Consider the following 50,579-nt stretch of genomic DNA (forward strand, 5'->3'; position numbering starts at 1 on the left):
TAGAATTTTTACGTCTAATGGTTATAAGATTTTCGAAAAGCATGGTGATCTTCAATCTCCAACATATAATGAGTATTGACCTGTGTCGTCTATTCCCGGTGGCATTGGCACTAGAGTTTTTCATGGGACGGGTTGGGTCCTAATAAAATTTTAGGCCTAATTGTTAAAACTTGGTATTAAATCTATATACTCTATTTTTTTGTGCATAATTTGATTTTTCTACTTTTGTAATGTCATTATTTAGTCTAAATATTTAATATTATTAACTATTTTAAACAAAATACAGACATCAATTTTTCTTAGGAACAATATTCCAACAAAAAACTTTATTTTATTATGACAAGTTAGAATGAATGTTTTTAAGAAAAAAGTCCATACAACATTTCAATGTTATTTTTATTGTTACATGATTACCAAGCGATTTGTATATTTTAACCTTTCAATTTGTACTCTATAATTTGACACACACAAATAATCAACCCAATGCGAAATAAAGGAATCGTACTAGTAGTGTTAAAAAGATAAATGGCATAAGCTAAAGATAATGAAATGCTAAATACATTAGTTAAGTGGATAGCATATTGTAAATAGCACTTGTTAGGTATAGTGATAAATGTGTTATAAGGGAATTATTGGTAAGTATGGATTGAAAATGCTTTGCACCATAATATTATAAGTTGGAATGAATTGGTATAAACATGAGTAAAAGGTGTTACTACCTATGATTTATGAATGAGTACAAGAATGACTCAATAAATTGTTAATGTGCATATTGGCTTGGTTGTCTTGAAAAGGTATTATATAATTTTTGGTTCAATCTCCTCTAAAGCATGTGAGGATTTTGTTAACCTCGTGAAAATTGAATTTGAGATGAGCATAGTAGGTGAGTTAACTTTTTAAACAACTTAATGATTACACTTTCATTTGTCAAGAAAAATATGCTTGTAGATCGTTAAAAAAGTTTGGGTTAAATGACAAAATCACCAAGGATGAATACGGTGTGCCAACAAATTTGGCCATGTACAAAATAATGATTTGAAGTTTACTATATCTTACAACCAACGAACCTGATCTTTGTCATAATGCTATAATATATGCAAGATATCAAGCTTTACCAAAGGAGTCTAAGGAGTTAAGAGACTTACAAGATATGTCATTAGTACATTAATTTTAGGCATTTGATTCACTAAAAACACTAATCACAATCTTGTAGGTTTGGTGCTAACTAGGAAGGGAATTTGGATGATCCAAAAAGCATTTGAGGAGCATGTATCTAGTCTCTTGGTATAACAAAAAAGCATAATTTTATCTCTTTGACCGCTGCAAAAGTTGAGTACATTGCAATCGGAGGATGTTGTACTCAATTAATATGGATGTAAAAAAATGCTTGTGGATTATGATGTGTCATTTTGTATATCCCGGAGATTTAAGTCTTATATTGAGTTGGTTGAAGATATTCTCTACGCATATTATCTTATTAGTTTCATGGGAAGATTGATTGTTATTGATGTAGTATGTTAGCAAGTCCCGATTCCTTATATATTGAGACTTGTATTTGTATAGATAATGTGCTTAACTGAGAACACTTATTATTGTTCATTGAGAAACGTTTTAGTTGAGTGCATTTTGTGAAAAATTAAGTTTGCCAGAGGAGAGTTGTCTAGATCTTAAATACAAAACTGAAGAGTCTAATCTAGTGAGTGTTAGAGGTTATAATCACTTGTTGTATGGTTGCTAAAATAGTGGATTATCTCTCTAGACAAAAGCCTCATAAATGTAAGGAAACCAAACTACGAAAACATATTGGGTGTTCATTGTTTTTCTACCTTGTTCATACTCAGAGCCTGAAGTAGTTGGCATTGGTCTTCAACATTGTTTCTAGCACTGCTTTTGTTCTGCTTGCAAATAACAATTTTGAAATTCTAGAATCAAAATCAAAGTCTAATATGTATAATTGCACGAAATCAAACTCCATGTATCAAATTGCATATTAATTGAAAGTTTATGTATAATTTTGATATTTATCTCTCTATATAATTGAACTTATTTTTCTTGAAGGAAATATAAATAAAATATATAATAGTTTTTTTCAATATTAAAAATATATTTGATAATAATTTTATATATTATTATAATTAAATTTAAATAATATTAGTATACATATAAGCAAACTGAGTTAGCTCTAGCTTCCAAATTGCTTGAAAAGAAGAAAGCATTCAACAAAGATGAAGACCTTCCAACCCACATCCCAACCATGGTTTCAACTTCCAACTCACTACAAACATTTGGAAACTTTTTTTGAATAATCTATTTCATAGCAATTTTTTTAATTAGTCAAGCTTTCTTTTATTGACCAAAAGGGCAAAAAAGCTCAAGTTTTTAGCTTACTCAGAACCATTATTATTAAAGCTGAAGAATAAACAAGATGGCAACACATCATTAAGGAGTTGTACAATATGCAAGGGTTGGCATTCTCCTTACTTTCTGCATTATTAACATGTTTTACTACATAGTTGAGAGATATTTTTATTAAAAGTGATCCTTTTGTTGCGAGTGCTCTTTAAAGAGGTAAATGGCTGGTCATGAAATATGCTTCATTTCTATGGGTAGAGATTGATCCCTTAACGGTGAGGTTAAGGGATAAGATGAACAATCACCACACCACACCACACCTTATGATTATTTGAAAACTAATTTAAAATGAAAAATGACAATCATATATAGTAGTTATTAACTCTTTCTAACTTCTTAATTTTATTAAACGAAAAATTACAATCATGAACAATTATTATATCTACATATCATTAAATAACGATATGAAACATACAGTTATTAAATCATGATTAATTAAGTTAATATCACATGTTAATTGAATTTTAACTCAGTTGAAAAATTATTAAATAATTAATTAAAAATAAAATTTCAGGATTGTATTGAAAAAGTTAAGCTTATGGTATATTAAATGAATAAGACAGTGGATCTAACATGATTAATGATTAAACAACATCTAAATTTTCAGAACTTAAGTCATCCCCCATTGAACACAAAAAAGAAAAAAGAGTAATTTCTCAAATTGAATGTCATCATCATCCATTTTTAAAAAAGAATAAATCGGCAAGTGACGGGTTGTGAACACTACATTTCAACTCTCTCTTGAATCACCCTCTGTTCTTCTTCTTTTCTTCTCATTTCACCTCAATTCCATTGGGTGCTTTCTGTTGCGGAAGCGACGATAATATTAATAACAATATTATCAGAAATATTTAGATAATTATTATGCCAACAATTATACTAAAAAAATTCCCAGTTAAATTGGAGGGGTCACAATGGTCCCGCTTAAAACCCAACAACTAGACAGAACTCACTTAGATATTTATAGCAATAATAACTAAATAAATATAACCAACATAAAGCTATTAAATAAAAGCAAACAAATAAGAAATAAAATACCAGAGTTTTAACGAGGTTCGGCCAATTTAGCTTACGTCCTCGGACACTACCAAATTAATATTTCCTCTAGAAATATTACAAAGGAGAAGATTTTGGGATGATACAACCAAAGGGGGAGGGGTTCTATATATAACAAACCAAACCCCCTCCCTTTCTATCTTTTCCTAATGTGGGATATTGCCAATATTCAACAAATCTCCACCTTGGCGATATTCCACATCTTCGAACATCTTCTCATAACACTAACTTCAATAGTGTCTTCAAATTTGCAACCAATCGCCTTCTTCCCTTTTGGTAGTTGTGCCAGCTTCCACGTCTTGTTTTTCTCTAGAGATTGCATTTCCTCTTCCATTGCACCTAACCATCTATTATTCTCTAAACTCTGAATGGCTTCGGTGTAAGTGGATGGAATATTATCAACAACTGGAAGTGCATAAGCTACCATGTCAGTGAAACGAGCTGGTTTCTGAATTTCTCGTCTCTGCCTTCTGACTGCAATTGGCTCTGATTGCTGTTGAGGTTCTTGGGTAGAAACCTCTTCCTCATCTGACTCTGCATCTGCCAATGAAGAATCACTAGTGGTACCTTCTGCTGGAATTACCACACTCTGCTCAAACTCCACCTGCTGCGGAGTACACTCCACCTGCTGCGAAGTACTACTCACTCCTTCTGGATTTACCTTATTCAACATGGCAGATTCATGAAAGGTAACATCCCTACTGATTATCGTCTTCTTTGCCTCTAGACACCACAAACGATATCCCTTAACACCAGCATTGAAGCCCATGAATAGAGCCTTCTTTGCTCTTGGATCTAACTTTGATTCTTTCACATGATAATATGCAATAGAACCAAAAATGCGCAAGGTGTCATAATCAGTAGCAGGTTTTCCATACCATTTCTCCAAAGGAGTCTTGCCATTTATAGCAGATGATGGCAAATGATTGATGAGATGTTGAGCGTACATCACAGCCTCAGCCCAAAACTTTCTATCTAATCCAGCATTAGATAACATACATCGAACTTTCTCCACAAGCGTTCGATTCATACGCTCTGCCACCCCATTCTGTTGCGGTGTTCCACCTACGGTGAAGTGCCTTACTATGCCACAATCTTGGCATATCTTCAGGAAAGGATCGCTTTTATATTCTCCACCGTTGTCTGATCGGAGAACCTTAATCTTCCTTCCTGTCTGATTTTCAACTTTAGTTTTCCACTTAAGGAAAACTTCAAGCGCCTCATCTTTGTTCTTCATAGGAAACACCCAAACTCGTCTGGAAAAATCATCAATAAAGGTGACAAAATAACGTCTTCCTCCAAGTGATGGAGTCTTGGACGGTCCCCATACATCAGAATGCACATAATCCAGAATACCTTTAGTATTGTGAATCCCAGTGCCAAATTTCACCCTTCGTTGTTTTCCCAGAACACAATGCTCGCAAAATTCAAGTTTGCAAGTCTTTGTACCTTTCAATAATCCTTGCTTGGCTAGAGTTTGCAAGGATTTTTCACCAGCATGGCCCAAACGCATATGCCACAGCTGTGTTGCCTCAGCGTCCTTCTTGGTACTCGAATTGCTGCTGCTGTTGTCCCGACCACTGTACTACCTTGGTAGTAATACAGATTGTTCTTTCTTATGCCTTTCAACATCACCAATGCTCCTGAAGTTGCTTTAAGAACTCCATCTCGTATTGTCACAACTAGGCCTTTAGATTCTAACGACCCCAAAGAGATGAGATTCTTCTTCAACTTTGGGACATATCGTACATCCCGCAAAATTCTAGTAGATCCATCATGACTCCTCAGTTTAATTGAACCTATCCCGGCTATTTTACATGTGTTATCATTACCCATGTAAACAACCCCTTCATCTAGTTTTTGAAATTCAAAGAACCATTCCCGAATGGGACACATATGATAGGAACAACCAGAATCCATGATCCACTCATCTGCATATAATGTTGAAGATGTCATACTAAGAGAAAAGTCTGACTCTGCTTCACTATTGCATTCTGCAACATTTGCATCTTGCGGAGTCTTCCCTTTTTTCTTCAATTTTGGACAATCTTTCTTCCAATGTCCTTTTTCTTTGCGAAAGGAACATTCATCTTTGGCAACAACTCGACCTTTGGACTTTCTTCTCTTCCCCTTAGACTGACTTTTCTGACGATCTCTTGTTACCAATGCTTCCACTGCTGCTTCACTTGAACCTTTCAACTTATCCTTTCGGCGTAGTTCATAGCTATACAATGCAGCAGTTACTTCATTGAAAGTTACTTCCGACTTTCCATGAAGTAAAGTAGTTTCAAGGTACTCAAACTCCTCTGGAAGCGATCCCAACAACATTAACGATATGAAACTACTCTACTTCATGGAAAATCGGAAGTAACTTTCAATGAAGTAACTGCTGCATTGTATAGCTATGAACTACGCCGAAAGGATAAGTTGAAAGGTTCAGGTGAAGCAGCAGTGGAAGCATTGGTAACAAGAGGTCGTCAGCAAAGTCAGTCTAATGGGAAGAGAAGAAAGTCCAAAGGTCGAGCTGTTGCCAAAGATGAATGTTCCTTTTGCAAAGAAAAAGGACATTGGAAGAAAGATTGTCCAAAATTGAAGAAAAAAGGGAAGACTCCGCAAGATGCAAATGTTGCAGAATGCAATAGTGAAGCAGAGTCAGACTTTTCTCTTAGTATGACATCTTCAACATTATATGCAGATGAGTGGATCATGGATTCTGGTTGTTCCTATCATATGTGTCCCATTCGGGAATGGTTCTTTGAATTTCAAAAACTAGATGAAGGGGTTGTTTACATGGGTAATGATAACACATGTAAAATAGCCGGGATAGGTTCAATTAAACTGAGGAGTCATGATGGATCTACTAGAATTTTGCGGGATGTACGATATGTCCCAAAGTTGAAGAAGAATCTCATCTCTTTGGGGTCGTTAGAATCTAAAGGCCTAGTTGTGACAATACGAGATGGAGTTCTTAAAGCAACTTCAGGAGCATTGGTGATGTTGAAAGGCATAAGAAAGAACAATCTGTATTACTACCAAGGTAGTACAGTGGTCGGGACAACAGCAGCAGCAATTTCGAGTACCAAGAAGGACGCTGAGGCAACACAGCTGTGGCATATGCGTTTGGGCCATGCTGGTGAAAAATCCTTGCAAACTCTAGCCAAGCAAGGATTATTGAAAGGTACAAAGACTTGCAAACTTGAATTTTGCGAGCATTGTGTTCTGGGAAAACAACGAAGGGTGAAATTTGGCACTGGGATTCACAATACTAAAGGTATTCTGGATTATGTGCATTCTGATGTATGGGGACCGTCCAAGACTCCATCACTTGGAGGAAGACGTTATTTTGTCACCTTTATTGATGATTTTTCCAGACGAGTTTGGGTGTTTCCTATGAAGAACAAAGATGAGGCGCTTGAAGTTTTCCTTAAGTGGAAAACTAAAGTTGAAAATCAGACAGGAAGGAAGATTAAGGTTCTCCGATCAGACAACGGTGGAGAATATAAAAGCGATCCTTTCCTGAAGATATGCCAAGATTGTGGCATAGTAAGGCACTTCACCGTAGGTGGAACACCGCAACAGAATGGGGTGGCAGAGCGTATGAATCGAACGCTTGTGGAGAAAGTTCGATGTATGTTATCTAATGCTGGATTAGATAGAAAGTTTTGGGCTGAGGCTGTGATGTACGCTCAACATCTCATCAATCATTTGCCATCATCTGCTATAAATGGCAAGACTCCTTTGGAGAAATGGTATGGAAAACCTGCTACTGATTATGACACCTTGCGCATTTTTGGTTCTATTGCATATTATCATGTGAAAGAATCAAAGTTAGATCCAAGAGCAAAGAAGGCTCTATTCATGGGCTTCAATGCTGGTGTTAAGGGATATCGTTTGTGGTGTCTAGAGGCAAAGAAGACGATAATCAGTAGGGATGTTACCTTTCATGAATCTGCCATGTTGAATAAGGTAAATCCAGAAGGAGTGAGTAGTACTTCGCAGCAGGTGGAGTGTACTCCGCAGCAGGTGGAGTTTGAGCAGAGTGTGGTAATTCCAGCAGAAGGTACCACTAGTGATTCTTCATTGGCAGATGCAGAGTCAGATGAGGAAGAGGTTTCTACCCAAGAACCTCAACAGCAATCAGAGCCAATTGCAGTCAGAAGGCAGAGACGAGAAATTCAGAAACCAGCTCGTTTCACTGACACGGTAGCTTATGCACTTCCAGTTGTTGATAATATTCCATCCACTTACACCGAAGCCATTCAGAGTTTAGAGAATAATAGATGGTTAGGTGCAATGGAAGAGGAAATGCAATCTCTAGAGAAAAACAAGATGTGGAAGCTGGCACAACTACCAAAAGGGAAGAAGGCGATTGGTTGCAAAATTGAAGACACTATTGAAGTTTGTGTTATGAGAAGATGTTCGAAGATGTGGAATATCGCCAAGGTGGAGATTTGTTGAATATTGGCAATATCCCACATTAGGAAAAGATAGAAAGGGAGGGGGTTTGGTTTGTTATATATAGAACCCCTCCCCCTTTGGTTGTATCATCCCAAAATCTTCTCCTTTGTAATATTTCTAGAAGAAATATTAATTTGGTAGTGTCCGAGGACGTAAGCTAAATTGGCCGAACCTCGTTAAATCTCTGGTATTTTATTTCTTATTTGTTTGCTTATATTTAATAGCTTTATGTTGGTTATATTTATTTAGTTATTATTGCTATAAATATCTAAGTGAGTTCTGTCTAGTTGTTGGGTTTTAAGCGGGACCATTGTGACCCCTCCAATTTAACTGGGAATTTTCTTAGTATAATTGTTGGCATAATAATTATCTAAATATTTCTGATAATATTGTTATTAATATTATCGTCGCTTCCGCAACAGTAGCTCCATCAGGAAATGGTGGGACTGGGGATGGTCTTGGGTTCTTTCCAGAAAACCCATGTTTGCTCAAGACCTTGAAATGAATGAAGAAGAAACTAGGGTTCTAGGATGCCACAACAAAGGCAGCTGGAGGCATGTTTTCTACAAACTAAGATCCGAGATCAAGAAACGCATGGGATCTGACAAAGTTGGCCTCCCACAAACTTGCAGGTACGATTCTTTATCCTACTCCAAGAATTTCGGAGTTGGAAACAAAATCTACGGTTGATGGTTTGGATTTTTGGAATGCTTCAATGGAGGTGTTCGAAGAAAGTCCTAAACGGGAAATTAAATAAGCAATGCAGTGCTTCAAGGTTCAGATCATCACATCATCAGAGTCTAGATTTATATATTCTCCCCCCCCCGCCCCTTCTGCCTCTTGTTTTCTTCTTTCTTGAGTTGTCAGCTTTTCCTTTTTCTTATCATAATCCAAGTGATTGGTGAAAAAGATAAACAATAGCATGTAGTTAACTTGTTTTGTAATATAATATGGTTTTGCTTGGAAGAGCAGAGTTAGAAACTCCTCCTTGTTGGTTTACTCCAATAATTACAATCTATATGGCTATGGAGTGTACCTTCGAAGTTCAGAGAGGAAAGTTGCAGAAACAGGGTGAATTCACTATGTCACTCAGCATCTGTTGGCTACAATCCAAGATGTCATTAGAGTGTAATTTTTGTTTTTGTTTTTTTAATTTCATTATTTTTTTTCAGCTTCAATTGCATAATCATTACAAGTATTGTGTTTCTTTTATTTATTTATGTATGTATCTAATGCAATATTGATATATATATATATATATATATATATTAGTTCTTCCTTTTGCAAAGTATATTGATTCTACAAAAACAAGAATCATACGAAATGCAATTCAAAAGAATGAAATACCTTCCATATCACATAGATTTAGTGGTTCGTATAAGGATTTCCATTTCCTATAAATATTAAAAATTTTGGTGAGCAAAATTGAAATTCGTTTAATAATTTAAGTGATAAAATGGTTTATTTTAATTTTTTTATATAATTTTATTAAAAATTTATCAACACTATTTTAAATATTTAAAAAATTATGATCATAAAATAGTAAAAAAAATATAAAATCACGACATTAAAACCATTTAGCCTTTTTTATTAAATAAAATAAATTATAAAAACTATAAAATATATACATAAAACTTAAAAAATATTAAAAAATATATTTTTTTATTTTTATAAATAGTTAAAACGATTTATTCTTATAAATAATCTATTTTTATATGTATATTTTTTGCCAGCACCGTTTAAAGACACACAGGTGTAGTAGTTATGTAAAATCTGGGTGGGTGGCACGCACGGCAGAGACAAAAGTAGAATTCCAATTATTTGGCAGCACCGTTTGACATGCCAATTAACCATGTGTACTTTCATTATCCACTGCTGTCATTAATGTAATGGACAATATTTCTCATGTAAATTTGCTTCTTCATTTCCTTGCAAGACGACGTCTTTATTTGTTAATTATAATTTAAGAAGCCTTTGCTTTGATAATACAAGGAGTTTCGGTATTTTATAAATAAATAAAAAGAAAAAAAAGTGTCGGTGGTTAAATGTGGTTTTTTCCTTACAGATATAAAGTCACATCACCGACCAATTTCCATAATAGGGACTCATTGATTAGCCGTCGGTGAAGAGTAAAGTATGAAATTTGTGAGAGTAGCATTATTTTATTCAACGTTAACAAATTTTTATATTATTTTTATCAATATATTTTCAGATTATTCACGGAATTAAATAACTAAATTCAAATTAATTTATTTTATATAAAATGAGAATCAAATTACCTTAACCGCGTTTAATGCATAAAATAATAATTTTACTTGTAATTTTTTTTTAAATTGTGTATTGTCTGGAAATAATTTGGTGGCGATGAAGTTGGGCATGTGCTACATGTGTATTCTAGTTTGATGTTAGTTCATGCCAACTAACACAACAAGCCTTTTAGTTGGATCCAGACTATGGGGAAACAAAAAAAAAAAATTATGTAATTAGTTGTTTTATTCGATCAAAATTTGAGATTTAAGATTGTCCGATTTTAAAGCTACGTGATTAGTGAAACGGTCCGATAATATGCAATTTTTGTAAAATTAAATTGATTTGGTTAAATAAAATAAAATTAGAGAAGAAATATGGTTTATTTGATGCGAAAAAATAAATATTTAGCGAAAATATTTGATACATTGTCGAAGAAATTTTTAGATTTATTGAGTGATTACAAGTGTTTTATACATATATAGTAAAAATATTTTAAAAAATAAATATATAAAAGTACTATTTTTCAAAAAAAATTACTTGTAGAATTAAAAAAAGCTATACTTCTAGCATATCAAATACAAATCCAAAAATTTATGAGTTATTATTTAATACAAAAGAGTTAAAATGTAATTAATTTTTTTTACTATATTTTACAATACACTTGTTAAACCCTTAATTCGCCTGTAAAATTTAAAAAATTTGATGTATATGATTAAAAATGATTGCGTAATTGTAATTAATTCTTTCTACATAATCATATTAAAAATATTGAACACAATCACTTAAATCATCGTCTTCATCATTCTATCAATCTTCACAACAATATTTTCGAAAAAAGGAAAAGATAGAAAAGAGAAATGTTAGATGAAAAAACAAATTATAACTTCATATGTTCATAGGATAGCATTTTCATGCAGGGAAAAAAAAACCTAAAGCAAAATTATTATTACTTTAAAAGAATTTCTAAAACAAGTGTCTTCAAAATTTACTCGATAGGTTGAATTCATGGCATAATTCAATTAATTATATATTCAAGTCTGTTATTGTGGTTGTATTCCTGTGGTGATAATAGGTATGGACCAAGAATTAGTGGGGTTGAACATTGAGGAAGGGAGAGGAGGAAGCTTGACAGGTTATTTTGGGGGAAAATGATTCGAAGCCAACTTTTGAGTTTTGTTTGGTAGAAGCTTTTACACCGCTACTATTATTCATTTTCAACTGTTGTACAATATATTAGTTAATATTTATCATCCCATTGGAGGTGTGACTATCATTGATATAATGGAGAAAAGGTTTTTATTTTGGTTATATTATGAAGTGGATTTTGATAGGGTGGTGGCTGGAGTTCCTTTTTAACTTTTAATAATTATTTTATTGTGTTCTACAAGTTGGTTAAAAAGAACAATTTATCATAGATCTTATGTTTTTTTTTTCTTGAATTTTGGGTCTAAATACATGACTTTCACAAGGTTTTACGTTTAAATCTATGGTGAAGTAATTCGGGAATTTCATTGGTTCTTATGTTGATTATGATGTGAAAGCTATGAGTAGAGGGATTAAAAGTTATAGGCGAGTGAAAATCAGGTTGGATGTTTGACAAACTTTGAAATGTAAGAAAAATTTGTGTTGCCCAATAATCGCCAAGCTTATGACATTTCCAATATGAAAGACTCTATTTTGTTTTCTCTATGGGCAGATAAGCCATGGTGGGAGTCATTGTTCGATAAGAATTGTGCATGAAAAGAAAAAAATTAGCTATGGATTGGGATCTCTTGATTAAGGCAGGTCTACAATGGTGTCATGATCTGGCATTGTGGCTACAATGCCATCGTGACATCCCGCTTGGTGGATTGGACGAGGCCAAAGACTTGGGACGATAGTTTCCCGATGGTGGACCTTGAGAGGCAAGCGTCTTGTGAGAAGCATCGAGTAAGAAACATGATAGGGAACCATGAGCAGACGAAATCAAGGGGGGATGGTTACCCCATGCGACGAGTTGAGACAACGAAGAGCCCAAGTTTTGGGGCAAAAGTGCTTGGAGAATGCCCATGAGATGGCCCTAGAGTGCCAGGTAAGAAAACTATCTCTATTTTAGACATTTCAATGCTACTTGGGAGCATAGCTATAAAAGCTATTTAGTTCTTTAAGGGGTAGAAAGGTGTCAACTCTCCACCTCCCTCTTACCTTGGCTAGCTGGTGGGATTTCCTTGGTGCAAGCGAGATGCCATGGTGTGCGGTCATCAAGCAAGTGAATGTTCAATTTCTACTCGAGAGAAAACTCGGGGACGGTTCTGGGCTAGCGAGCCCCATATTGCGCTGTTGCCAGAAAGATGAGGTCGAACCTTTGATTTTCTTTAAGCCATGTTGGATCCTCCACCCAAAGTCCATCGGGTTGCCTTTGGGATCTAGAGATGATGCTTTGTAGGAGGGGCATCGAGACACGATGGTGCATCAGGTTAACTAGTTGGTGGACAACTACTAGTCTTGTGGAAACATAGATATAGCAATTGAGCCTAGGGCCTGGGAGCTAGGACGATCACTATGATGAGTCGTGCCTTGAGTGCATGATGAGTCCAGTATGAAAGACTTTTTATTATGTTTTCTCTATGGGTAGTTTAGCCATAGTGAGAATTTTTGTCTGATGAGAATTGTCAAAGAATTAGCTATGAATGTTACGTAACAACCTGGTTTTTGTTGGTGTTAGAAAATTCAATTTCGGGGCTGAATTTATTAAATTGAGTCATCTAAAATTTTGATCAAGAAGTTACGAAGCGAGTGCAAGATTAAAAAACAAAAATATTAGTAATTAATTAAATAGAATATAAAAGTAATAAAGGGATTAAATTGTGAAGTGAGCAAAGTAGAGAGAAATGATTAAGGATTTGAGTAGGGACCTGTTAATAATTAGCCATGGCCTTTAGTGTGTTATTAAACCAAAAATTAAAAATGAATTAGTGGAAGACCATGATAATGGCCATTGATTTCCGCTAAGTGACTTAAGTTAAAAATCATGACCATTGATTTGTTATTAATTAAGAATAAAAAACTTAATGATAAATGGATTAAAAGAAAAGATGGATGAGTGAGTGAGTGTACTTCTCCACCGTTTGAAAAAGAAAATAGAAAGGAAGGAAATTTTGCTTGGTTTCAGTCGTCTATGCCGTGAGCTTCCATGGCCATATGGTGAAATAATTCATCAGTGTTTTAGCAAGGAATCAAAATACTTTGAGAGCCCATTCAAGTGAAGAGGGGAGCAAAGCTAGTTAATTCGGTCTTGATAGCAAGAGAAAGAAAAACAAAAGTTGTATGGTTTCTCTCCTCCATGCCTTAAGCCATACTTTGAGGTGAGTATAATTTTCTTTGTATTTTAATTAGATCGTTTGTTTTAGATGGTAGTAAAGTGAGAAGCCATTCTAGTATTGCTAAATTTAGAGCTTGGGAGTTACGTTGGTTTTGGGCTTCGTTGAGAGATTAAGTGAAGTTGGAGAATTTGGTCATAAGGATTAAATTGAAGAAATAGCAAACATTATTAATAACTTTATCATAAGAATTTTATGTGACAAAATAAAAACGTAAGCTTACTGGCATAAAGAAATAAAATAAAATAAAATAAATACCGAATCAATATTAATATATCCATTTAATTAATTGAAAATGTAATAGAGATATTAAACTGATAAAATTAATGAAATTGGATACAAAATAAAATTAATGAGATTTAAACTAACATTATTAATAACTTTATCATATAAGATTACAAATCCTATAAAAGGAAGTCAAATTAAACAACTTTGGGAGCCAAAAGAAATTAGAATAACTTTAGATATTTAATGTGGGGGCTAAAATGAAATTTGATATAATTTAGCGAGGGTCAAACATAAATATTCAAGGTGGGGAACAAAATGGAGTTTGACAAAATTATTGAGCACCTACTGGATCTCTCATGCTCAAATTTAGACTGTTCCGCATGGTTCGTCTTCCGATTCCTGAATTGCCTTTTTGCATCATGGCTACGAATTCGCCATAGTCGATTCTTCCGTCCTGAAATAAAGCACAAGTAGTGGGACATTGAAACTTGATCAATAAACTACTATAACGATTTAGGATTTGCAAATGGTGAGACAGTGAAGAGGAGATCGGAAATTCTACATTGTTATCGGTACCCTGCTCAACCGGTTATCAAGGGTAAGATGGCTTACATTATCTTGATCAACTTCTCTGATTATATCCTCCAGCAAAACATCTGTTATGTTATGCTCGGCACAGGCTTGCTGAAGTTCATCGACCGTGATGTAGCCACTGTTGTCCTTATCAAAGTATTTGAATGCCGCAACAAGATGTTCTTCACGCTCTAGTTTATTAAGGTGAACCGTTGCAGCTATGAACTCCCCATAATCGATGCTCCCACTATTGTCGACATCAGCCTGAGAACAAATGAAATAGCTCAGATGAATATGTTGCAAATTTGCAGTTAACACATCAATGACATAACAAGCATGGTTGCCACATTGAATCGATATTGCCTTTGTACGAAAATACAACGATTTCAGCATCCAAACGCACTTAACTGCATTCATAAGGTCTCGGATTTCAGTATCCTTCAAGGTAGAGCCATATCTTCGTAAACCAGCTTTGAGTTCATCAAATGTGATTGCTCCACTGTTATCAGTATCCATAGCTGTAAACATTTCTCTCAAACCGGCAATCTCCTCCTCGGATAGACTTTCAGCTATTACCTGATAGTACAGAAAGCACAGAACTTCCTCTATCAGAACGGGTTTTACGACATTAGCTTTAAAGACACGCATGTTTTACATAAATATTTGACTGAAAAATGGTGCACTCTGTTAAATGAGACAAACAGATTATACATGTATGTATGTATGCATATAGTAACTGTATCAGACAAGCATATATAATGAGAAACTTACCCGTAAAGCCATCTTCTTTAGTTTGTTCATTGCCGAGAATTGCTTGAGTCGAGAAAGTACGGCAGGATCCAGTGCCCTATCTGGGGCAACCCCGTTTTGGGAAATCCATGGATGACCTAAACAATTCAGAAAGAAAATGATATCTAACAATTTTGATCTTTATTTCACTAAAGAAAATAATGTACTTTGGGATACATTTTCAAACAACAATTTAGCTGCGATCGATGAAACAGAAAACCGCAGCATGCCAGGATGAAGCAACGTAGCAACTTTATGCATCTCTACGTGATCATACTACAATTCAGCAATGCAGCAAAAGAAAAAGATTCCTCTATTTAATCTCTTTTATCGGTTCAAAACATTCATCAATATATAGAAAGGTAATATGTATTACATACATACTACTTCATGAGCAGTTAGCCGTTCTGAAGGTTGAGAGCATAACATCTTCCGTATTAAGTCCTTTGCGCTATCAGATATTACCGGCCATGGGTCTGAATAGAAGTCAATATCTCCTTTTAACACGGCATCAAATATTCCTTGTTGTGTTTCTAAAGAACAGACAGAGGAAAGTTGTAAGCCTATTACACATAGAACTGCTTGAAAACTCATTGTTGATGCAGAACCAAAGAAAAGAAACATCGACATTACCGGCCCAAAATGGTGGGACGCCACTTAGCAATATATAGAGTATAACTCCTGCAGTCCATACATCCGCTTCTGGTCCGTAATGCTTGAGGAGTACTTCTGGGGCAACATAATACGGGCTTCCAACCACATCAGTAAAAATTTGGCCTGGAGTATATGCAAACCACATTATGTTAAACAACTTGAATATGTTCTTTCCTGTAACCATTTACTAGGCATTTTTCACAACATATACCCATAAACTAGTATGCATTAAGGTTAGGTGTTAAAAATAAGTGGTGCCTTAAATGTGCTACAAGAAATCTCAGAACTAATTGCTTACCAGGTTTAAAGAACACTGATAGTCCAAAATCAATGGCCTTGAGCGAGAAATCATCATCCTTGTTAACTAACAAGAAATTCTCAGGCTTTAAATCGCGATGCATAACCCCGAGTGAATGGCATGCCTCGACAACCCCAACAATGATCTTTGTCAGCGCAGCCGCCTTCCTCTCGGTGTAATGCCCTCTTTCGATGATTCGATCAAACAATTCACCTCCAGAGCAAAGCTCCATCACAATATGCACATATAAAGTGTCCTCATATGCACCTTTGATGGTGACAATATTCTTGTGGCCAGCCAAATGGTGCATTATTTGAATCTCCCTCCTAACATCCTCCACGTCCTCCTTTGAAAGCAACTTCCTTTTGCATATGGACTTGCAGGCATACTCGAAGCTGGTCGAAATCTCAGTGCATAAGTAAGTAGTCCCGAACTGACCTTGTCCTAACTTGCGACCGATGGTGTATAGGTCGCGGATGTTGGGGGTCTTATGACCCAGAACATGACAAACATGGTGATCAAAGCCACGCTTCATGGAGTTCTCTTTCTTGGGGGGACAGTGGTAACCAAATTGGCATCTTTTGTGGTCGGTTTGGGGATAACTTGGGGAGCAAGTTGTTGATCATTTAAGCCGGAACGGGAATAATCAGAGGTGGAATGGTCTGAAGAAGCGTAGCTCTGCTTGGAAGAACGTTCCTCGGGCTCACTGAAGCCCTGATGGAGTTGGCCGGATCCTCGGCATGTGTTTCCCATCAAACAATCCCTATTTCCCCCACAATACTCTTTTTCTCATGCAATAATATAATCTCATCAATTACACTGAAAATGAAAGGAGAAAGAGAGAGAGAGAGAGAGAGAACGTAAATTTTCGATGATCCCACAATTTGAAAATCTTCTAACGTCACATGATTTTCATGTAGAAACCCCTCACAAATCTAAACTTCAAAAGAATCCCACATGAGATAAGAGGGAAAAGCACCACTCTGTTTTCTACAGAAAAGAGAAATAAACGAAAGTCACCATCTTTCAACATGTATATATCATTGAAGTCTTACCCAAAAACAAAGGACACCTATCAAAGAAAATAACCCAATAATCAAATTCACAGATCAGAAAGAGAGATTAACTGAGAAAGATGTAAACATACATAAAAATCAAGGATTCAATAAAAAGGGAAAAAACCAAATATAGGAAGGAAAGAGAGATAAAGTACCAGTTAGGAGTGGAAATGAAGAAAGGATTGGAAAACAAAAAGAAGAAAGAGAGATGATAGAAGGAGAGACAAATAAGGAAATCCTTAAAATGGATGAATATAACTGATCAAAAACAACAACTTTTGCCTATTAGTGGGTCTTTTTTTTTTTTTAAGTTTGAATTTTTGGTTATGTCTCTGTTGTTAATTTTGGGGTTAATGTTGTTGGTAAGAAACATGGGATACGAGACAGCAGTAAAGACCAGCTAACTCTCCCACTCTCTCTTCCCCACCTTTCCCTTTCCTCTTCCTCAAACGGAATCATAAGGAAACGAAACGAAAAGAAGCCACTGTTGTTTTTTAATCAAATCAAATCAAATCAGTGTGTGTGTGTTAAGAGTGCAATGGAAAGGTAAAAAGGGTAAGGAAACCAGAAAAGCAAAACAGGGGGATTCATGGTTGACCTTGCTCATAGCTCACGACAACGTTGGAGTTTGTAGGTTGTTGATTGGTACGTGACACTCACGCCGTGTGAAAATGCTACGACATGTCTGTCTTAAACGTTGTTTTGGTCAAATATCTTCCGACTAATATTGTGGAGGAATGAAAGAAAACAAAATCTAATCTTAGAAAAATATTAAAACTTGTAGTTGGGCTTTGAACCATGCAGTTTAACCCACACTACGCTTGTCCATGTCAAATCCGTTTGAAAATTGAGATGGTAAGGAATAAAATATATGCCTCAAAAATAAACTTGCATAAAAAAATAAAATTTGATTTTAAATGAGTTGAGCAAGTTTTTCTCAACTAAGTTTCGCCTCAATTTGTAAAAAATAAATTATTTTTATTTATTTTTTTGCTATCATTTCGTTCTTATATTGTTACTATTTTATTATTATTACAATTTTTAAATACAGGTAAACCGAACTCGAGTTTTAACATTTTCATTCGAGTTGAGCTTGGATAAAATTTTAAACCTATTTTTCAGGTTAGGTCGAACCCGAACCTAAAAAGCGGACCTAAAATTTTACTTGACCTGACTCAAATTTGACCTGACCCAACTCATGAACAACTCTACCTACACTTACATTGGGCTATCAATTGTTTTAACACTAATAAAGGGTTTCATTATTACATTTAAGTTTAGAGTATATTACAAAAATAGTTATTTTTGTTTGTCTCAGATTACATTTTCGTCACTTATGTTTGAAATGTTACGTTTTAATCACTTATGTTATATTTTTGTTACGAAGTGATCACTCTATCGTTAAGCTCCATTACCTCCCTAACGGTGGTCTTACATGGCAGTCTAAATGGGTTTTAAATGTCAACTTGAATGTCCTATGTGGCAGCTTAAATTAAATTTATTTAATTAAAAACCTATTTTAACCCTAGCAACTGGACATCCAAATTGGCATTTAAAACCTATTTAGATTGCCGTTAGGGAGGTAATGGAGTTTAACGGTAGAGTAACCACTTCGTAACAAACTGATAATGTAAGTGACTAAAACATAACATTTCAAACATAAATAATTAAAATGTAATCTGAGTCAAACAAAAGTAGCTATTTTTATAGTTTAACGTAACTAGCAAGCCTAATACTCTTTTATCTTTTTTGGTAAATCTCCTAAATGCACACGTTAATGAAAAAAAAGGGAACATCTCTTTTAGTTCCAAAATTTCTCTCGATTTTTATTTCTCTTTTTAATGAAAAAAAAAATTGGATTCACAATTTTATTAATATATAATATTTAATTATTATAAAATTTATATTTTAAAGACTTTTTTTTGGTTGAATTTTGAAAAGACTTTGAATTCTCATTGATAAAATAATATAGTTTTTTTTTTTTAAATAAGGTGAACCAACACTAGCAATCTATTGTTTCATTTTAGTTTCCTTATTTACCAAGTTTTTACGTTGTTGTATTAAAGAAAATTTCAGTTGTTGTGGTCATTGCCATGCCATCATCTTCAAGTTGTCTCTTTCCTAAAAAGGATGTTCTTTTTAATTTATTGAGATAAATACGTAATTTTGTATCTTTTAAAATAAATATATTATTAGAAAATGGGGAAAAAACATTGTTTTAAAAGCTCAAATTAATAATAAAAAAAGGGGTTTCATTATTATATTTAAGTTTAAGCAAACGTGCCTAACAAGTTTACTCCTGCATCCATTTGTAGAAGAAAAATACAATTGAAGAAACATCAAAGCATTAGATTCAAGTTATGGTACACAAATAATATATATATATATAATCCTATTGGCTAATGGTTAAAAGTGTTAATCGTTATAAGTATAGTCTAAGTTTTAAGTTGCGTTAATTACGTTTGTTTTTTGGGTTTTACCTTATTATTGTAATTCACCAAAAAAAATGTATATATTATATGTAAAACGAGATTACCAAAGAAATTGCAAGAAAAACGATTACCAAAGCTTAAAAACCATGAACTTTGATATTTATCTATACTATTATATTACTAAAATATCATTTCATATTTAAATTAAGTTATATTATTTGAGTGTATTTTAATTATTTTAATTAAAAACTAATAAAAATAAAGAATATGAATATTGAATAAAACCTTAAATTTATCCCTCAACCAAAGTTTTATTTGACTTTTTTATATACACTTTTATTTTATTATGCACACAATATTACCTCCATCATTTGTATACGTATTAAAAATGTTGTTGTTGATTGAGTTGGTGTCACAAGTTCACTCGACAGCAACTAAAAATTGACTACAACACCAGAATAAACAATTGTAGTGCATTTAGTATTATTAATCTGATATATTTACGTGTTTAAATTATGTTTTACTCACAATATAGTCTATTTCTTTTCATTTTAATATCGTGTATATTTCATATGTTATTATTAATTAGTCTCAAACCATATATTTCATTATTTATTATGTATTATTTTTAAACACACATTTATGTTTTAACTACCTATTAACTCTTTTATTTTTAATATTTTTAAAATTTTTATAAAATATAATGTTTTTTTATTTGAAAAATTCAACTAATTGAAGATATATTCATGTAGATTTAAAAAAAAATCGTAATTGAACTAGATCAGTCGATCAAATTGATTGTATTAAAATCTACTGGAAATATCAATTTGAAATAAAAAGTTTAACCCACAAATTAATTAAACTGATTTTTTTTTGTAAATATTTTTATATTTTTTAATATTTTATTCAATGAATGTTTTCAACAAATTGAAAAGTATAGTATCTCACCTTTTTTTTAAAAAAAAAAAATTGTCCGTTATTTATTGATTTAATTTGTTTTTATTCTATTTAACCAAAAAAATTTCCACACAAAATATTTCATTTTTAATTAATAACTAAACAACAAAATACAGCCTAAGCAATTTTTTAGTGAATATTGTCAAATACTATTTACACTTTGCTTTAAAGCACTTCCAGAATAGCTTTAGTCAGATAGCACTTTTAGAATAGAAGTTCCAGCCGAGCCAAACCAACTATACAGAAGGGAAAAAAAAGGTTTAATTTGATAAAATTAACATTTTTTTTTAAATGACGGGAAAAATCCATTGACATATATCTACTTTCCATTTCCATAGGCTGGTTTATGTTGTAGGTAGTTTCTCGAGTCAAGGCTACTAATACTACGTACAATAGCATGCATGGCAATTGACAAAGGCACTTCACGTTGAACCAAATCTATAGGATCCTGCAATATTATTGACTACTTTCATTTTATACTCAAGAATACTGAACTTTGATCATTGAAACTAAAAATTCAATTTTCTATTAACAGATCACATGATTGTCAACATCATAAAACTAGTCTGTTGTTATTTGAATCCTTAATCTCAGCCATTACTGCAAGTGTAGAACTCATCATGACAGAACAATGTTACCCCCTCAGAGCTAAAAACCGGGGGAGGGGTCCAATGATTGAAAGAACAATTTTAAGACATTGTACAACTTTTTTGAAGATTTATATGTAAATACCCTTCTAACTAATGTATCATATGCTAACATTGTAGGCAGTGTTAACGTTTGATGTTTGCATACCTTGACCTGATGGAACTTTATAGATTTCCCTCCACTGTCCAAAGCGCTTAAGATGATAAATTGGCTTCTTGAAGTTGTCTATTGAGTCCTCCGCTAGTAGGCCTAAGATATTCACATTGTTAGAACAATGAGGATAAGAAAAGTGATCAGTGATCAGTGCTCAGTGCTAAGGAGGTATCTACAACCACATTACATCCTTATCTATGCTACTCGGACTGGGGTGTGAGTGTTGGATAGGGGTATATGTCCAACATGGGCATGTTTAATTTTTTTTCCAAGTTTTTGGAGGGTCATATCTCTATGCCTGTATCCAAATGTGTGAGAGACTGGAACTTCAAGTAAAAGGAAAAGTTGGAGCAACATAGATCCTTGTTGCAAACTTGTCAAAGGAAAAGAAACACTAACACTTCAATCCTCTTATAAGAATTTATAAATTTCATGAAGCAGAAAATCAGAATTTACTATGTCTAAAAGCGAATACAACCTAATACTCTTTCTTTTAATGATTTCTGAATTTGGAGATCATGAAAAAACTTACAGTCCACAAAGCACTTTGATAGTGTCATAGAAAAACCATTGCAGAGTAATAACAGGTCCAACAAGTGTGATGCGTACGGGAAGACTTCTAGTAAAAAGGTTAACAAACCCGATCTTTCTAACAGCCTGAAAGTTATGATATTGAATAACCCATATTAATCATTTTAACTTGTACTTAAATTAAGCTGAAGAAACACATTTCTAATGGGCACTACCTGCAACACGTTTTCAGCCTTTTTGTTGTAAAGAGAAGAAACAACGACATCAGCTGGGTTAGAGACTACAGTACCAACTGCTCCAGCTGCATACCCTGCTAAGCATGTGACACCAAGTTGTTGAGCCCTGGAACAATCTTGTTTTCTCTGTTTAATGATACTTCCATAGATAAAGTCCACTGAATGCTCAAAGGTTGAGAACATTATCATCGAGACTGCCAATCAGAACATCATATTTAGAAACAAGGTTAGAAATAAAAAGCACTATGAATTTGCAATCCTAATACATGCCAAAATAGACTTATATAGGTGCGCAAGTAATCAGTCAACACTAAACTCAGATGAGTTTGTAGCAACTTGCTTGTTGACAATAATGTTAACTGAGAAAATATCCTTTTTGCCTATAAATCTATGTTTTCTAGCTTGGCTTTAAACCACATTCTGAAATGTAAAGCTCAAAGTCCATGTTCTTAAACTCCTATAAAAGAGACAAAGGTGACTTAAGAGTATTCATAAAACAGGTGACCAGCAAACATGCAATGTCACTATTATTATCTTCACTATTTAGCCAAAGTATCTTGTCATCTCAACTGCAAATAGATAGAAGATATTGGCAAGGCGTGTTTAGTTGGTAATTACAAATCTAATAGTGAGAGAATTATGAACCAAGAACTGATTAGCATAATATTTGCAACTCGCGATTTGTCAGCTTAAGCTTACAAACTAACTGAGGGCATATCAAGATAGACTAGAAGGCTCTCCAGTGCCATAACCACCGGGAAACACCTCTTAAATTTGTTACTAGTAGGAACAATCAACTAAAAATTCTAAAATTGCAGTGGAGTATTAACATTACATGGAAGATTGCGGCCCCAAAGTGGGCAAAGTCCCTTGTAGAAGCTGCAATCAAATTGAAATGGATAAAAAATTACTTATGAAGGAAAAACAGAAAGATTCAGGCATCAGCATAACATACCCAGCAAGCCCTTCTGTTTTATAAAGTTTAGGAAATCCATCAGCCAAACCCTTAGCGAAAGTGCGCTGCGTCTGAACACGAACTTTAATGGCCTCGAAAGGACAGAGAGCCACATCAGCAAATACTTGAGCAGATGCACTGCTGAGAAAGAATATGAAAGTCTTGTCTTGATCAGCCAAAACATTGGAATAAAGCTCCTTAAAGTATTCATAAAGACCAAATCTGCAGCCCCCTTGAACACCATATCCAAATAACTTGCCAGACCAACCTCTCCAAAGAGAAGATGGCCCCTGCTCTCTCCAAAGGGCAGAGAATCCTGATGATATGCTGCTATACTTGATTGGATTCACCTGAAAAAAACAAAGAAAATAATTACATAAGCAGCCTTAAAAGAATAAAAGATGGTGGGAAGCTGAGGAGACCAAGAAGTACAATGAAACTACATACAACAGTTAAAACGCACTTGCTGTCTCTATATTTGAGCTAATCAGACTGCCATAAAGGTCAAACATAACATATAAGAATTTTATTTCTCTACTGCTATGTGAAATGGTTCTACCATGGCAAGCAAACTTGCTGGTTGCTACACAACTCTTTCCTTGATGGACATTCCAAAATTTCCCCTTTTTAAAAGCTGATGTTCTCCACTAACCAATCAATAATATAGCAAGACGAGGTAGCAGCCATAAGTCCACAAGAAGCATATGGACCGTGGGTGATACACATACAGATATAAGCATAAGCATAAGGTTAAAAACAAGGCAGCTTAACTTAAAACCTCAAAGACATTCTTAGCGAAAACAATTAAGATCATAATATTCAACAGTTTGAAATCAAAAATAAAAACAAAACGAACCCACCTGCATATTTACTTTCAAGACATCAAGAGGTGTAACAGCAAGATGAGTAGTCCCAGCACTAAGCATTCCTCCAACAGTACAAATCCCATAATACCCAGGTGAAAACTCCTCACGGAAACTCCTCTCCGCCCTTTTCATTTTGTTTTACTCTCTTTCAAACTTAACTCTCAATGCGCAACTGTGTTATTCAGGAGGAACAAAAAACCCACATTTCTGTGATCAGCTGTGTAAAAGGAAAATGGGGGCAGGCAATGACATTCAGGGAATTAAGGAGTGCGTTAATAGCACGTTAGTGAGGTGTGAAAGAATATTAAGCAGGGGGGCCATTGACGACTAAAAACTTGGTGGTTTTTCCATGTTTTAGTTTTAATTGTTTGGAATGCTTCCACGTTTACAGTTCCAAAATACAGGGTCCAAAATCTAATTCAGCTGCGATGCTTTCCTTCTGCTTTACCTAAAAGTGAATCTTGAAATTAATTAGGAAAGCCCGCGAAGCCCTAATCGAATCTCTTATACCTCATTTTACCACCTTACCCTGACCATATCAACTCTATAAATATGTGGGCCCTTCACGAAATACCTCTTTTATTTCATTTCTTTCTTCATCAACTCAAATGTGGGATTTAATTCAACTTCTTACTCTAAAATTAATAAAATCAAAATTATATAAAATATTGCTCAAAAATTAAATATATTTTGTCACGTGTAGTAGTTCTATTGCTAGACAACCTCCGATGTTTTAGCCTCTTGACTTTGCCGATCAAGTTTCGCTATTTGATTTTGTAATATATACTATTTTGCTAGAACTTATACGAGCTAACCACCCTTAAAAATTAGGTTGTTTTGATAAAATAACCATCATTTGTCACCTACATACCATGCAATTTAAGTGATATCACATTGCAGACCTAACAAGGATCTTAGAAAGGACCAACCAACTAATTAGAGGTAATCACGTGCCCCGCAAAATCAACCTATATAAGCCCCATTTCACCTCAAAGAGAGGCACGTTTACTCATTCCTCAGCCTTCACTCACTTAACACTTCATCCTCTCTATAACTCTTTCTTTTCCTTCATCCCTCTCGCTTACTACTTTTACCATCTCTACCACCTACATAGTTAGGCTCTCCACCCAAATAGGGTGAATGGTCTTTGATCTCCATCACATCCTCTTTTACGCCACTTTCCTGTATTAACAATTGGTACAGTGAGCATGGACCGAACATAGCTCATTTCACCATTGGTGTACCCACAAAAGTAGAAAAAAAGAGAGCAAGATCAACAACAAACTCAAACCTAGTCATAGACTACCCAAAACAAACCTCAAATCAATGTCGGATAGCAATATACTCAACCGCAATCGCAACTGAGTCGTCTTTATAACCCTTATGGTGTGTATAGCCTTCACTGTCCTTATTATAGGGATTATCCCAAATATCCTTCTCCAAGATATTATGGTTAGTGCCATCAAACTGAACCCTTAATGTACCAAGGTAATACCAGTGCTCCCCGAGGTGAACTTCCCAATACCCTTATTGTAGCTCGCAGCAATTCACTAACATGCAAGAGAGAATGAGAATGTTGGAAGAACAACTTTCTACAGAACAAAGATTATACTTACAGTAGAAAGAGCGCCAATAAGAAGTTAAGCAGAGAAATAAAAGATCATAGAAGAGTTGAGAGCAAATAGAGACCCTCAATAGTAGAAACCTCTACTCGATGTCCAATAGGAAGAGACGGCTTAGTCTTTTCTCAATAGACGTCGTAATCAATAGCCTAGTGTAAATCCGATAAATCCCACGTATCAACCATAGGAACATAATCCGTAAAGATAGGAAAATTTGTTTGAAGATTAGATGCAAGCACTGGGAAAAAAATGCGAGAGTTTCGCAATGCAATGCCTTTCAAATTCCCTTTGCATTGTTCCAATGAGTCTCTGGGGTCGAAGGTAGTGGCTTATTACATGTCTTCGACATTTAAGCAGCCTAAGGAGCAGAGCTAACAAAATAGGCCCGAGCCCGAAAGCCTACCTGTGTTGATCCAAGCTCATAGTGATCCAAGTCCAAAAAAGCCCGAGCTCGTAAAAGATCCAAGCCCGAATATAATTTGAGGCCGACAAAACCTGAGCCTGAGAAAACCTAAGCCCATAACAAACTCGAGTTTGAGATCGATTTGGCCCGAGCCCGAAATAAATCCAACTGAAACCGTGAATTTATAACTGAACAACCATAATAGACATTAATAATTAATATAATTTTATGATATTACTTAAAATAAAAATAAAATATAAATAAATAAATGAAAATTCTTTATTTTTTGAAAATGTATTCATAAGCATGGCATATTTATATTAAAATTTTATTAATAGGAAATATAATGACCCAAATTTTACGGTTATCGGGAAAGTGAATTTTTGGGTCTCCGTTTCTGCAAAATGGATTCATAAATATTTATTAAAAATATTTACGAAGTCAATTGAGTGGTTAATTAGACTTTAATTAGGTAAATTTAGCTTAATTAAAAGTAATTAGTGAAAAGGATTAAATTGAATTAAGTGTGAAAATTTAATTATAAATTAAAAAAAGTTAAAGGGACCATATAGGAAATATACCAAGTCCCATAAATGAGGCAGCAAATGTGGATAAAACTCTTAGATTTTTTTTCATGAATGTATTATTTAATAAGACTATATTATTATTTTATTATATTGTAATTTATATTAATAATATTATAATATTATTTTAATAATTGTATGGTAATTATAAATACATGTGTAATAAATTAAATACATACACTTGTAATACAATTAAATAATTACTTAAAATATAAGAAATTGTTATTATATTATATTATATTATATATTATATAAATAAGTAAAGAAACATAAGAAACAGAATGAAATTGAAACGAAACAGAGAAGAATCAGGGGAGAAAGAAAGAAAGAAAAAGAAAAAGGAAAATTTCGGGTTTCAAGGTTCAAAGTTAATTTGGTAAGTCAATTTAATTCCTTTTCTTGTAAATTTTGAGTTTATGGAATCCTAGAGATGAATACTACTTGATTTAAGTGAAAATTTTGAAAGTTGTTAGATTTCTAGATATTGTTCTTTTTGAATAAAAAGATGAATTAAGGGCTAAATTGATAGAAATTCAAGTTAGAAATGAAATAAGGATTGAATTGTAAAGTGATTCATAAGTTTTATGCTTTAAGGACTAAATTGAAAGAATTTCAAAATTATGGTTTTATGATGAAAAATAGATAATTATGTCTAAGTTTGGTTAAAAATTGAGTAGAAATAAAGTATGAATTAATAAAGTATGAATTAAGATAGAAAAGTAAGTGAATTTAGTTAGGATTAAATTGAAATTAAAAGTAGAAAATCAACATTTTGCACTAAGACTATTTTGGACAGCAGCAGTAGTCTAAGTTTTAAAAATCACCAAAAATTGTATAAATTTAATTATAGGATGAATAAAATATGGAATTAAAGCTTATTGAATCTAGTTTCTTATAGAAGAAACGGTATAAGCAATTGAATTGTAAATTATAAGATATAATGAATTTTGTGAGACAATGTCAGAATGAATTCGGGTTCCCCTGTTCTGACTTTGGAAAATCACCAAAAATTGGAGAAAAATAATTAGAGGCTTAAAGTTATATGTTTAGAATCCATAATAAGTCTATTTTTAGGAAAAATCAACAGGAATATTATCCGAGTTCTATACTGTGAGATAATTAATTTTTAGTGAAGAATGGTCGAAACTGTCAGACAGCAGAATAGGGGTGAATTTAAAGAATAAACTGTACTTAATAGCTAAACCGAAAATTCTGAAAATTTTATGGTAAGAAGATTTATAAGTCTAGTTTCAGGAAAAATTAGCGGATCTTAATTTAGAATTCTGTAACTCAAGATATAAATTAGTAATGTATTAATGATTATGAATTGTATTAATTTCGTAGTCAATGTGGTACCGGAAATCTCGGCTAAGAAAGGACAAGATAAAGTCAACGGGAGTTAGCTCGAAAATTACGGTTTGTATTTCTATAACCCGAACTTAATATTTAATTATTGTATTTATTATTTATTATGTATGGTAGGTGCATTGATTAAATTATTTGAAATAAAATGAACATTGATTGAAATTGAAGGGTGAATTTAATTAATAATTGTTGTATTTTAATTGAATGTTATGGTAAATAATTAAAGTATGAATTATTGGTATTGTGTTTTTATTGAAATGATTTGATATGAAAATGTGGTGAAATAGTTATGAACATGTGTTTATTGTGGAATTTAATTATATGAAAATGAAAAGTGAATTGAATTGTATTAAATTATGAATTAATGTGAATAATTGAGATATATATATATATATATTGAATTGAATGAAAGTGTATGAGATTGTGAAAATGTGTGAATATATGTAATTATTGGAATGGTATATTAAGGAAAGAATTATTGAATTGAGAAAGTGAATTATAATTGATACTGAACTAAGATAGAAATTATACTGAGAATTGAATTAAATACCCTATTAACTAGTCGGGCTAGTCGGATATAGTTGGCATGCCATAGGATATGGAAGAGTACGGGTTTTGTCGGCTTACTGATCTGGCACTTATGTGCCGACTACTGTTACTGTTACTGTTACTGATTCGGCACTTTGTGTGTCGAATACTGTTACTGTTACCGTTATTGATTCAGCACTTTGTGTGTTGAATATTGCTACTGTTACTGTTACTGTTACTGTTCCGGATTTGTTCCGATAAGGTACTCTGTGTACCGTATTGCTACTGTTACTGTTACTGTTTCGGCTTCGGCTGATGAGACACTATGTGCCGTACTGGTGTGTTGGTTGGATCCGTTTATCCGTCTGAGTCCGAGTCATGTTAATAGGGGTAAATAAAGGTATAAAATAACTGATTATTTCTGAATAATTGACTGTTACCGAATAATTGACTGTTACTGGATAATAGACTGTTACTGAATAACTGAATATTACTGAATAACTGATTGTCACTGAATAAATGACTGTTACTGAATAACTTAATTGCTACTGAATATCTGATTTTACTAAATAATTGACTGTTACTGGATAACCGATCAATTGATCAATACTGAATAACTGGTTATTATTGAATAATTGATTGTTACCGAATAACTGACTGTTACTGAATAAATAATTGTTCTGATTGTTAATGAACATTACTGATTGATTAATTTCTATTGAAATTAATAAATGATTTGAAATTTAAAGTAGACTAAAACATTGGTTAGAAAGTGAATGTTTGAATACTCATTGAGTTTGAATAGTTCGATATATATAAATTAATAAGTTTTATAATTTCTTAAGTGTTCAGATTATAGAAATACTACTGAGTGTATACTCAGCGTACGGTTTGTTTCCGTGCGCAGGTTAAGTTAAGGCTAGACTGTTGAATCAGCATCCCAGGCCAATCCCGAATTCAATGAGGTAAAGTATGTTGAGTATTGATAATGGCATGTACCTAGGATGTTTAATGAGAGTCATTTAGGTTGTAAAAGTATTGATGAAATAAGTAAATTATGGTTGGCAATGATATATAGTATGAATTTTGAAATTTATTAAAAATTCGTAGTGATTCTAAATTAGTTCCGAATTGAATTTACTGTTCATATTGGACCGCGAGGGCCCATTAAAGGGACGACATCTTAAAACTAGGATGAGTGTGAATATTTATTTTAATTAATGACCGGAATTGGACTGTACTGACTGGTAATGTCTTGTGACCTTGTTCCGGCGACGGTATAGGGTTAGGGGACATTACAGGAAAAGTAATTAATAATAAATTTTTTATTAAATTATTAAGTGAAATAAAATTTTAAAAATACTAATTTAATGTAAAATATTTTGATAAATATATAATAATTATTAAAATCTATGAAATTAAAATTTAATAGTAATATAATATATTATATAATTATTATCGAAACTGAACCGATTACCTAATTTAACCTTAAACTGATACACTAAATTAGTATATTATTAATACATAAAATAATATTATAATATATAACTATTACTAAAAATATTAATACATATATAACTATTATAATATAGATTATAATAAAAAAGATATAGTATTACATGATATTATAATGTTTAATCATCGATGCATATATATAAACTATTAATATATGATATGATATGATATGATATAACATTATATAATATAGTAAAAGGGTTAACTTTCAAATATACGAAATGTATAGAGACTTACAGCATATTTTAACAAAAAATAATAATATATAATAAGTAACATAGTATGCATTATTATTATTATATATAATAATTATTATTATAATATAGATTATAATAAAAGATATAGTATTACATGATATTATAATGTTTAACCATTGATGCATATATAAAAACTATTAATGTAGTATATACTATATGATATGATATGATATGATATGATATGATGTGATATAACATTATATAATATAGCAGAAGGGCTACTTTTAAATGTATGAAAAATATAAAGACTTAAAGCGTATTTTAACCAATATAATAATAAACAATAATATTATAATATTTATTATATAATGTACTACTATCATATTATAGAATATAATAAAAAATATATAGTATTACATTATATTATAATGTTTAATCATTGATGCATATACATAAACTATTAATATTGTATATATTATATTATATGATATAATATAACATTATATAATCTAAGTCTGAAGCAAACCCAATCTAAATCTACCCTTTAACCAACTCTACTAAGGAGATGTATAAAATGACTAAAGGGACCTCAAAGATCATTTGGGGCACTATAATAATCATATGAATATTTTGGGAGCTTGAGATGCAATTAAATGTCAAGCATTTTCAATGACTTTGCAATACTACAACTTGGTATTTGTCTTTTTACACATAAATTTCAAGTCAAAAATTGATTTGAAAAATTGGAGTTAAATTTTATTAATAACTTTAAAAAGAAAGTTACAATCTCTGAAAAATTTTTAAAATCAAAGAAATCATCCTTTGATTCTTTTCTTCAGTTAAGCTTTGGTCTGACTTGATATTGGATGAATGTGAATTGCTTCAAAGGTCATGTTGGCTTTCTTCAAAATGAGTATGGAGTTCATTAGAATTTTTCAAGTTCTTCAATTTTTACAGAGATCTTTTAGGCTTCTTGAACTTGTGAAGGTGTATAATGGTATTTTCAAATATTTTGGTTAGTGGTGAAGAATTATATCACTCGATTTTTTACAAAGAATTATAACTATTCAAACAATATTACTTAAATAGTTATAATATTATTATTTAGATGGAGAGACATGAAAATGAGAATTCATTTAGAAATTATATCAACAAGTTCTAAAATTTTATCTTTGCTCCATCTTCTAATATTATTAGATTGTTCTATAAAAAAATTACTGTAGAATTTGTTTCAGTAATTTTTTATAGAAATTGATTTTCTTGTTATACATTACTCAGCGCTTAGTGAATTATTTTTATCAGTACAGACCACAAATAGTCATTGGCTTCATTGTATCCTCAAGATAGTGGCTTAATACACCTTGGAGCCTTGCCTTACTTTTTTGTTTTCTGTTTGAGTTGTTCATGTTCCGCTCGTGTGTTCGAGATTATCCTCACCGAAATTTTGTAGTAACAGTAAGTTGCCTTTAAATTTGTAATGTTCCTTTGGAAGCTGAGCGCAAATTGTGTCCTTTGCAAGTATGATATTGGCTTAAGTATCTTAGCAATTGATATGAGTTGTTTCCCTGTGTTGAAATGAATATAAGACCCTGGATCACCTGTTTATCATATGTTCCTTTGCTAGAGTAGTTTGCTTTGAACCTAATATTGGATCGCCTAAATGTAGGAAGGAATATTGATTCTTGTGAGGGCAGAGCAGGCCTGACTTGAAATCTATTTCTAACTAGAGTTTTGATGGCCTGAAATAAAGGATATGGAGAGGCTTCCAGTGTTCTCAATAGAGAGGATATCTGTCTCCACAGGCATAGCTGCTGCTTAGAAACGAAACAACATCATGGCAAAACTTCATCTGCTAAGCCAAATACCTATCAAAGCTGATTTATGGGATGGGACTAAATGTAACGTCTCTGATAAGATGATTTCCAGGGAAACGACTCTTGCTTCACTAGTTCCGTAAACCGTTGGATTCTGACATTAGTAGACTGAGGCAATGGTGGCTGTCAGGAACCTCAAATCTCAACACAAAAGGGAAGAGGGGATGGTGATTTGCATTCAGTAAGATTTGAAGAAAGAAGTGCAGTAATCTATTCTATATGCTGTAGTTTAGAAACATAGGTTTTGCACTGTTTCTTAAGAATAATACTCACATATGCTACATTTTTAAGCTAATGCCTCTGTATAGACGGTTGGATTCACCAGAAAATACAGGAGAACTGGTAGGGAAGAGAAAAGGGAGAGAGTTGGGGGGGGGGGGAATCGACCCAAAAGCCGATTCTTTTTCAACCTGAGGATGAAATGAAATGTGAGAGAAGTATACAGTTAGAACTGACCAAATTATTGAGTAAGCCAACTATCACCATTCTGGGACATGTTCCTGTCCATCCTCCCAGACCTATGTGGCGATTCATCATTTATATGATATCCATTTCGAGACATACTCTCGCGTTTTCTTTTTGAGCTGCTTTTTGGTTTCTCTACCTTCTCATCAACAAATGACAAAAATGTTTGAAGACGAGTGGAACGGGAGGTACTAGGACTAGTAGTATCAAGTTCCTCGGGAGGCAGCCGGCTGAATTTGCGGAACATCAACCAGAAGTACACAAGGAGAGCAAGCATACATGCAATTCCACATATAACAAATAGCCCCCAGAAGCTTTTTAAGTCGAGCTGTTCAATATCATCCTCACTATTCTCGGAACTACAAGCACTTTTTGACAGCCATCTGTCGTGAATCTTCTGAAGCTCGCCATTCTCGGATAGAGAAAGAATGGCAGTAGACATGTCAATGGCCAATGGCGAGTCTCTAGGAAATGCCTACAAATCATAAAAACCATTGGAGATCATTTTCTGCATGTAATAGAATCAAGAAAGGGACTTAAAAACTTTTTACATTAAATGTTCTATCATGGCATAATTCTGCATTTAGTGTGCACATTGTTGAAAATTACTTTCAATTCAATGTTAAAAATATAGATATGAGATAACTCACGAATCCCCATCCGCTTTTCGTAAACTCCTGGCCTCTAACAGAGAATTCACAGTGTTCTGAGAGGAAGAGGTCCACATATGGTCGCTCATCGATTACTGCAGCTACATTTCTCCTCTCAAGGGCAAGGGCATACTCTTCTGGTGATCCAAGTGGAACGAGTCTAGATTTTGGAATATTGAGTTCCTCCATCAGATAGCCTTCAGCAAAAGATTCTACCTGGAAGCCTATTCGTTCATTGCTACCAATTAAGGTATCAATCCCTTTGATGGGTGATGATAACTGTTGCACTGTGAGGAATGATGTCAGGCTTGCAGTATAGCTTGAGTTGATGATCAAAACCACAAAAAGCCAGATAATCAGTACTAGGCGTCCAAGTGTGCTCACTGTGTTTTCTCCTGAAAAAAGTTGAAAATATCCGGAGTTGGTATGATGGGTGATTCTGAGTACTAAACTATTTGGTAAAAGCAACTGACATTGCCAAAATGGAAAGAACTTACTATGTGAAAAAAACATTGTAGAGAAGCTGAACCTGCAAAGGGAAAAATAGAGCATGGCAGGTAAGGGGTCTGAAGGGCAATGAATAGGTTATCCGTCAAATGGAAAGATACAGAAAGCATGTTTTGCATTTAATTGTCTATCTATTGAATTTGCACCTATTATTTCTCACAATAAAGATGAAAGCATAGATATATTGTACATGTGCTTCATGTTCAGTATAGAAAAAAGAACATCCATAATTTCACAGGTAATGGGAACATTCACAACAAATAGAAGAAATAATACATTGACAGGCTAAAAGGGTAAAGGTGAGTGTGAGAGAATCAGGCATGTTTTCTCCTATAATTTTGTGGTATTACATGCTTTCATCACTCCAGCAAAAGAAAACGCTAAAAAGATAAGGAAGCTCTCGGAGAGCTTCTTCGACACAGGATAGACATGCAAGTAAAGGGGTGCTGAAGGTTGTAATCAGAAGGGAGAGGCAGAGCGGTTACATCGGTATGCATCTTTTAGAGACCACTATGTCGTAAGAACTTCTTTGCAACTGCTCAAATCATGCTTGATTTTCTTTTAACATTTAGAATGACCCTCAGTCGTGAACTTGAATCACTCATCTGCAGTTAGATTCCAGGTTTTATAGTCCTTTCATAAAAGAGGGGGAGGGAGTGGTGATTACGACAGTCAACAGATGTTAAATTTTGTGTTTTCTCTTCATTTATGAATGCCATATACTAATATATCCATACAAAGATAAATCTCATATGTTTATGTACTCACCACAAAATTGTGATAAATTGCTGCTTTGGAGGGCCCCGGAATTCATCATTTCTTCTATGCTCAAGTATCCACACAACTGATCCCACAATGAGGAAAAATGCAGCTGTGACTGCCCACATCAATGGAGTAAATGGTCGTGCGAAGGACCAAGCACTCGAACTTATCTTTTTCACTGGAGCTACCACAACCAGCCCTGATTCTATATATGGCAGAGAGAAATCAACTATTCTTGTTCGGTTTGTCACAATGGCAATATCACCCACCACGCCATCAAAGACCTACAGAAACACAATATCAGAACTGAAGAAAAAAAATAATTAATCAATCATTTTATCTTTTAAGAAAACAGATGCAGTTTTCATTGTAGTCTACTTACTCCGGACTTAATTTTATTGACAAGCTCATAATAGCTTGGATTCTTATGGCCATCTCCAAATGGGATAAACCTGTATGGAAAAGCATGTGGCAGCAATTTAATTGCAGCAAGGAAAACGTCTATGCAATATCCTTGCACCTTATCCGTGCCATTGACTAACAAGACAAAGTCTCGGTAACTAACTCGCCTTGGAATTCCGATTCTTAATTCTCTTCCATTGTTAGGAAAAACCCACCCTCGAGGTCTTGCTGTTTCTCCTCCAGGCCATACCACCTTGTCTAAATGTTGGTTTGAACTTGACCGATTAGGCTTTTCCGAATAAAGTGTCTCTGGTGGCACAATGGACAAACCAGTGTGGTTAGACCAGTATCCAACCAGTCGTTGCCCATTTCCAACCGCATTAACAATGTCATAAGAAGGATTTATCAGGGATCTGTCTTGATTAAACTGGACATGGCCCGTCAGACCAGTCATATTTGTCTCCAATATCTTCGAAAGCAACAGCTTCCCTCCATCAAATGCATTCAATGCAGAAAGATTTAGAGTGCTCCCACTAATACCATCTAATCTTGAATCGTTGGAAAATGAAATTTTGCCCCCCTGGTCGAGTAACAACCTTAATGCACGAGCAATCATCCAAACAGTGTCATAGGCATATAGACCATAAGGGTTAAACCCAATAGAACCGTTACTCAGCTGGTTCCAACGTGACATAAAATTTCTTTTCCTTTTCGAATCAGGTGTATGAGGGCGAAGTGTAAGTGCTCCCTGGATTGAGTTTGCTATCTCCCGTTTAAGTGGGGAAAAGGAATCTAGAACAGTGGACAGCCAAGTAGAAGCTATCCAAACATATCCTTTTCCCATCATTCCAAGGCTCTTGGCCGCTTCAAAGACCAGGAGACCTGTTCTCGAGAAAGAGTGCAGAACAATAATTCGAGATTCCATCATTTGAATCTTATCTAATTCTCTCAAAACGTCAACTCTTTTGGCCGTTGGGCCCGGAGGAAGCGGAGCTTTATAAGAAATTCTGCAACGTCTTTCAGCAAGTTTATCGCCTAGTGTGATTATACCGTTTCTGCTTTGATCATCATCACTGAAAATAGCAATCACTTCACTCCAACTGAAATAGCTAACCATCTCAGCAATGGCAGTCATCTGGAATTCATCATTAGGTGCTGTTTGAACAAAAAAAGGGTATTGCAGAGGGCTCAGGCTCGGATCTAAAGCCGTGAATGACAATAGCGGAACCTGGAGTTCATTTGCAAGATTTGATAGAACATGGGCCATCTCCGAACTTTGTGGACCAATTATTGCTACGGTATCTGTCTCCATAAACTGCAGTGCTGTGAATAGCAAAGAAACTCAAATAATATCATTATTTCCCCATGAATATACTCCTGCATGAATGAGGTATAATATCCGTAATGATTCATCATAAGTAATTTCATTTATCCTAATTCACAGTATAACATAGAGGTCAATGGGATTTGAACGAAATTAAAAAAAAAAAAAGAATTAAAAGATAAGAGGAGAATAAAGAGACTTGACAGTTAGTATACCTCCAATAATGCCTAGAAATGAGCTGAAGTTAGAATCATGTAGTTGTATAGACAATTTCCTTCCACCAAGAACACTTGGATCGGAGTTAATATCTTCCTCGGCAGCCTTCATTGCAACCTTTGCAACTTTCCCATTAATGGTGTTGAATGAGAATATAGCTCCAACATTCACAATACCAGGATTCAAACCCTCTTCTGAAAGCACTCCAATAAAGAGACTGAAAGTTGCAAGAAGCAGAACCAGGTTCATGGTGGAAATGAATGACAAGACTAACCACTCACCATATATTTTCTAGCATCAAATACAAAATGAATCAATGAAATACTCAAATTTGTCTACTAATTGACAGTCATATTGAACCAATACTAGAATCAGATTAACAGACTAACAATGATCATCCAAAAGTTCACGGGAAAATTACTATCCACAGGGCGTAAAGAGAATCATTCAGTTCCAAGGCAAGTAACAAGAAGAAGAAGAAGAAGAAGAAAAAGAAACAAACCCAAAGGGCTAAGAAACCAAAATTCAATTTAGAGATGTTAGTTTATGAAAGAAAGTGTCAAAAAAGAACAAGCCAAACCCATTTGAAGTTCTGGCATGGAGGACTAAGGCTATAAAAAGCAACAAACACAACAAGAAAGCATGAAATTTCGTACTTTAGCGACAGCAAACTGAATAAAGCAATAAATACCCACATTAGCAGCAACCAAAGCGGCAAAAGTAAAAGTTCAGGAGGTTTCTGGAAATTCACGAGGGAACCAATACCCACCAGTTACCACAAGCTCGAAGCAAAGACATATGGAGGTCGAATTCAGAAGAAGAGGCTGTAAACAGACTACCACCAGTCTTCCTAAATGGATAGGCAAGAACCCTTAATATACACAGAGCTCATGATAGACATGCCAATGGAAACAGTAAGTGGAACAGCAAAATGGGACAGAGAATCGTGATTGTCCACAAAGTAAAAAAAGCACTGAGGGATAAGGTGCTCGTCACTGAAAAGAAAAATAACCCATTATTTTATATGAACACCGATATTTCAAGATAGAGAAAAGGAATAAGTTGGTTTTTATGGTGGGTTTCGAGAGTGGAGTTGACTCACCGAGTGTGTCTCCCTTTCTCCGTTAGTTGTCGGTTGTCAGTACGTGAAGGGACTGTCCAAATGAAGACAACAATTAATTAAATAATATTACAAAGTAGAGTTTTTATCGTGGAGAAACACCTCTAAGCAAAGAATATAAACCATCAAATATATATAGTTAGTGACCCCCTGGGGATTGAAAACAACGGCAGTGGCCATTAAATTGTGAAAGTGACAGGAAGCCACTTGTATGGATTATCTAAGCTTAAACCTAAATGGGGTTCATGGGATTTCTAAGGTTTTTAAGTCTTAATTATGATTCATTGATTAAAATCAAAGTAATGATAGTAGTGTAGAAAGAGGTTTCAAAAATGTATTTTTCTAATTTGTAAGGAACAAGAAGAATGCTTAGAATTCTAGGAAGCAGTACAAGTTACATTTGGCCTTATGTTCTTCCAATTTTGTCTGTATTTTATTAGAGCATAAAATTCTTTATGGTATAATGGTAGGTCCTCTTTGTCATGCGACTTTAGCTAATTGAAAATGGAAGGAAATTAGTCAACTGGTGGTGGTTTTAGGGAAGAGGTTTGCCCCCACACTGGTTAAAGAAATTGAGCACCTTTTTCGATTGAGATTTTGTTTTTAGAATGCACTAATAGGCAAGTCACGCAACGTGTGGTTTAGCTTCCTATACCACAATTTGACTGTCAAAAACGTGCAGAAAACTTAACAAAATTTGATAAGGTGAGTATTGAGTATCAACCTGTATAAATAACGAGATAATAAAAATAAAAAGGAATGAATATAAATATTTTATGTAAAAAATTCTCCAAACAGTATAAAACATCACAGCCAAAGGAGGCTTCAATTTTTCACTAATAAGTAAACAAACATGAGTATAATATGAAAAAAAATAAACTTAAATGCACTAAACGTACAAATCCATCCCCTGAAAACAAAACTCTAACTCTCATAAGGTTCTCTCAAAAGGGATACAAAATTATCTCCATAGTTACCATGAATGCGACTACATCTTGTTGCCCCCCCCCCCAAAAAAAAGCCATGTAGTACATCATCTTTAATTGCCTCTTAATTGGAATATCGATATAACATGTTTTTTTATGGTGTCGAAAATAGTAGTTTCGGGGCCACCAAATCAGATAAGTAAGTTCGTAAATATTATTATTTAATATTTACAAATGAAATATGGTTTTAAAAAGGCTTTTGATTTGATAATTTATGTTATTAAGCGATTTATTAAGTTCAACTGGTATGACCCTAAGGTCAAGTGGTTTTAAAAAATGAGGTATCGGTACCTCGTTTCTATAAACTAAGCCGTAAATATTTTTATAAATATTTATGGAGTGCTATTAAGGTGTTATTAAAGTTTCATTGAAAAAATTTAACGTTTCGATAGTTAATTAATTAAAAAGGACTAAATCGTAAAAGATGTAAAATTTGATCACTATTTGATTTGAGTGATTAAATGGTTAATTGAATAAAGGAAAATGGACTTAAATGGTAATTAGACCATTCAAGGAGTTAGTGGACAATTATGGACATGAATTTGGTGTTTTATTTAATTATTAACCAAAGTTAAAATGGTAATTTAGTAAATTAAATTAAAATAAATAAAAACAAAAAGCTAAATTTTTATCATCTTTTTTGTTTTCTTCTTCAACAACTAAATGTCCATGAAAGCATGAAGCTAAGTTTCGGCCATGGTGAAATTTCATGCATGGTACGTGATTTTGGCCCCGTTTTTAATAAATTTTTTATGTTTTATCGTTGCAACTAGGTCCAACTAGCTCATACCTTCGATTTTGAAACTGTTAAAGATTTTGAATATTTCCATCGATGAACCTTGTGATTTTAGATGTTAAATGATGAATTTTACATATTATTTGTTATTTAAAAGTATTTTATTAAGTGATTTTTTATGAATTTTTCGATTAGGGACTAAATTGTTAAAATAGTAAAAGTAAAAGTAAAAGGATTTGATGTGAAATTGTTTCATGAATGGGCTGTTTTGGATGCCATAAATATTCGTCTAGGCTCAATTTTGAGTAAAAATGGTTAATTTGCATGTTTTAGGCTCAAGGACTAAATTGAATAAAAGTAAAACTTTAGAGAAAAATCTAGGAGAATGGAAGATTACCAAAATGCCCCTATACTTGACATTTTTGCAATTTATCTAGGTAAGTTCGTACGGTTAAAATTTAATATTTATATAAATTGGTGATTGGTATTACATGATATATATATATTGGCAATGAATCATTATTTGAGTTATAATATTGAATTTGATGTTCGGTTTGAAATGAACGCGAGATAGAGTACACTCATGTTTTGGTGTATTACGGGGGTTTGGAGTAGAGATGGTATTGGAGGCAGATATTTGTATATTACCCAACTAAACCGAGGTTCAGCATTTGTTGCGAACTCTCGCATTATACTTTCTGTTTGGCGTGTTTCGGGTGGATCAACTCTTATGAGCTTCTGTTCAGCTTTTATGAGCTTCTGTTAAGCTTTTATGAGCTTCTATTCATTATGAGCTTCTGTTAGTGTGTTTTGGGTGGACCAACTCTTATGAGCTTCTGTTTGGCATATTTCAGTTGGATTAGCTCTTATGAACTTTTGCCTTGTGTGTTCGATCTATCTGACGATGTACTATTATCCGTAAATTGTTCTTTGAATGGAAAATCTCGGTAAGATAATCTGTTTAATAAATTTGAAAATTTTGTTATTTATTGAATATTGATTTGAGCATAAATATATTCATTAGTTGAAATTGTGGATGATGCTTAGGTTTGTGCTAAGCTTATGGTTGCATTATGTCGTGTTTAATATTAATGGTATACATTGAAATAGTAAGTAACCAAATGGAAATATGCTTATGTTCATGAAAAGGGTGGTAAGATTCAAAGATGTATTTTCTTATAAAATGGTTTATCATGTGATTGACCCCAAATGAGTTATATACATAAATGCACTAACTTGTGTATTGATTATGGTGATTAGGCTTATGTCAAGCTTGAGATTATGATTGATGTTTATGCTTATATCTGGAATTATACAAATGAAATGGGTAAGAAAAGGTAATGAAAGGGTAAGTTCATTATTAAATGTGATATGATGAACAAGGGATTGATGAGTTGAATAGTGTACTTATATATATATGAGAAATTACGTATGTTATGGATGATCTTACCTATGAGGTGAATAAATATACTAAATAGTAACCTGATGTTGTTATTAAGTTTATGCCTAGTAAATGAAATGGAAAGTAAGTAAATGAAGTAATTCATAGTTTTATGAAAAAGTTAATGATGGTGTATAATGATTTATAAAATCTTATTATGTTAGGAATGATAAATATATATGATGTTGATAGATTTACTCATTTATGAGTTGATGGTTATGTAGTTAATAAATCTTAAGGCATTGATATAGGTTTATATTTAATCTATAAAGTTCATTGTTGAAATGGAATATTATGTTTAAAGTTTATACAAGCTTACAAAGCATCCATTGCTTACGTAGTTACTTTCCTTTACTTTATAGATTATCGAAAGTTCGATCAAGTTGGAAGCTAGCCAGAGATCCATCACACTATCCAGCGATTATATCTGTAGGTTTGATATCTTGATCAAGGTTATAATGGCATGTATAGGTGGACTTGTGTTTGATGAACTAGTTGTTATGTTTGGCTTGTAAATATGATAATATGGTTGGTGTGCTTTTGCCATTTGATGTCTTGATCATTGATGTTTTTATGGTCAAATTGATGCATGTTTTGAAATGACTAAAATTGGTTTATTTTGATGTATCTTTAAGTGGCCAAAATGGTATGTGATAAGTTGATCTCAACATAGTCAAGATATAGTTTACTTTGGAAAGGTTTTGAACTAAACGTGCATGATGTAAATATGATATATAAATATCGGTTATTTAGTACTATTTGGAAATGGTTGGTTTATGTCATTTAGGTGGTTATGATGCATGAAAGGAATGGTCCAAATGGTAAGGTTATTTTGATATGGTATGAATTTATTATGGTATGGTTGATATGTATCAATTGTGATAAGTTTTGGCATGGAAACAAAATAGATGATAAATGGTAAATGTGCACATGTTTAGGTTGATTTGATGATTATGTTTGAGGTGCCTTTTGGCATATTGGTTGTATGGATAAATGACCTATTGAATTGATCTTATTATACATATTTTAAATATGTTTGAAAGCTTGATTGTATGTGCAAATGTCTTGTAAGTGTGAACTTGAAATGAGTAAAAGAAATTGCTTGAAATTAGTCTATGTCTTGGCCACACGGGCGTGCGCCTCAGCCGTGTGTGACACACGACCACGTGACACAACTGTGTGTCCCCTGTAGTTTTTTATAAGGTTGCATTTCAAGAGTTACACAACCTGACATACGGGCTTGTGGCTTGACCGTGTGAACCAAGTCAGAGAGTTATATGGGTACGGGCATGAGCTGAGACATGGCCATGTGTCCCTACTTTGAATGCCCATACGGGCGTGTGTCTTAACTGTGCGAGTCACACGGCCGTGTGACCCCTGTAGTATGAATTTTTCTATCTTTTTCCATGAAGTTCTAAATGTTTTTGATTTAGTCCCGAATCGTTTCTAAAGTTTTTCTAAGGCCTCGAAGGCTCGAAAAAGGGACGATATGCATGTGCTTGAATGGAATATTATGTGTTTTATAAATGATTGTAAACGAATGTTTTAAATTAAAAAATTATTGATAATGCTTCGTACTTTATTCCGGCAATGGATATGGGTTAGGGGTGTTACAATTGAATTAGGGATACAATGGCCGCTTTAAATAGTCTAAAACTAGAGTCCTAATTTTAGACATAACATTGATAGTTAAAGCTACTATTTTATGTTCTAAGTTGAGCTAAGTAGAGTGAGAATTCTGTTGTAGGGGAGCTGTTGTTAATTATGGTAGTTAGCTTATTGTATTGTTTGGTTTTGTTCAATAAATTTCCAAAGGGGGAGATTGTTGAGGTAAGATGAGCTGATTGATGCCAAGCGGCACTCAGCAATGCCAACTACAGACTGTCACTGAGGTGGTGTAAATACTTGCCTTATTTGGTTTGTCAGTTTAATAAAGAAAATTTGTGGACCTGTTAATCTACTATGTTATTGAAGATGCTTTGGTCCATCTACGGAAACCAATTCTTGGTTTTTGAAGATTGAATTGGATTCGAGTGAATAAATCAACCCTTGGAACATAGAGGATCGATCGAGATGTGTTATGTTTAGGAAATCATATATTTGATTGATTGTGCTTTTGACAGTTATAATTGTAATATCTATTTTCAAATAGTTACTTTGTATTCACTTAGATTCTATGTTAACAAGCCAAAATTGAATATATTTTTTGAGGTTTGTTTAGATTTTGTATGAGAGATTATTGAGTGCATTCTAATTTGTTCATTGAGGAGCTATTTTTGTGAGAGAATGTAAATTGTTATTGTAAACATTATTAATTGCTTACTACCCACGTTCTTAGGGAGAAGATTTAGAGGTGAGTGTTCTAGTCTTTAGGTACAAAGGTGGGATCTTTATACTTAAGGAGTGATAGAGCGTGAATCACTTGTTGTATTTGTAAACAAAGATGGTGGAATTACTTTACCTTAAAAAAAATAATGGAATTACTTATCGAGCTAGACTCTGCATATGTAGAGAAATTGAACTATGTAAACAAATCCTTAGTGATCTTTATGTTTTTGTTTAACAATTTTCGCAGTGCCAAGGCGTAGTGGCTATTGCAGTCTAGCACTTCCATTGTAATTTTCATTTTAAGCAAACAAGCAACTTAAGGTAGCAACAATATTCATAGCTTTTGTAACTTTTTTTTATTATAAAATAAACAACATTAAGCGAAAACAATAAAATTAAACAATCCTGTTAAGGATAGCACTTTCAGACTTCAAGATCTCTTGAATAGAAATCGAGGGATCCTCGAAAATCGTCAAGCCTAGTGGAGTATAATATACACATTTTGCCATTTGATCAGCAACAATATTCTGAGATCTAGGAATGTTTCGAATTCTTATCTTCCAATCTCGTTTGAGAAAACCATTGATTAATCATAACTCTACCAAATTACTATCGGAAGCACTGCCTGCTAGTAAGGACTCTACAAGAAGTGCATTATCGCATTCGACCTCCTACTGTCTATAACCTTTCTTCCATGCTATGTGTAGACCTTCAAGGAATGCTCGAGCTTTAATACAAAATATCGTATCCTTGCCCACTTTCATTGAGTAACCACATAACCATTTTCCACCTACATTTCTAAATACACTTGCAATTGACGCGTTGTAATACCCCTAACCCGTAATCGTCACCGAAATAGGGTTACGAGGTATTCCAGACGAGTCGCTAAATTTAGGACACTCACGTATATGCATATGTAATATTCGCTCAACTAAAACATAAATCTGTTAAGCATTAAACACATGATTTATATCATGATACAAGGTCAATGAAAACTCAAAGTTATATGTAGTAAAATTTTAAGTACATAAAAAATTACACCAAACATATTTCATATATAATACCAAGCATTTGTATTACAGCCTTGATTATCACATATTATACGTTAAATTAATTGGCCAATACACAAATAAAATGCTCAAGTACATTCAAAATATAAGGTTAAATATTACATATTATATAACTTATAAAGCATGCATACGTGGGACATTTTTAATCATTACTAATTGGACAAATATGTTCATGTACTATATTAATAATAAGTAATCCACTAATAATTTTTGTTTAATCATTTCAAACATCAAAGACATTTTAAAGCACCTAACCCTTATACTCAATAACGAAACCAAACCATGTACCTAACTATTTCAAATCATCACCTTAGGCGCATATCATAACTAAGGTACACCCATTTCACATATCAAGCTACCTTGAATAGAAATACATACACACCACCAACAATGTAATCACCTATTCGGTCATATAGGATATCTTCAATGCATCATATTTGTACAATTTAGTCTTACACATACCGCATATCTAACAAACCGAAATTACTCTTACATATTGTCCATTATAATCATCTCATAGATATATAACATAGTTTCCAAAACAATCTAAGCATCATAGTTTCCAAAACAATCTAAGCATCATAGTTTCCAAAACAATCTAAGCATCATGGCCAAATACTTACCAACCTAGACATTATATTTTAATTCAACTCATACGACAAATAGTTTATCAAAATATAAATCATTAGTGAGCCATGCCAAGCAACCATACATAACACAAAAAGCCTGTAACAAAATCAATCCAGTTCACACTAAGACATGGTCGAATATTCCCTGGTACCAACGCATATAACAACACTTTAACAAATGTAACAACCCTTTATATATATATGTTTATACTCATGCAAAAGTTATAATCGAATTAACCGTAGGTGCTGCCTAAATTCATCAATTATTTCAATGCACAAAACACACATAATCTTAGCTAAAGTTTGATTCACTTACAACACATTAACCCTAATGAGCTCATACCATGATCATGCATGACCAAATTCAAATAGAGAAAAATAGCCTCAACCAAAACACATCCAAAACCAACTTAAAAATTTAGCCATTTTCGAATGGCTTAAGTATACATTCATTTCCAAAATAACTAACTCCAAAAACCAGCCTATACATGCCATAACTTGAGTTTAGTTTGAAGGTACCAAAGCAGTAGATAGTGTGATAAGCTTGGCTGACAATCCCCGAACTTGTAGCTTGACTTCAAAATCTATAAAACAAAGTAAACATAACACAAGGAGTAAGCTCTCAAAGCTTAGTAAGTCATAAGCAAATCAACAAGTCATTGACTATTCAACTTAACTAAATTAAACTAGAATTATTGTATCAATTCACATTTAATTCTAGGCACGAATACATCTATGTTACTTATATATAACCGTATACACTTGTATACAATTATATTATCACCTTATCCAAATTGCTTGTATTTACAATTCATTATCTAACCTTCAAGACCGAATAACCACTAGGTTCTTAGTTTACATGCTTGTAAATTCATAAACTCATAATTACATATACACAAAATTTACACTTATTTAATAATGTGCAATAGGTCAAATACACTTACCTTATTTTTCTTAATTATCAAACTAACTCGTACTTGGCCATTTAGCTCTTATCATACAATCCGTACACTATTACCTTTGCCCGATGAACCATTCAGAATTGGATAGGACACTCGGATAATCACATAAATCGTACAATGCAAACGTCCTAAACGTGGTCTTACATGTAGCCACAAAACGATGCCACTGTCCCGGACAGGGTCTTACTCATAAACACATGTCAAAAATCACAAATCGATGCCATGGTCTTACTCGCATACATATATCGGGATCCTATGTCATGACATATGTATCCTAGCTATTCCTAAAGTTCATACGGGGCTTTTGGACGTCGTATCTCGGTCAAAACGAACGCTCAAACATAGTTACTAAGCTTATTCACATTCAGCATTTACATGTATAAATTCATACATTATATACCAGCATATATACTTAACATTTAACTACATTTAGGCATATCTATTTGCTTATAAACTTACCTCGGACGTCATAAAACGAAACGGGGTTGCTAGTCGACAACTTTCGTTTTTCCCCGGTCTAAATCTGATTTCTTTGGTTCTTGATCTAAATATATTCAAATTAAGCTCATTCTAACATATTTTCATTAAATTTAGTCCAAAAACACATAAATAAGTAAATTACTATTTTACCCCTAACATTTACAATTTTTACAATTTAGTCCCTATTGCACAAAACACAAAATACACAAAATTTCACAACACCCATGTTAGGCCGAATGGTACCCATGCTCATACAAGTCGATATATTTTATCAATTTCACATTTTAGTCCCTCAAATTATTATTTTTGTAATTTAGTCCTAATTACTCAAAATCATCAAAAACTCCAATACGAAATATGTTAATCTAAAAAATATCTTTCATATTTCATCATCAAACAACAAAAATCACAAGCTATCAACAATGAAACAACTCAAAATATTCATCAAAATCAAAAATCAAAGCTTGGGTTTTGAAGATTACTAAGCAACGATATCAAAAACGTAGAAATTATCAAAAACCGACAAGAAATCGAACCTTGATTGAGCTCCAAATAGGTCGAACCCTAGCTTTTATTCTTTATTCTTTTCTTTTCTTTAAGTTTCGGTCAAAAGAACAAATGAATATAATGAATTTCATAACTTTATTTTAACTATTATATGTTTATTAAATAAATTACTTAAATAACCTTAATGAAATAATAATAAACTATATAATCCATGTATTTTACCGTCCACTTATTATGGGAATGGGAAATTTACAACTTAAAGACTTCCTTTTAGTAAGCCAATAACAATTCGGACCTTTATACTTTTAGTTACCAAATTTTTATTTTACGCGATTAAGTCATTTTATTTAATCAGACACTCAAACAACAAAATTAAATCACGAAAATTTCACAGATATAAATTCATACAAATTAAACACAGAAAAAAATTTTAAAATATTTTTCCAACTCCGATTTGTGATCCCGAAACCACTGTTCTAATTAGGGTCTAAATCGGACTGTTACACGCGTTATCATCACTAAAATACTTTGGGCCATCCATGTTCATTTAATCCATCTTGGCTCCGGAGGTGACCAGTACTTCACCAATACCAAGGTGTTTAGTTAAGGTCCCTGTGAGTCCTTTGATATGTAACTCCTTGCCCAAGCTGTAACAGCCCGTTTTCAGTGGTGTCAAAAAAAGTAGTTTCAATACCACAATTCTGACAAGTGAGTAAACATTTTAATGTTTATTTATTTTTTATAGGGTTAAATTAGAGTCATATTAAATTTTCTTCAAGAAATTTTAAAGTTTAAATGGTTAATTACGTAAAAATGACTAAATTGAAAAAGGTGCAAAAGTTAAATTCTACTAATTAAATGGATTGAATGGCCTTGGAAATGTAAGTTGGTAGATCTATAAGGTAATTATGTCATTTATATTGGTGGTGGACAATGATGTACATGGGTTGATTATTTTATAAGTGTTAATTAAAAGGTAAAGTAGTAAAACAATAAATAAAAGCATGCACAAGTAAAATAATGCCATCATCTTTTTCCATTTGCTTCTGTTTGCTTAAAATCACCATTTTTGAGCTTGAGAAAATTCGGCTAAGTTTCCTTTGGTGCATGGTGAGGTTTTTGAACCCCGTTTTTAATGATTTTTATATTTTGAACTCGTTTTAGTTTAATCTACTTAGCTCGAGGGTTGAATTGTAAATTTATAAAAAAAATTTAGGGTTTTTCCATGAATTATTGAATAATATTTGTGAACTTTTTTTGATAAATTATTAAGTTTAATTGTTAGATAAACATATTTTGTTAAGTAATTTTTGATGAATTTAAAGTTTAAGGACTTAATAGTGAAAATAGTAAAATTCATGGTTAATGTTGTGAATTATAAAAAGTTAGGGGCTATTTGGAACCTTAAGAATATTTGGGTATTATGATATTTTAGTTTATTAGTTAAATTATAAGATTTAGATTTAAAGGCTAAACGATAAAAAAAGTTAAAAAATTGGGGGTAGTTTTGTAATTTCATATTAATATGGATTGTAGGCTTGAATTGGATAATTGTAGTCAATTGAAATATTTAATTGAGTAAAATTATTATTTTGATCAAGAAAAGAATCAATCGAACTTGAATCGAGGAAAAGTGAAAGTCTCAGATTAATTCTCGACTTTTGTTGATACAACCGTTGTGGTAGAGGTAAGTTTGTATGAATTTTATATTTATTAAATGTTATTTTGGTTGATTATTTGTTAATGTTATATTATTTACAATTAATTAGATAATAATTTGATAATTTAATACTTGACAACAAAAGTCTCGTTTGAACCTAGAGAATGCTTAGGATACAAATGACATGTCATTAAGAATTATATGTTCAAGTGTTGGTCCTGGATGTCCTACCTATGGTTGAGGCCTTGTATTTGTTATGGATTCTCCATAGCTCGTGTAAGAAGTATTGTGTAGCTAACATCCCGAACCACAACTTGTGTGAGCAGACCCATTTCATAGCTCGTGTGAGTATTATTGAAAATGTTATGGTTATATAGAAATGTATTCTTGAGTATCCGATGTTATTCTATACTGTAATAACCTATTTTCAGTGGTGTTAGAAATAGTGGTTTTGAGACCATAATTTCGACAAGAGTATTTTTATCTTTTTATTTATTTAATGTCTACGGGATTATTTTAAGGTCGTGTTAAAGTTTTGTTAAGAAATTTTGAAGTTTACATGGTTAATTAGGTAAAAAGAACTAAATCGTAAAATGTGGAAAAGTGAGTATCTATTAGTTTAAACGGCTAAATGGCTATGGAAAGGAAATATAAAGGATCTAGATAGTAATTATACCATTCTTAATGTTAGTGGACATTTATGGGTAAGATTTTGTTAAATTTTAAGTTAATAACCAAGGTTAAAATGGTAAATTAATAAATAAACTTAAACTAAATAAAACAAAATTTGTTTCATCTTCCTCACTTAGTTTCTCCACCGAAATTGAAGAAAGAAATGGCCATTTTTAGGGCTTGAAGGTTCGGCTAGCATAGGTGCTTCCATGGTAAGTGATTTCGATCCTGTTTTCAATAATTTTTATACTTTTGAGTTCGTTTTAACTTGATCTAGCTAGCCCGAGGGTTGATTTACAAAAATTTTAAAGGTTAAGGGACTTACCATGGTTGTTTTTTAATAGTTTTTAAAGTTATTTGATAGATTATTAATCTTTTTTGTAAAATAAACATGTTTTGTTAAGTAAATTTTTATGAAATTGCAAATAGGGATTAAATTATTAAAAGTGTAAATCTATGGGTTTTATTGTGAAAAGTTGATAATAATGGGTTGTTTCAAGGTTCCTTGTAACGTTGGTTAACATGGATTTAGGTTAAAATGTGTAATATTCAAGATATGAGTTTAAAGACTAAATTGTGAAAAGTTAAAGTATTAGGGGTAATTTGTAATTTTACATAAATATGAATTATGGATTAAATTGAATACTAGAAGTACTTAATTGAATGAAATTATTTATTTAGATAAAAATAAACCACAATTGGACTTAAATCAAGGAAAAACTGAAGCTTAAGATTAGTTCGACTCTACTACTACGACCCTAATTATCGAGGTAAGTTCGTATGAACTATGATCGTATTAATGTTAGTTAAATTGATTAATTGCTATGTTGTTTTAATATAAACGAATTTGAATATAAATGTATCAAATGTTATGAATAATTGACGGATAATGAATCCCGTTTGAGCCTTAAAAATTCTTAAGATACGAATGACATGTCATTAGGGATTTCATGTTTCAGGTGCTGGTCTTGAATGTCCTATCAATAGCTGAGGTCCTGCATTTGTTGCAAACTCTTCACAGCTAGTGTGAGCAGCATCGTGTAGCTAACATTCTAGCCCACAGCTCGTGTAAGCAGACCTATTTCACTGTTCGTGTGAGTATTGATGTAAAGGAAATGTTATGGTTATATAGAAAGGCACACAATGTGTGTGAGTATTCCCGAGTATCCGATGCAATTCTAGATGGTTCAACGGGTAAGAAAAGGAAATGAATGGTAAGTATGCAAATAGAATAAATCATGATTTTATGAAAAAGTTGATGAGTTAAATGATGTATATATATGGAAATCTAGATATATTATGGTTGAATTCATTTGTACCATGAACAAGTATACTAACTTGGGAGTTGATGATGCTTGTATAGGCTTATGCTAAGCTTATGGTTTGGTTGATATTATGCTTATGCTATAAATTGTGCAAATGAAATGGTAAGTTATGTTTAAGTTTATATGAGTTTACTAAGCACTCGTTGCTTACGTAGTTACTTTCCTTTGTTTTATAGATAATCAAAAGCTCAACTGATTGAAAGCTCGTCAGAGAACTATCACACTATCCAGCGGCCATTTTGGTAGTTTTTAAGTATTTTGGCCAAGGTTAATAATGGCATGTATAGGATATTTGTAATGGTATTTCTTGAATATGTAATGGATGTTTTGGTATGT

The 50,579-nt window shown here is 33.1% G+C and overlaps 2 protein-coding genes and 1 pseudogene across 10 annotated transcripts; all 3 read right to left on the bottom strand.

Moving 5' to 3' along the window:
- Positions 1 to 13,884: 13,884 nt before the first annotated feature.
- LOC107929658 (calcium-dependent protein kinase 26-like) lies at positions 13,885 to 16,899 on the bottom strand (annotated as a pseudogene).
- Positions 16,900 to 16,939: 40 nt separating this feature from the next.
- LOC107929647 (mitochondrial phosphate carrier protein 1, mitochondrial) lies at positions 16,940 to 24,376 on the bottom strand. Of its 3 annotated transcripts, none has more exons than XM_041082413.1 (7): positions 23,908 to 24,315; positions 23,048 to 23,397; positions 22,928 to 22,971; positions 22,072 to 22,286; positions 21,858 to 21,982; positions 21,320 to 21,421; positions 16,940 to 17,067 (listed from the first exon to the last, which is right to left on the bottom strand). In XM_041082413.1, the coding sequence occupies exons 1-6, from the start codon at positions 24,043 to 24,045 to the stop codon at positions 21,367 to 21,369; spliced, it is 927 nt and encodes a 308-aa protein (XP_040938347.1). In that variant the 5' UTR covers positions 24,046 to 24,315; the 3' UTR covers positions 16,940 to 17,067; positions 21,320 to 21,366. The 3 variants fall into 3 exon arrangements, with proteins under 3 accessions (XP_040938347.1, XP_040938346.1, XP_016716631.1); XM_041082412.1 differs by lacking the exon at positions 16,940 to 17,067 and adding an exon at positions 20,690 to 20,972; XM_016861142.2 differs by lacking the exon at positions 16,940 to 17,067 and having other exon boundaries at positions 21,028 to 21,421; positions 23,908 to 24,376.
- Positions 24,377 to 32,229: 7,853 nt separating this feature from the next.
- LOC107929611 (glutamate receptor 3.2) lies at positions 32,230 to 37,444 on the bottom strand. Of its 7 annotated transcripts, none has more exons than XM_016861110.2 (8): positions 37,430 to 37,444; positions 37,097 to 37,322; positions 36,327 to 36,618; positions 34,768 to 36,110; positions 34,392 to 34,669; positions 33,614 to 33,645; positions 33,117 to 33,511; positions 32,230 to 32,941 (listed from the first exon to the last, which is right to left on the bottom strand). In XM_016861110.2, exons 3-8 carry the CDS (start codon positions 36,574 to 36,576, stop codon positions 32,462 to 32,464), a joined length of 2,778 nt encoding a protein of 925 aa, XP_016716599.2. In that variant the 5' UTR covers positions 36,577 to 36,618; positions 37,097 to 37,322; positions 37,430 to 37,444; the 3' UTR covers positions 32,230 to 32,461. The 7 variants fall into 7 exon arrangements, with proteins under 7 accessions (XP_016716599.2, XP_040938348.1, XP_016716617.1 ...); XM_041082414.1 differs by lacking the exon at positions 37,430 to 37,444 and having other exon boundaries at positions 34,768 to 34,837; positions 34,955 to 36,110; positions 36,327 to 36,544; positions 37,097 to 37,368; XM_016861128.2 differs by lacking the exon at positions 37,430 to 37,444 and having other exon boundaries at positions 34,768 to 34,837; positions 34,955 to 36,110; positions 37,097 to 37,332.
- Positions 37,445 to 50,579: the final 13,135 nt, after the last annotated feature.

Source organism: Gossypium hirsutum, chromosome A12, assembly GCF_007990345.1.
Source record: "Gossypium hirsutum isolate 1008001.06 chromosome A12, Gossypium_hirsutum_v2.1, whole genome shotgun sequence".
Lineage (NCBI taxonomy): Eukaryota > Viridiplantae > Streptophyta > Magnoliopsida > Malvales > Malvaceae > Gossypium > Gossypium hirsutum.

Bases quoted from the DNA above. Each gene is read 5' to 3' on its own strand.
- LOC107929647 (XM_041082413.1), bottom strand. From the start codon at position 24,045: ATGAAAAGGGCGGAGAGGAGTTTCCGTGAGGAGTTTTCACCTGGGTAT. The intron at 23,398-23,907 runs GTGGGTTCGTTT...TGTTTTTTTCAG, and splicing joins TCTTGAAAGTAAATATGCAG to GTGAATCCAATCAAGTATAG. The intron at 21,422-21,857 runs GTAAGTTTTTTC...TGAATATCTTAG, and splicing joins ATCAAAGTGCTTTGTGGACT to GCCTACTAGCGGAGGACTCA.
- LOC107929611 (XM_016861110.2), bottom strand. From the start codon at position 36,576: ATGAACCTGGTTCTGCTTCTTGCAACTTTCAGTCTCTTTATTGGAGTG. The intron at 36,111-36,326 runs GTATACTAACTG...TGCTATTCACAG, and splicing joins ATTTCTAGGCATTATTGGAG to CACTGCAGTTTATGGAGACA. The intron at 33,646-34,391 runs GTGAGTACATAA...TTCCCTTTGCAG, and splicing joins CAATTTATCACAATTTTGTG to GTTCAGCTTCTCTACAATGT.